The sequence below is a fragment of the Nycticebus coucang genome, chromosome 13 (genome assembly GCF_027406575.1).
Source record: "Nycticebus coucang isolate mNycCou1 chromosome 13, mNycCou1.pri, whole genome shotgun sequence".
NCBI classification, from domain to species: domain Eukaryota; kingdom Metazoa; phylum Chordata; class Mammalia; order Primates; family Lorisidae; genus Nycticebus; species Nycticebus coucang.
In genome coordinates this window covers 76008887-76080975 of record NC_069792.1, presented here as the reverse complement: position 1 = coordinate 76080975, position 72089 = coordinate 76008887, and positions in this window count along the sequence as shown.

Sequence of the window (72089 nt, the reverse complement as noted above, 5' to 3'; positions counted from 1 at the left end):
AGTTATCTTTATAACTATAGCTAATATCATTATTTCCAAGTCTGATTATGGGCTTTTCCTATTTTTGAAGGTTCTCTCTTCTTTTCCTTATATCTATATATCACCCCACAGTTAACTCCATTTTTACTTACTCTCTCTACTCTTCCTAATTTTTTCAGGACTACTATGAATCACATGTGCTTAACAATTCCTATTCTTTTATTTATTTTTTTGAAATGTTTTTTATTAAATCATAACTGTGTACATTAATGCATGTAGGGGGTACAATGTGCTGATTTTATATACAATTTGGAATGCTTACATCAAACTGGTTAACATAGCCTTTACCTCACTTTATTATTTGTTGTGTTAAGACATTTATACTCTATGCTTAATGGATTTGACATGTATTTCACATTTTGCATAATAGGTGAGGTCTCACCGATTACCCTCCCTCCACCCAGCCTCCCCCATCCCCTCCCCTTACTCTCCTCTTCCCTCCTTCATTCTGGGCTATAGTTGTGTTTTATCATCCATATGAAAATGTGGGTGATTATATATGAAACCAATATATAATCACCTATTCTTTTATTTACACATTTTTTTATGTATATGTTTAATAGTCATTCCCTCTCTTCATATGGAAAGGCTTTCAAAATTCCAAGGTGCAGGAGCAGAGAGGTTACTTCATCTAAGTATTCCATATAGAATGAAAACGTCATAAATGCAGAGACCTAGCTCTCTATCTCACTAGTACATTGTCCGCATACTTTGGCACGGTGGTTGGCATTTATTAGAAGGGCAAAATGTACTTTCTGAGTATTAATGGACTATTTAACATAGCACATATTAGAAAGCAACATTTCCCAAATGCTAGCTGTATCAGTTTTCTGGAGCTGCCACGAACAAAAAAAATCATTTTCTCACAATTCTGGAGGTGAAAATTCTGAGCTCAAGATGTTGGCAGGGTTGTTTTCTTCTAAGGCCTCTCTCCTTGGGTTGTAGATGGCAATCTTCCATAAGTGTCTTCACATGATGCCCCTCTGTGGATTTGTGTAGGAGGGCACCAATCAAATTGGATGATAGCCCACCCCAAAGACTTCATTTTAACTTCATTTCCCTTTAAATGCTCTATCTCCAAGTACGGTTACATTCTGAGGTACAGGGGATTAGGACTTTAATAGTGGAGGATACAATTCAACTCCTAACTGGCTGAACAAGAAAGGATCCTCTAAGTGTTGATCAGCAAAGTTGATAAAGATATATCAACAAAAATACTAAAATAATTCAAACTATCTTGTCTATTAGTTCTAGAACTATTAAAATAGCTATTTTTAATTTATTTAACTTTTCTATACAGGAAGCTTATTCATATGCCCCAAGAGTGATGAATACCTCACAGGTAACTATATAGCAGGGATTTTCTATTGTTTGAGATAAGAGTAACTTTATTTAAACCAAGGGCCAACTTCCCAGATATGAAATATATATATATATATATATATATGTATATGTATATACTCTAGAGTATATATGTATATATACATATATATATATATACTCTAAATATTCCATACACTTTTAAAGGCATTATATACCTTTAAAATTAGTCAGTAAACCCTGGATTAAACACCACAACACAATATTTTAAAAAGCCAATTAATAAACTGGACAGAAGTTTTTTAAAAGTTTTCTGGTAATGTGCCATTAACAGAATTTAATAAAATATAAGTAATGTCTTCTGTATAACCAATTTAAAAAGTGTGTCACATTTCTGAAACAAAAGAACTTGCACTAAAATAGTCTTTTTATAGCTGTAAAAAATAGATTAGATCTTGATGTTAAAAATAACTGTCTTTATTAGTTATAAAGATAGTTATTTTTTGCTATTTTTAAAGAAAATGTGCAGTAATATATGAAACTCAAGACACAGCAAAGTATGTCAGGAATGGGGAAAAAAGTATCCAATGTACTCAGTACTACTGTGAAACCAATTTATAATAACTCACGCTTGCATATGAAAAATGAAACACAACTTTAGGCTATGATGAAGGAGGGAAGGGGAGGGGGTGGGAGGGATAGTAAGGGGACCACAACTACGGAGCACATTGCAAGTACAAGTTGGTTCTATCATGTGTAGAACACAAATGTCCTAATGCTATAATTGGGTAAATGAGGTGAAAGCTATGCTGATTAGTATGATGTAAGCACTCCAATTTGTACAAATAATCAACACACTGAAATGGGCATAAATGTATTTATGATCTATGTACAAAAGATTTAATTAAAAAAAAGAAGACAGCGTAAGAAATAGATGGTTTACTGTAAATCTAGTACTTTGCACCCTACATCTAAATAACACATGCTCTCGTCTTTGAATTCTTGTGGTTTTTCAGTTGGACAGAATGAGTGCATTGAGAACTCTGTTTCTAAACAGTAAAATTGTTTCCTTAATAAAACTGGTACATTATCCACAGGTTGGGAATAAGTTATATTCTATTAGTTTATTGGAGAGTTGATCCTTCTGGTTTTCTCAGTTATCTTCCCCATCACTCTAAGGATTTAGACAGTTTTAAAGGATTTGCTTTAAAAATAATCTTACAAAGAACGAGAGCTGGTGGAGTGACCACCTCCACACTTTACTGGTCACAAATCATTTTTAAAGCAACTAAATCCATTGAAAGCCAATCTGATGGGCATGCTTGTCTGTGTAATCCCCAGGGGAGAGAGTGGTAGTCTGTCACATAGTCTAGTTGAAGAACTACCTGCCAGACAAATGCCACAGATAAATAGTTCCCAAAGGACATTGAGGGAAAGTTCATGTATGTTTCATAGGGGAAGTACCTTTTTAACATAACTGAATTATTTCTATATTTTAGAGTTTTCTATTTAATGACTAGTATGTAATTTCCTTAAAGTTTTCATGTTTACTTCATGACATACATTCCTCTAATATCTTTTAAAAACAAAATAACAAAAAACTTCTACAGGCTTTTTGAAACAAAAAAAGCAGTACCTTTTCTCCATTGCTTGTGGAATCTATTTCAGCAAAAGTCAAAGAAACTGGAAAAATCAGTAATGAAGTCATGACTGACAGACGAATAGAGCAGAAAATGGAAAAATCCATGATTTACCTGGCATTTGCTGGTCAATCATTTGTCCCACAAAGAATGTAGGTCTCCCACAGGAAGTATAATATGTGATTTTGGCAGGCGATGCCCACATTCCAAAGTTAGTTCAAGACACGAAGGCCCTGTCAGTCACATTATCACTTTCTCTTTTACCTTGGTGACTCATCCACAACAGTAGGCATCAAAAAAAGAAAATCATGTGCCTTTCAGATTTTTCCTTGCAATATAGTTTGATGGGACATGACATTTCTTAAGTTCTTGAACTTTTCAAGACAAATAAGGAAGTAGAAAGGAAGAGAGGGCTGAAGCTGATAACATTTTTTGATAAAAATATTTTTCAAAAGAACATTTTTGAACAATATTCTCCCCTTCCCCTAATCAGCATATCAGAGGAACAAACTACTTGATAAAAACATTTTCCTGAAGTCTCCCTTTTATAGTTATTGAAAATTTTGAAAAATTTACCATTCCATGTGACCTATCCCCAAGATGTATTTTATTAATTGTCTTAATTAGAATGTGCAGAGCATAATTTAACATTTCTCCCCTAACTCATGGCCTCGATCTGACTGCCAGCACTCTGCAATAAGAGACTGATGCCTTAAAGGGCTACAAAGAGGTGAAGGTCGTCTTGCCTTGATCTGCATGGTGCCAGTAATTAGTTACACCACCACATCTGTGCTCCACTCACCCTTGCTGTCTTGTTTTCTGAAATTCAGTTAACAGACCCTCCTCATTATTGTTTCACATCTATCTGACCTGGTGTCTTCTATTGCTTAACAGGAAATAAAATTACACAATAAAATTACACAATAAATTACATTTTAAAATTTCATCCTTCTGATTAAGGCAAAATTTAAGTATCACACATGAGTAAAATGTTATATAATTCCAACAGATGTTTACGTATGTGTTTCTGTGTGTCAGCTCCCATGGTCTTACTGCACTTCAAAAATTGCAGGTTGATGTTTTTAGAGTTTAGTTTTGGATCTTGGAACATTGTGAATATTTGTTTCCACATGTATCTATTTGGAATTTATAATGTATTGAAATTTATAATGTGGGACTACTCTTAGTCCCACAAATAAAGCTATGTTCTCTATCTGTATATGTATGTATAGTGAAAAATGAATGAATTATATTCATGTCGTTATGTTACTTGCACAAGTTTAAACAAAATGAAACATATATGATGAATATATAGATCCCAATAGTGTACATTCCCAGCAATAATAACTATGTAAAAACAACTACTTTTTATAATTTACTTCTTATAAAATTTCTTAAAATGAATTAGTAGTATTAATTATAAATTTATGTCCAAAATATGTGCTCAGAAGAACTCCAGTGCCAAAAGCAAACATAACCACAAAAGACTCACTGTCTCCCAAACCAATGCCGACTGACTTCAAAAGACTAGTTATTAGGAACAGAATAAAGATACATTAAAATGTATCGAAAATGCATTTGGTAAAACAAACAGTTCAGTTGGTCTTTCAGAAATCTGTATTTGGGTTAATACATAAAACATTCACTTGCTTTCTTCAAATTTGGAAATAAATATACAGACTTAGCTCACCTGACTATTGAAATTATTACTTTTTATACTGAATTAAAGATACATTAAGATCTTAAAAATTTATCATATTTTTCAGTGGACTCGAGCATTTTTATTACTGTTATCCTTTTTTACAAGCATAGTGACCTTTCTTCTTAGAAAAAACAATATATTAATAAATATAAGCATTATATTGACATTATGTTTTTGGACAGTACCAAACTCATCAATATATTATACATATATAAATATGCAATCAAAAATATCATATAGCAAATATAAATTTTCGATGAATGCATACACACACATCGACCTATGGGGATCAATATGCAGCATTTTCTGCTACTTGCTGTGATCTCCAAGTGCCTTATTTCATGTTGTGAAGGGCAGTTGGACATATCCAACTTTTACAGTCTTAAAATATTTAATGTCGCCAATATTTAATCAAACATTAATCTATGGGTTGCTGTGAAGGTATTTTGAGTAAGTGACTAACATCTACAGAGTCAGTTGACTTTAAGTACTTGAATGTATAGTTGGCCCTGACCCAAGATGTTGAAAACCCTTAATAACAGAACTGCGTTTTTTCTGATTAAGCAGATAATCTCCTATCTGTACGCTGAAAATTCAGCTCCTGCCCGAGGATGCTCAGCCTGGGTTTTCAGCAATCTTCCCTGCAGATATTGCATTTACTGAGACATCCATCACAATTGCTTAAGCCAACACTTGTAATAAATCATATATGCTGTCATATGTAAACCATATATAAATGTGCAGATATATGAAATATATAAAACCTATATAATGATTTCATATATGCCCCTATATTTTTGCATATGTGTGTATAATATATGTAATACATTTATGTATATATGATGGGATCATGATTGGTACCTGAGTACTGTTAAGTTTCATTTGTTTTCTGCCTAAAGATCAAAAGGTAGAGAATCAAGCACATTTTATTCTGATACTGAATGTTTATCTGAAAGTTGATTATGTGACTCTAAACATATTCCAAAGAATGGCTCCTTTATACCCCTTACCTCCAACTAATACCCCAAATCACATTTTTCCTCCCTCTCATGGTGAGTAAAATAAGCTTTCATTACGTTATATTTTATGTATCAATAATAATAATTTATTCTCAAACTTTTACCTATTACTTATTTAAACTTAGTTTTATTTTTTTTAACTTTTTTTATTGTTACATCATAGCTGTGTACATTAGTGCAATCAAGGGGTAAAATGTGCTGGTTTCATATACAATCTGAAATATTCTCATCAAACTGTTCAACGTAACCTTCATGGCATTTTCATAGTTGTTGTATGTAGACATTTGTATTCTGCATTTAGTAAGTTTCACCTGTACCCATTCTAAGATGCACCGTAGGTGTGGGCCCACCTATTACCCTCCCTCCACCATAACCTCCCCCCTCCCTTCCCCTCCCTTGGCCCTTTCCCCATATTCTTGTGCTATAGTTGGGTTATAGCCTTCATGTGAAAGCTATAAATTAGCTTCGTAGTAGGGCTGAATACATTGGATACTTTTTCTTCCATTCCTGAGATACTTTGCTAAGAAGACTATGTTCCAGCTCCATCCATGTAAACATGAAAGAGGTAAAGTCTCCATCTTTCTTTAAGGCTGCATAATATTCCATGGTATACATGTACCACAATTTTGCTAGTCCATTCCTGGGTCGATGGGCACTTGGGCTTCTTCCATGAATTGGCAAATATGAATTGGGCTGCAATAAACAATCTGGTACAGATGTCTTTGCTATACTGTGATTTTTGGTCTTCTGGGTATATACCTAGTAAAGGAATTATAGGATCGAATGGCAGGTCTATTTTTAATCTCTAAGTATTCTCCAAACATCCTTCCAAAAGGAACGTATTAGTGTACATTCCCACCAGCAGTGTAGAAGTGTGCCCTTTTCTCCACATCCACACCAACGTCTCTGGTTTTGGGATTGTGTTATGTGGGCTACTCTTACTGGAGTTAGGTGATATCTCAAAGTACTTTTGCATTTCTCTGATGATTAAAAATGATGAGCTTTTTTTCATGTGTCTGTAGATCGTGTGTCTGTTTTCTTTAGAGAAGTTTTTCTTCAAGTCCCTTGCCCAAACAGAGATGGGATCACTTGTTCTTTTCTTGCTAATACGTTTGAGTTCTCTGTGGATTCTGGTTATTAAACCTTTATCAGTGGTATAACCTGCAAATATTTTCTCCCATTCTGAAGGCCATCTGCTTGCTTTACTTACTATGTTCTTGGCTGTGCAGAAGCTTTTTAGATTGATCAGGTCCCAGTAATGTATTTTTGATATTGCTTCAATTGCCTGGGGAGTCCTCCTCAAAAAATATTCACCCAGGCCGATTCCTTCAAGAGTTTTCCCTGCACTTTCTTCAAGTATTTTTATAGTTTCATGTCTTAAGTTTAAATCTTTTAGCCCGTGAGAGTCTATCTTAGTTAATGATGAAAGGTGTGGGTCCAGTTTTAGTCTTTTACAGATAGCCAGCCAGTTCACCCAGCACCATTTGTTAAATAGGGAATCTTTTCCCCACTGAATGTTTTTAATTGGCTTGTCAAAGATCAAATAGTGGTAAGTAGCTGGATTCATCTCTTGGTTCTCTATTCTGTTCCAGACATCTACTTCTCTGCTTTTGTGCCAGTACGATGCTGTTTTGATCATTACCGATTTATAGTACAGTCTCAGGTCTGGTAGCGTGATTCCTCCTGCTTTGTTTTTATTGCTAAGTAATGTTTTGGCTATTCAAGGTTTTTTCTGATTCCATATAAAACAAAGTATTAGTTTTTCAAGATCTTTAAAATATGACAATGGAACTTTAATAGGAATTGCATTAAAATTATATATTGCTTTGGGTAGTATAGACATTTTAACAATGTTGATTCTTCCCAGCCATGAGCATGGTATGTTTTTCCATTTGTTAACATCTTTAGCTACTTCTTTTCTTAAAGTTTCATAGTTCTCTTTGTAGAGATCTTTCATGTCCTTTGTTAGGTATACTCCCAAATATTTCATCTTCTTTGGCACTACTGTGAAAGGAATAGAGTCCTTGACTGTTTTTTTGGCTTGGTTATTGTTGGTATATATAAAGGCTACAGACTTATGGGTGTCGATTTTGTAGCCTGAGACATTGCTGTATTCCTTGATCACTTCTAAAAGTTTTATAGCAGAATCCCTAGTGTTTTCCAGATAATGACCATATCATCTGCAAAGAGTGAAAGTTTGATCTCTTCTGACCCTATGTGGATTTCCTTGATTGCCTTTTATTCCCTAATTGCAATGGCTAAAACTTCCATTATAATGTTAAAGAGCAATGGAGACAATGGGCAACCTTGCCTGGTTCCTGATCTGAGTGGAAATGATTTCAATTTAACTCCATTCAATATGATATTGGCTGTGGGTTTGCTGTAGATGGCCTCTACTAGTTTAAGAAATGTCCCTTCTATACTAATTTTTTTAAGTGTTCTGATCATGAAGGGATGCTGGATGTTATCAAAAGCTTTTTTTGCATCAATTGAGAGAATCATATGGTCTTTCTTTTTTAGTTTGTTTACGTGCTGAATTACATTTATAGATTTACGTATATTGAACCAGCCTTGAGAGCCTGGGATAAATCCCACTTGGTCATAGTGTATAATTTTTTTGATGTGTAGTTGGATTCTGTTTGTTAGGATCTTATTGAGTATTTTTGCATCAATGTTAATTAGTGATATTGGTCTATAATTTTCTTTTCTATCCCTGGTTTAGGGATCAAGGTGGTGTTTGCTCCGTAGAATGTGTTGGGTAGTATTCCTTCTTTTTCTATATTTTGGAAGTATTTTTTTATAATATAGGTACTAGTTCTTCTTTAAAGGTTTGGTAGAATTCTGACGTAAAGCCATCTGGTCCTGGGCTTTTCTTTTTAGGAAGATTTTGTATAGATGATGCTATTTCAGAACTTTATATAGGCCTGTTCAACATTTCTACTTTGTTCTGGCTAAGTCTTGATAGGTGGCCTACTTCCAAGTATTGGTCAATTTCTTTCACATTTTCATATTTCAGAGAGTAAAGTTTCTTATAATACTCGTTAAGAATTTTTTTTAATTTCTGAGGGGTCTGTTGTTATTTTATCTTTACCATATCTGATTGATGAAATTAGAGATTTTACTCATTTTTTCCTGGTTAGGTTGGCCAAAGTTTTATCTATTTTATTGATCTTTTCTAATAACCAACTTTTCGATTTATTGGGTTTGAGGTTGGAATGTTCTTCCTTCTCCTGTTGCTTGAGATGTCCCATTGAGTTATTAACTTCCTCTCTTTCCATTTTCATGAGGAAGGCTTGCAGTGCTATAAATTTCCGTCTTAGGACTGCCTTTGCAGTATCCCAGAGGTTCTGATAATTACTGTCTTTGTTGTTGTTTTTTTTCCAAAAATTTGGTGATTTCCTTCTTAATCTTGTCTATAATCCATTTATCCTTCAGCATAAGGTTGTTTAGCTTCCATGTTTTTGTATGGTATACAGATTGCTGTTGTTATTGAGTTCAACTTTAATTCCATGATGGTCTGAGAAGATGCAAGGAATAATTTCTATTTTTTTTTTAAATTTGCTGTGGTTAGATTTGTGGCCTAGGATGTGGTCGATTTTGGAGTATGTTCCATGGGCTGATGAGAAGATGTGTTTTCAGTTTTGTTGGGATGAAATGTTCTATTGATGTCTGTTAAGTCCAGATGTTGAATGGTTAAGTTTAAATCTAAAATTTCTTTGCTTAGCTTCTTTTTGGAGGTTCTATCCAGCACTGTAAAAGGGGTGTTAAAATCTCCAACTACCATGGACCTAGAGGAAATCAAGTTGCTCATGTCTGTTAGAGTTTCTCTTATAAATTGAGGTGCGCTCTGGTTGGGTGCATAAATATTAATAATAGAAATCTCATCATATTGACTATTACCTTTAACAAATATGAAGTGTCCATCCTTATCCTTTTGTATTTGGGTTGGTTTAAAGCCTATTGCATTTGCAAATAGGATTGCAATGCCTGCTTTTTTTCTGCTTTCCATTTTCTTGGAGTATAAATGACCATCCCTTCACCTTGAGTCTGTATTTGTCTTTTAATGTAAGATGAAATTCTTGTATGAAGCAGATATCTGGCTTGAGTTTTTGTATCCCGTCAGCCAACCCATGCCTCTTTAGAGGACAATTTAAACCATGCACATTAATTGAGAATATTAGTAAGCATTTCGAGAGTCCAGTGGACATTTTTAATCCTTTTGCAACTCTGGAAGTTGGAATTTGATCAAAATTTTCTGGGTGGGTTTACTTTTGTGGTGGAGGATTATGCTGGTTTTTATGAAGGATAGGTCTGAGAATATCCTAGAGAGCTGGTTTAGTTGTGGCAAATTTCTTCCACATGTGAATGTCATTAAAGTATTTAATTTCTCCATCAGAAATGAAACTCAGTTTTGCTGGGTACAGGATCCTGGGTTGAAAGTTATTTTGTTTTAGGAGATTAAAAGTTTATGACCATCCTCTTCTAGCTTGAAAGTTTTCAGTAGAGAGATCTGCAGTTATTCTTATATTCTTCCCCTTGTGGGTAATGGTTTTCTTTCCTCTGGCTGCTTTCAGAATTTTCTCCTTCATATTAACTTTAGTGAAATTGATTATGATGTGTTGGATGGATGTTTATTTGGGTTAAGTCGTGCTGGAGTTCTGAAACTGTCTGCTATCTGAATTTCAGAATCTCTTGTCATGTCTGGAAAGTTCTCCTTCATAATCGCATGGAGAAGAGACTCTGTGCTTTGTGAAGCCACTTCATCGCTTTCGGGGATCCCTATAAGATGAATATTGGTTTTCTTTGAATTATCCCAGAGCTCCCTGAGAGAGTTATCTGTTTTTGCCCTCCATTTCTCTTCCTCTTTGAGAGTTTGGGAGTGTTCGAAAGCTTTGTCTTCAATATCAGAAATCCTTTCTTCTGCTTGCTCCATTCTGTTACTGAGGGATTCTACTGTGTTTCTCAGATCTTTGAGGGATGCAATTTCTTGCTCAATGTGTCAAGATATTTGGTCATTTGGTCTTGAATTCTTTGAATTCTTGAGATATCTTTTGGGTTAATGCTTGGAATTCTAATTCTAATTCTAATTCGATCTTATTTGCTATCCGGATTCTGAATTCGATTTCATGTGCATGGGATCTTGAGCTGTGTCTGCCCCATTGATCCTTGATCTACTCTCATTGTTGATCTACTCTGATCGTTCATATTGCTAGAGATTTTCTTTTGATTTCGCCTCATGATTGTTTTTCACCATTGCCTCTGGCCGTCCTGAGAGTTGGGGAGGTGTCTCTCCAAGTTTAGATGCCAGCAGGATCACTCTATCCCAGCTGGATCTTTGTAGGGAGTGACCCTGTGTAGCTCTTCTGGGGCTACCCCAGCCAGGGAGTTCTGATTGTAGGAGCAGCTCTGGAGTGTGACACCTCTGGATCCAGCAACAGGGAGGGGGGTGGTGCACATGGTCCTGGGAGTGCCTGGCACCCAGTGACTTTGGCATAGAGAGCCCAGGGCTCTAGCAGTCTCTGGCGAGGAGAAGGGCTCCATGCAGAGACACGGAGGGCTCCGGAGGGTATGCAGTTACCAGAGTCCCTGGTCAGACTAGCAAGCCGGTGTGGAGGCAGGGAGGTTACAGGAGGGAGGACGCAGGGTTGCATGGCTCCCGCAGTTCCTGGTCAGGGTGTGCGGAGATCCAGTGGGTGCGGGTTGTGGGTCACGGCACAGCTCTTACCGAGGTCCGGGGGGCACAGCTCTTACGGAGGTCTGGGCAGGCGCTGATCATGGTCGTGGCACAGCTGTTACCGAGGTCCAGGTGGGCATCGATCACGGTCACGGTGCAGCTCTTACAGAGGTCCGGGCAGGAGCCAATCTCAGTCACAGAGAGCTCCATGTTCTATTTCTGTGATCTGTTTTGGTGTTTTTGGACTTGGCCCTCAGTTGAAAATGCCTTGGGGAGAGCTTGAGCAGGAGTGTGGAGAACTTTGGGTGTTGTCTAGGGCTCCAGACTGAGCTGCTGAGCCGGACAGAGCTAATAGTCAAAACTCAGTTTTATTATTGAAATTATTATTTATGAACTCTGAAAATCACCCAAGTAATTTGAGTTTACATATATACAATAAATAGCCTCTAAATTATAAAAATTTTGGGTCTCTTTCTTTATTATGTATAGGCCTTTAGACCAAAAAAAAAGAATTCAAGCAAAATTAATCATTTTTGTTTGCCTAACTTTGAAACTATCACTGCTTTCAGTGTATGAGCTTCTTGTAATGTTTTTCTTTCTTTCTTTTTTTTTTTTTATTTTTTTGAGACAGAGTCTCCCACTGTTAATCCAGGCTAGAGTGCCATGGTGTCAGTCTAACACAACAACCTCCAACTCCTGGTTTTGAGCAATCAACCCTTCTGCCTCAGCCTTCCTGCTGAATAACAGGCACCCACCATCACGGCTGGCTGATTTTTGTATTATTAGTTGAGATGAGGTTTTTCTCTTGCTCAAGCTGGTCTCAGACTCCTGAGCTCAGGGGATCTGCCCATGTCCCAGAGTGCTAGGATCATAGGCGTGAGACACCATGCCTAGCCATATTTTTAATTCTTACTCATCATTTATCCTCACAGTGTGCACTGTCTAATCTTCAACATCTATTATCCTATAATCTTCAATGTGTTCTGCAGCAAGTAAGTCTTTCTCTTAACATGGCAGACCACTTAGTGTTACCTTTGTATGTAGTAAGTGCATAAACCATTCAATGCAAACTTTGTGTAGATGTGTAAGGGAAAAAGCAACTATATATACACTCAGTCACAGACACAAATAGACACACATGAGCCCATACAAAAATGTATGTAACCTTTTCTATTTTAATGCATACTAAAGCATAATTGTGTATCTTAGTTTTCCTCTTAGCTGTGAACCATATCTCATGACCTTATGCTTTATTTCTATACGATTTCTAACAGTTGGGTACATTGTCAAATCAGCATATTATTTTTTAACTCCATCCCATTATTATTAAACCAATGCTTGCTTGTGAATTCTTCTTTGCATGTTTAATATCTTCTTTGGTTAAATTCTTAGATAAAATTGTTGTTCAACTAGAATAGTTATTCTTCTAAGTTAATATTTCTATAATGACATTAAGTTTCATATTTCCTCCAACAAAGTACTACTTTTGTTGGCTAATTCTCACAGGAATAGAGCATGAGCAGCATTTTTGTTAATTTTATAAAACAGATATGGTATTTATTTATACATAACTGTATCTAATACTGATGATAGCTCATAATTGTTTGTATTTGCATTCTTTTGCTAACAATAACCTATTAACCTCCTTTCACATTATTTTTGGTGTTTTTGTTTCTTTATTTTTACCAAATGAATGAGCTTTACTGTTATCGAGATTAACCAACTGTTGGATTTACACCGTAACAATTCATTGGGTAATCTTTCAATCCCCATCAATTTCCAACATCACATACATCATATATTAACTTCTTAGATATAAGAAGTTTTATTTCTTAGTTTATATTTTCCATTTATCTATCAATTCTTACACCATTAACATATTGTCTCATAATTTTCACATTGTTAACATACTATCAATTCTTACACCATTAGGTAATTTAATGATTATAACTATTAGATTAATTGTCCTTTTAGTGTGTACTACTTATTATATGTATACCAATATTCAAAAATAATGAATATTTCAGAGAATATTGATATTTCTTTTTTAAATTAAAATAATCCCACTGGCATTTATTTTAATATAATTTTTCTTTCATCCTCACATTGCATAACATTTTTTGTTATGGTGTTGTAGTTAATATGGAAAGAAGTCTATAAATACTTTGAAATTTTCAACAAAATAAAACAATGGACACTTTTCATATATATGCAGAACATATATAAATACAGAGAATATTATGATTTTTTGAGAAATCCTCTAGATAATATTGTTACAATCTTAACATTCGCACTTGCATATGAGGAGCTTGTTGTTCATTTCAAGTTTACTAATTGAACAAAGAGGTTACCACACCATTATATATCCCCCATTATACAGGACTTGCTAAAGATGAAATCAATTTTTCAGGAATTTAATTCAAAGACCACTTTATTCAGAGAGAAGAGAAAATGATCAATAACTTTGAAGAATACAGTGAAAATTGTGAATATGTTAACAGACTAAAACTAAGGACAAATCATCTCTGGTTCATGAGAAAAAAAAATGTTCAGCTGGGCACCAGTAGCTCAATGGTTAGGGCAACTGGCCACATGCCTCATGCTCCGGGGATGGGTTCAAACCTCTTGCTGTAAGCGGTTCGGGCTGGAGTAGCAGAGATAAGACCAGCAGATAGAATTATGGAAAAGCAAAAGACTGCGGCTCACTCAGGCATACAGCACTTAACTCTATTTCTTGCAAGCGTATATACTCTTAACAACACTAAGTTCTGCACGTGCACACACATACACATTCTAATAATAAAACCAAATGGTTTATATGATAAGAATACAAAGAAACCATACAGAGCAACCACAAAAACTTATTCAGCCATTCATCTGTGAAAACAGGTGCGACCTGTAACTGAGATGCACATTAACTTATCCTGTTATACACTTCCAAGGTTCCTTCCAGGACATTCCAGAGACAGCCAGACTTTGACTTCAGGGCCTGCCTCCTACATGATTGGCTTTGTAATCACTTTGGAGAGTCGTAAAGGAACATCCCTTCATATGGACTCTGAGAAAGCTTCTTCAAGCATAAGTCAATGGCACTCGAAGTTGCATTGAGGTTACAGAACCTGGACTGGGCCTGCTGAACAAACAAACAAAAATAGCTGAGCATTGTGGTGGACGCCTGTAGGCCCAGCTACTAGGGAGGCTGAGATGAAAGAATCACTTGATCCCAAGAGTTTGAGGCTCCTGTGAGCTGTGACACAATAGCACTCTACAGAGAGTGACAAGGTAAGACTCTGTCTCAAAAAAAAAAAAAAAAAATTCGTGTGTGTAGAGTTCAAGACTGTCTACTAATATTCATTCTTTTCTTATGTTGAGTAGAAATGTACTCACAAAATTTTTAAAAAGGGATGAGATTTTGGGTGGCGCCTGTGGCTCAGTGAGTAGGGCGCCAGCCCCATATGCCGAGGGTGGTGGGTTCAAACCCAGCCCCGGCCAAACTGCAACAAAAAAATAGCCGGGCGTTGTGGCGGGTGCCTGTAGTCCCAGCTGCTCGGGAGGCTGAGGCAAGAGAATCGCGTAAGCCCAAGAGTTAGAGGTTGCTGTGAGCCGTGTGATGCCACGGCACTCTACCGGAGGGCGGTACAGTGAGACTCTGTCTCTACAAAAAAAAAAGGATGAGATTTTTTATAAAAGATTTCTGATTCACATTAGAATATTATATATTAAATATCTATATCCTTTTACATCATGGATTAAAATCCATTTATTTTTAAGCATATAATAAGAATATTTTAAGTTTCTTCATTCACTTCATATTATTGGGCACATTTTCTAAAGAAAATGCTAATTCAATTAATGTTTGAATTAGTAATTTTTTTTTTCACTAAATTGAAGCATACATGGTTCCAGGTCTGTAGGTTTACTTTTTTTGGCTTATATTTGTCTTCTATTTATTGTTGTATAACATTTATTTGTATATATGTATGATATACATGTGAAATTTGGTTGAATGCACAGAATATGTAATGATGTACTTATGCTATTTGGGGCATCCACCACCCAGGTATTTATCATTTCTCTATGTTGAGTATATTTCAAGTTTTCTATTCTAGCTATTTTGAAATACACAATGCATTGTTGTTAGCTAACTCTGCTGTTAATATTAGGACTTAATTCTGTCTAACTTCAGCATTGTCTTTCATCTCACTCAACTATTTTAGAATCAATAACATGAGTTATTTTGCTGAGATTTTATAAATTTTATTTTTCATTTGAATCAACTGCTGAATTATTGTATTCATTCATCAATGTAACTTTTTCCTGCTTTTTCATGTTTCTAGTGTCCTAATGTGGCAATTCTTTTTCTGATTTCTTCAATGTGCTTTCCTAGGGGAGGATATTTCCTGAGGATGTATTTGTGGTGTTGGTTGGTCAGAGTACTTCGGTTTCTTTCTTGATGTGTGCGGTAGTATAGGGTCTGCATGGTTTCTTTTGCTGGAAACAGTGCCTGTGGTATCTGTGCCTTCTTTGGTGCCTTAGGGACATTGTGTGACATTTTTCTGGAGACTGAGATGCCAAGTTGACCCGGTTTTGGTCTCCAGAGGTTGCAGTGATCCACTGATCTAGCTTGTCCTTGTCCTCGGGGCAGCACACACTGATGCTGATGTCAGTGTTTCTGGGTGAGCTGATTGTTCAGCTTCCCAGTTGCTGGCTGAGATGCCAGTAGGGGCCATGGTGAGCCAGGTAAGGGGGCAGCTGGAATAGCGGTTGTCACATATGGTGCATACTGTTGTCAACAGTAGCTAAACTGGGCCAGTTTCCAGTCCTGTGGGTTACACGCAAGGCAGGCACTAGCTGTGGTGCTAATAGCAAAGTTCGTATAGCCAACATCAGGTGCCTGGAAGGAATGTGTAGGTGGCAAGGGTGATTGGACTGTGCAAACCCCAGAGCTCTGTCTGTGTGCTCTGGTATTAGCAACAAGAAGCCAAGCTGGGCAGACTTGTACTCATGCTTCCTGATGGTAAGTGCAGACACTTCCCCTGGTAGGTAGGGGTGGGGCAATTTCCAGGCTCTTGGTTGAATGCCCAAGTCAGGGACTACAGCAGCTCTGTTGCAGACCTGCCACTGGGGCAGGTGAGGCTGTCACCAGTGATGGCAGCCTATGCCGGCAATGGGGAAATGTGTACCTTGCCCCATTCTCAGCCTTGACAATGACCACCCACATTTCATTTGCACCTCAGTCCTGGTGTCAGCTCATGCTTCACATGTGTCCCAGCCCAGGATAGTACACTGACTGTTTGGGGCCAAGATAGTGTCCTCGTTCCCTAGGACATGGGGCAGTGGGGTGGGGGGACACAGTGCAAGCTCCATCTCTGGAGAAGTACCATCCACTGTCTCTGGGCAATAATCCAAGTCAGTTTTGCAGCTCACGAAGATCAACAGGCAGTCCTTTAGGTAGGCTTGCAGGAGTGTACAGGATAATGCAGACTGCAGGGGTCTCTCACTTATCCTCTTCCCACACTGAGGAGTCTTTCCCTGATCCTGGCAGAGCAGCCTCCTCACCGTGCTGTCCTCCTATGTTGTGGGTGTTTCCTGTCGCTTTTTTTGTTGAATTACAGTGTTTTCTCTTGGATGATCTATTAAAGTGTGATTATGTATTCACTATTTTAATTCCTCTTAGTGGAGGAAATGAATATGAGATGCCCCTTGCCAGCCATCTTGAAGCCTAGTTGTTTACTAAAATAGTAACTACATATTTGTCTATATTGTATTATGAATATCAATATGCATATATGCTTGTTTGCTACCATTAATAATGCCATACAAATGCTAAGCTTTTCTAATTTAGTGAAATAGCGAATAAGACAAGGTACCCATTACTTGAAAAATGTTTTAAATAACACATTCATTTGATTAGAATGCTGCCTTAAAGTTATTTGTACCGAATGCATGTTTTTATGTTTTTATATGTAAAGTTTATGAAATTGCATGTTTTAATTTTATAAGTGCTTTGGTTAAACAATATTGCTGTTGCAATTTTTAGTGGAGTAATGTGTGCCTGTAGTCATGTGCACTGGAAAAGACTAAGAGAAAGAGAACCATGTGCATGAATTTTATCAGGAAAACATTCGGTAATAAAATGTGTAAAAGAATATGGGAACGGGGATGGGCCATATAGGGATACAATTACAAAAAAGGCCCCAGCCAATTCCCCAGAAATGTTTAGAGCTGGCATGGCCTCTCGAACTCTCGCCAATTCAGGTGTGTGGGCAGGCATTTTTAGCTATCTGGGGCTTGCCCTGCTCTTTCTCAGTAATATGAGGTGAGTTGTCCTTGATGACTGAGTTCTTCTGGTTGCCACTCAGATATAATTGGCTAAAAACAAATAAAAGAAATGAAAATTTTTCCATATTTAAAACAATGAATTACAACAAATTATCAAGCAAATTTAAAATTACAATTTTTGCTAAAATTCTAGGTCCACCTTTGAACTGTTGGTGGCATTTTACTTTACTTATACCACTTTTTCTAAATATCTACTATACATAAAGAATGCTACAATAAAATATAAAAAAATATACGAAGTATATAGAGGATGAAAGCCTGCAAAGCAATGTTCATGCTCTTGTGCGGGTCTCAGGAGAGACACCTGGTCAAATAACTGTGATATGTTGTATTATTAGTCATTCGATTTGTTATGAATTGTGGGCTCAGGTTTTCTAAAGAGGAAGATGCCTTGTCTACTTAAAAGATTCAGAAAAGTTTGTTGAATGTTAATGTTTGTTTTTATGCTTAAAGAGTGAACAGAGCTTTGAAAGGCGGAGATGAACATCAACATCATTACAGGCAGAGTGGAAGTATATTAGAAAGAAATAGAAATGCCAGAGGGCAGAGCTCTTTTTGGAAAAAAAAAAAAATGATTATCCAACTTGATGAGACATCAAACCTGTGAACAGACACAGTATTTGATCTATTTGATCATTAGAAAGTTAAATGATGGTTCAGTGTTTCAGATGTCAGCCTAACTCTGCACTCACACCCTGAGGACATGAAGGAGAGAGAAGCTGTGCAGACACCCCTGCCAAACCCTGTTTGTCCCCTCGCTTGCTCTCAAGATTGACAGCCAGCTAACCAATAGTCCTCTCTATTCTGGCTCCCAAATGCATTTCTAGCCTTGCTCTCAGATCTATAGCCAGCTAACCAATAGTCCTCTCTATTCTGGCTCCCAAATGCATTTCTAGCCTGACCACTTCTTTAACTACCACAAGCATAATTTTAGCCCTCGTGCTCTGTATTGCAGCAGTAACCTCTTGCCTACATATATAATTCATCCTCTAAACAATAGGCAAAGCCATCTTTTAAAAATATAAATAAAATAATTTCACTCTTTGTTCTGATGGCTTCTAGTGACTTTCCATGAACCAAGGTGAGGAACCAAAATCTTGACGGATGTGTGTCTTGCCTACCTGATAGTTCTCCTCTCTTAAAATCTTTTCTTCTGCTGTCTAATCTTGCTGAGGGCTTATAATTTCCAGATTTGTAACATTTAGGGCTTCTGTTGTTCTCATTTCTGAGCTCTGGTGATCACACGGCCGCTACCTTCTCATCACATTTATTTTGCCTGCAGTATCGCTTTCTCAGGGAAGCATTTGCTAAGTGAGCATCTAAAATAATTCTGTTAGGATCATTCTCAATCACATTGCTTCTTCATAGCAATCTTTTGTACGTTTATTAACTGCCTTCTTGCAGTAGAATGCAAGCTTCATGGAGGAAAAAAAATGAGCTTATCTTGTTCTGTTCTATGTCAACAATATCGAGAATGGAACATTAATCTTTTATGGAAATCACATACTGTTAGCAAACAGAGTAAAAATAATTAGAAAATACCCATCCAATTCATATCTTCATACAATTTAAAAATCGATCTGTTTTTTGAATTATCTTTTACTTTTATTTATATTAGTTGTCTACTTTTGAGACTTAAAAAAAATAATAAGAAATTAACTGATGACTCCATACTGAATCTCACAGTCAAAGCATTCTACAACAGACATACTCTTATTTGACAATGTGAATGTTACTTTCTTTGCATTATTATTATTGTTATTATTGCTTAATATTTCAATGTAGCAATTTTCTGATTCCTTTTCTGATTGTATTTATACTTGTTTGTTCTTTATGAGGTTTTTGTTTCTAGTCCTTATCTTAAACATTGTTATTGTTATTTTTTAAAAAAGAAAGTACATATCCAATTCATATACTTCATACAATTTAAGAAATTGAAATCATGATCCGGACAATTCTCTTTAATAATAACCCTTTCAAAATAAAAGTTCTCTCCCTACAGTACTCTAGAAGTTATTTTTAATTTACCCATAAGTATTAAGTAATCATAAGGATGATATGACAAATTCTTTAACAAAAGTGTGCGTTTTTTTTCAGAGTCTTCTTTGAAGGATGTAGCAATTATGTTAAGGAGGTAAAGTTTAGAGAGAGAGAGAGAAAAAACAAACACAGCAAAAGCGTCTAATTAATTAAAGTAAATTTAGGGAAATCTTAAAAGGACAAAATGTCCAATCAGCTCAAAAGGAATTATATATTAGTGAAAAAATACGTCACCTTATATAACAAATGGATATAGCAGAGAAATAACACTCAAATAAATACAGGAAAGAAAAATCATAGAACTAATATGAGCAGTACCCACCCAAGCTTCAACAAAAGTATATTCTAATTTAGTATACAATCACGTAGAGTCCAAATATTTTTCTAAAGAAGCTTTGAAACAATTTATATATCTGTTTTTATTCATAACAATTTCATTGACACTAAAAAAAAGTCTTCATCTTAAATCTATGCTAACCATGCAAATTTTGAATAATCCCCCTTCCACTTTGCCACTATTTTTTAGGTAATGATCCAACGGGCTGTTTCTGCAGACCTAAGTATTTCAGTACCTGTGAAGCCTATATATCTCCTCATAAATTAATATATTGGCATTAGGCTTATATGCTTAATTAATGTAAATCCACTTCTAAAAGATGAATTATTTTTTTTTCTCTAGTGCTGCAAAAATCAGTTTTCTATGCCAGAAGGCAAGATCCAGGGCTCTGGCAAATCCACCCTGGTAATGAATGCTACCTTTGTGAGGCTCTGGGGAGACATTCTGAAGGTCTTTGCCTGGTAGAACATTGATGTTTGCTGAGTGTGTCACAGCATTTTCTTATTTTAATATCTACAATGTCTGTTCTTTAAACAAATTGCTTTTTAGCGATAGAAAAAAGGAATGTATTTTAAATAATATCTTAAGAGTTCATTCCTGTTATTCGAATAGTTCATAATACAAAGTAAGGAAAAGTTTTATTTTTATTTATTAATTTATTGCTTTACTCATTCAATGAACAAACACAGTTCTATTTACGTTCTAGTACAAAATTGACATATTCCTGGTACTCATAAGAGTTTTGTAATTCAGTGGTATAGTGGTTATTAAAGTAATAACACAAGTAAATTTTAATCAAAATTTTTATAAGTGTCATACAAAAGAACTACTGTGGAGACTAAGATTATTTTAGGATCTAGGAACTGATATTTTAAATCTCTTGAGGCAGAAAAGAGCATAGCATATTTGAAGAACTGAAACAAACACGGCTAAAATATAGAAACTGGGGTGGGATGGGGTGGGGAGGATACATGTAAACTGGCTTTTATGCATGGGAGAATGGGACATAAATTTGAAAAATTTAGGAACATGTAGAGTTATAGGACAGCAAATGCTTTGACTTTCCTGATTTTCCTCTTCTCACTTACGTACTACTTAAAAGTGTGGAAGACAAAAGCTACCCATGTCCTAATATTCAAAACCTATGAATATTTTACCTTACATGACAAAATGGGCTTGCAGATGTGATGACAATAATGATCTTGGGAAATTTTCTTGGATTATCCAGATGGACTCAGTGATATCACAAGAGTCTGTTTACAACAGAGGCAAAGAGAGTCAAAGAGATAGGACATGGGACAAAAGACAGAGGGGTTTCCTTGATGGTCCCTGAAGGTGGAAAGTGTCCTAAGCAAAGTAAAGCAGGCATCTTTTAGAGGCTTGAGAAGGCAAATGAACCCTTATTTCTCTAAAACCTCCATAAAGATTAAGCCCTCCCAATGTCTTGGTGAGTAATTTTGGACTTCTAACACACAATACAGTAAGATAATCAATCTGTGTTAAAGTCATTACATCTTTAATAGTATATTGCCATAGGAGTAGAAAACTAGTACAATATCACATGGTTTAATATCTGCCTGTATTGTTAAAAATGAAATGCTTTATATTATTTAAAATAAGCTTCCTGGGGAATGCAACATATCTGTAATAACCATGCCTAGCATCATGTAATTTACTAAGTAGTTTATTCAATGTAATCAATTGAAACAATTTAAACTTTAAGCATTTAAACATTTTAAAACTTAAAATGTGTTCAAGCTACTAATCTGCCTCAAAACTCATTATTAGTTCTTATTCCTCTTACTTCTTTTTAAACTTTTATCCATGGTACAGGTTCTGTCTAAGGAACTTCACACTAAGACAAGAAGACAGGCCCTCTTTCAATTTTTTTTTTTTTTTTTTTTTTTTTGTCATTATTGTTGAGGGCAAAAGGTGTTTTGGAGACAAGGCAACCAAAATGGATGCGTCTTCTTTTCCTAGTCCTGCTTTTAGAATCTGTCAAAATGTATTTGACTTTGATTTACTTCTGTAAGATGTATGAGTTGAAATCAGTTCATTGAACTGTTTTACCTTCCTTGTTTAGCAAACATGATGTATTTTTATTGCAGATTTGAAATGATTATGAAATAATATGATACATTTAAAATAAATTTACAAAGCGCCTGGCACACAGATGGTGTTGAATCATCTGTTATTGTATTATTCTTCCTCCTCTTTTCTTCTCATCAAATCTCTTCAACTTATGATTCATGTATCGGGGGGCTTCTCCAGATAGGCTCTCCCAGGCAATTGATCCTGAGACTGTTTTAGGTACTTGAAAGCAGAGACAAAGCCAGAAAGTGAGTATACATGAATGCCAAAATTTGAATATCCAAATCAGGCCTGGAGAAGAGACCTTTTACAAAGAATATCTCATGTGCCCCTGAGTTTTACACTGTTGATGGACTGATAATCCTTCCAGCACCATTAACATTGTTATTTTACATTTCATAGTCAGAGCTGTCCATGCATTGCAATATCATGAGACAGTCACTTTAAATGTCAGCCTCACCTCCCTTTTCTCTGACAAGTATCTAAAATGAAACAACTTTCAGAGTGATAGGGACTCACCCAGATTAATGTGCCTGACACTGAATCAGTGCCAAATAAATATTGTATGAGTCATAGCATAAAGGGTCCAGGATGTAAAGAACAGTGGATTTGTAACACCCATCCATGTCAAACGTTTCCTAGTTAGCATCACTTTTGTGAAAATTCATAAAAGAATGATCATTTCTTCCTTGCTGTATGTGTGCATGTGTGTACTTGTCGCCTTCATTAATTGATAGTAGAACAAAGAAAGATGTGTATTGATTTTTCAAGTGCTCATTTATTTCTGTGAAGAGAGAAAAAAATTGCTATTAGAATTTTTATGGGGCTTTGGTAACTAAGCATCCTGACAATGCCAAGCAATCTTAGGCCTGAGGGTAGAGGAAAGAGTTGCAATAGGAGTTGATACTTTCTTAGAGGACACGTAACAGACCCATGCCTAATAAGCTATTCTAACTCAAATCTGACTTAAGGATTCAGACCATCTGTATTGCAACTTGCTCTATTATATCTCACTCCTGGTGTAGAAAAAATACGATGTGCCTTGGTAGCTTCTGGAACCATGCCACTCTCAGTAAAATGCTTGTTTTGAAAACATTTTTATAATGACAATAACTGAATAATAGTCTACCCGTTTAGTGCAAACTATCTCTCTCAAACAACTACAATTATAAATAGTTTATCACAAATATAAGTTTTATATTTTGGAGACCATTCGATTTTGCTTGCCACAAACTCTTAATGCCAAAATTTCACTGATTTAAAGACAATAAAATTACAATTCTAAATAAACTGGCATACTTTCCAGGCTTCATCATCACGTAATCTTAATGTTTTTGCAACTGGCAGTCAACAAGGAGTAAAACTGCACCATGCAGATATGACTGCAACTACAATGCAACCCAGGGTCGGAGATTTATAATAGGCAATAAACCTGATTTATTAAACAAACTCTATTAATGTTACACTGGGGACAGAGCAATTATATGACCCTTTACATTGTAAGAATTTATAATTATCATTTCTTCTTAAGAATAGAACCACATTTTTATAAAACAGTCATTAGACTGGCATGCTGGGCTGTTGTAAAACTGATAATGAGTTGAAAATTAACATTGTCAGCAGTGTGCTCTCCAAAATGGCATTCACGCCATTTGCATCTGAAACAATAATAAAACAACCTTTTCTTTTTTCAGAAGCAGGTTGCTATTTAAATCTGTAGAAAATATTCCTAGAACTAGTATGAACCATTCAAAGAGTAAGTCTTTTGTATTTGAGGGATAAAATAAGTGCCTAAAATAAAATAAAAGGAATTTAAAGACAAATATATTATGCATTAAATACAGAGGAAAATAAGAACATATATTTTAAAACTTTTGAAACCCAAATCTTTCATTACAACTGATCATATTCTTTTCTAATAAATAAACTACATGAAGGAGGTTGGGAAACCGACATATGCATGATTAAAACATACGGGCACATTTATAAGCTTCTTTTTCCTATAAAATTGTCTAGAAAATACAACAAAGGATGCTATTGATACCTTCATCAGTATATTTTTGAACTTGAACTAGGCTCATCTTGCTTTTACATTCTCAAAAGGCAGTTAATAATGGAAAGCAAGCTTATTTTTGTTTTAAATCTCTTTTCTCTATGCAACACATGTCATTTGGGGGATTTGAATATGACCTTACCCTTTCCTAGCCACTGGGATGAGTTTGTGGCCAAAACCTTACCAAACGGATGTAGGCAATCATGCTAGTCATATTAATTAGTCAGAGTTGGATAAGGTACACTAAACTAGCCACAAAGAAACCTCTTCTAGATATTTAGGTCAATAATATTAAGGAAATGACTCTACTGCTGTGATAGATTGAATATTTGTCCAAACTTCTTCTTTCCTCCTTAAAGTATGTGTTAACATGTCTTGAAGTAGGGGTCAGCCAGTAGGGATCCTAAAGCTTTGGATACCTTGAGTGGTTCCTTTTGTTCTTTTGTGTTCCACAGTCTCTGTTAAAATAACCTAACTCAGTTGTTATATGGGTCTGAGGAGGTTGAGGGATATCTAGTGTAGAACCACTTAGTAAACAGTACCAGGTCACCAATGACCAGCCACCACAGCCTGGAGTAGACCTAATCTAGCCAACTAACCCATTAAACAGCATATTTATAAAAATAAATGTTTAGTGTGGTATGTTGCTGAGGTTTTATGGCTGTTGGTTTACTAACAGATGCTAATATAGTGGCAGAGATGAGTATCATTACAGTAGAAGTGAAAAATTTGTAGTCAAATTTTTTTTTTTTTTGGTGTAAAAGTTGTTTTTTTTATTATGGCAGTAGGAGAAATTAATAAATTTTTATTCGAGGAATTTCACATGTGATTCTCCTTCTGCTGTCCATCTCAATGGCTGGAGTCACCGAAGATTTACCTTCAAGACAGCCCTTTTTAATGAACAGATCCTCAATCCACATTTGTCCTGTTAGCCCTACATAATAACAAAAGTTTATATCTCCAAAGATGATCATATAAAACAAGCCTCCCTTAGCTCCACAAACCACCTATTTATTAGCTGTCCTGAACAGTTAGCAAGAGATCCAGGCGTGCACTGTTTGTCAGGAACAATCACAGTTGCTGGCTTTGTATTTCCACTTGGACAGTGTCACATGCAGGCAACGGAGGGAAAACCAGTCTAATAAAGGGTTAATTTTTGATACAGTAACAAAACTGCACAAGGTAAAAATGTGAGACGAAGTGAGAGAGAGAAACATAAATGAAGAAGATAACACTTCATCTATAGAAGAAATGAAGGATAGTTGCTGGGAGAAATTAAGGGGAAGGATTTATAACTTACTGAGATGGAAATGAAAAGTTTGGGAAAATAAAACAGTAGTGTGTTTGTGTGTGTGTGTTGATTATCATATCATAGAGGGGAATATACTATGATTGGTGTTGAAATCATAAAACTGCATAAAATCAACAAAAAAGTGATTATTAGATGGACCATAAGACAAAAATGGTTTCTAACATTAACAATTTTGAAAAAAGAAAAAACAATAATCAAAGGAACAAACAGTGAGATAGAAAGAGAATCAGAAAAGTTTGGTTTCCTAGAGGTCAAAGGAAGAAAGTACATCAAGCAGGAGTTTCAAATATGGTCCATGGATTAAGTAAGTTGATAACTGAAAATTGACCATAGATTTAATAATTTGGAGAAATGTATAGGTTTTACTTACTATAATCAGAAAGAAAGAGAAAATTTTAAGAATGTATCTAAAAATTATTTCAGAAATGTTAATCATTTATGTCACCAAATGCATAAATAGATTACTCAGAATTAAAATTTGTTGTGAGTAGCTATGAACTATGCATAGTTTTTAATTAATCTCAAATTTATTTTGACCCTATATTTTACAACATTTATATACAAATATATTCACATAATTAGCCACTTTAATTGATCTGTTTAAATAACTTTTTCCAACAACAACAACTAAAAGAATTTTTATTGGTTATGTTTAGTGTGGTAATGGTAGCAAAACTTTCATTAGAAACTATTAGAAACATCTGATAAAATAACTTTCCCATTATATGTCATTTAAATACTATATTTAATAACTAATAACTAATTTAATAACTTTCCCATTATATCTCATTTAGATATCTATATTTAATAACTAATGACTAATTTAATAACTTTCCCATTATATCTCATTTAAATATCTATATTTAATTTTGAGACCAATAAAAATTTTATTGTTCTTAATTTCTCAAGACTAACTTTACTGTCAGTACCTACAACTAGTACATTTCTTAAGGTCTGCAAGGGGTGTGTTTTTTTGCATTTTTATCCAATATTTATTTGCTTTATTTTGTAATATAGTAGTTAAGAACACAGGATGTATTGCCATATTCCCTGACTTTGAATTTTTGTTCTACTCTTTAAAATTATACCTTTTAAAGTCTGTAATAATGGGGACAATAATCATAAATACTTTTTACAATCATTGTATTATTGATCTAATTCATCTAACTGATGAGCAAAATGAGGCTGTGTTAGTCATTCCAAATGCATCCATTATAATTTTTATTAATCTTTATATTATTGTCGGAAGGTGCGGCTAATAATTAAAATATGGTCACTCATTAAGAAACTCATTTAGTTTAGTAAGATGACTAAATATGGAAAGAAATGAAACCAATGTCTCAAGATAAATTCAACAGTGAAACTATGTTTAAGAGAGAGTGTAATCACACTCCTACTTAAGTATCAAGAAAAATCACTTAAATCAGAAGTTGAAATTTTGCCTCTAGTGATACTGTTCCTGATGGGGGATCTTTTTCTTACTGTCAGACATTGCTCTTAGCTCCTGTGTATACATAATCAATAAGGATAATGGAAAGAAAATTAATAATCATTAAGGACCTGCCATGTGGTACCTGCCAAAATGATGAGTACTTTATGTATCTTAATAAATTATGTAACAATTTTAAAGATAATATATCCATAATACTCTTCTATCCCATTCAAAAGTACTCCCAATAACAGGCAACACTGTAATATGTCTTAATATATATAAAATATATAATTATCATTTAACAATATACATAGTGATTTTGTTAATAATAATATGCTAATTTTGAGCATATATATTTGACTAATATAAGATATAGTGTGTTATAATATTTTTATTTTTATAATTGTATTTATTTTTTTATTTATTTCAAAGTGCTACACAGGTGCAAGTCTTTTTGGTTACATGGATCACTTTCGTAATGCTTGAGTTAGGATTCTATGTGTGCCCGTCCCTCAGCTAGTGAGCTAGTGTTCATTATAATCCGTTAGGTCGGTTTGGGTCTGTGTGGGGAGAGAGCCCTGCTTCTCTTGCATTATTTTGCATTGTCCCTGCCCTTGGGTCCTAAAAGCTTCACTAGAATAGTACAGTGCCAGAGGGCTGGAATCCTTGCCAGAGCAGGTGTTACCCTTGGTTGCTACGCACCTGTGGACTGGGATCTTTCCCCACTGGGCAAAAGTGGCGCTCAGTTGCTGTGGCACTTGCAGGCTGGGCGCCTCCCCACCAAGGCATGCTGCATCTGGTTGCCATGGCGGCAGCAGACTGGGAAGCTCTCAGTGGGATCACCCTGCTCTTGGTTGACATCATGCCAGCTGAGATTCTCCCCTTTGGAAGACCTGCCCTATTCTGGCAGCATCTTTCCTGTAGGGGGATGGGAGCTTTCTCAATTTCCTACATCTTGGAGCCCCACAGTTCCCGCCTCCCCCCCCCCATCAGTTCTACCCAGGTGGGCTCCCTTGCCTCGCCATTCAGTTCCTAAACCCCACACCACTCCGTTCCCCAGGTACCTGCTTAAGTCCTGGGTCTGTGGGATCTGGCCTGACTCCACCCGTGCACGTATCCCTGAAATGCCAGCAGTGGGCAGAAAACTCCTGGAACGCGGTCACTGCAGGTCTGTATCCAAGGAAAGGGACTACAGGACCGGCCAGTTGAGGAAAGAGAAGGCTGTGTCACATTCTTGGCTCATGCCACTGCAGTGGAAGGTTCTCAGCCACTTGGCAGCCTGCTGTTCATCCAAGGATTGTGACAGAAAGAAGGGAATCCCCCTACCCCTTTGGTGGGCTCCCCAAGTGTGGTCCTCACCAATACCTTTGTTTTTTCTTTTATCTTCTTCCTTCTTTTCTTCATAACTTTACTCTGCCAAGTCACCGGAAGGTCAGGCACTTCTCTCACTGAGGGTCACCTGCGCTGTGTCCAGACTCCAGTCTCTGCATCAAAATCCCCTTTCTCTCTGGGACAGCACGTGACGTCTCTAGTCGGCCATCTTGCTCGTCTTGTTATTATTTTTATGTTTTATATTGTTATTTATTATATATCTTCCAGCTCCCAGAACTATAAAAAATTCACTTCTGTTCTTAAGCCTTCCCAGTCTATATTATTTTTGTTATGACAACCCTAAAAAATCTAATATGAAGGTTTCTTCAACAATGGCCCTTTTATTTGAAGGAAGATAATTCTTTCCTTAGGAGGCTACCCTGTTCCTTGTAGCAGGTTTAGCAGATAGCCCATCACTACCAGTAACAACCTAACAGTTTTGACAATCAAAAATATATACAGGTATTACCACACGCCACTGGCTTGTAAAATTTGCTCTTGTTGGTACTACCACACTGAATAGAGACTTTCAGGGAGTTTTAATAATTTTCTTCAACCATGTTCTTATTACACTACATGACTAACCTAGGACTAAAACTCATTTCATCTGATTCCAGTACTGATATTCTTCTCAACTATTTTCAGAAGCATTACAAATAGAGGAAGAATTATATGCTAGAGTGGGCGCTGGTGCTGAATGAAAAGGACTGAAATACTCCTTGAGAACATCCGTCCTGTAGCAGAAGGACTACTAGTGACTGCTGAGAATCCAGGTAAGTGATACTGGCAAATCTGATTTTAGAATTTATGGATTTATCGAGATCTCACTTGGAGCTCATGATTTCATGAAAATCCCTATATCGGTCTGCCTGTGTACTTGTTATTTCTATTTTTTTTATATCCAGAGATGTTCATAATCTTAGAAATGAAGAAAGAAAGTTTTAAGAAGTCAAAATTATATTAAACAGTAGAAAGGGGGAGGATGAAGAGAGGAACTACAAGTACATTGTTTGTTTCTTAATTAGTTATTTGAGTATCACATTGTACTCTAATTATCTCTTTACTTCTCTGTCACACTAGACTGTGAGCTCCTTGTAAATAGCATTGTGTTTGTGCACTTTTATATTCTTAGTATTTTGTACTATATCTGAAATAGTCTGACCCTAATAAGAAATATGCAGAATGGTTAAATACATCATAGCATTCTTCTAGTAAAATGCCACAGGAAGGAATAAAGGATCTTTTAAAGTCAAAGTGTGAGATTGCAAAATAAAAAATTATCTTTGCTATGAACATGACACAAGATATTGAGCCTTTTCTAATCCAGTGGTACAAGTACATAAATTATTCAGCAAAATAGAGCAGAAAACTACCTAAATTTGTGGTTCAATTTAATCTGTCAATGCTACTCCAAAGACTATAATGAAGCATTGGGAATTCAGAACTGAAAGGGTCTTGCTAAGGCAGAGATAAAGCTGACCAATAGTTTTTATCTAGTTATGTCAGTTTAACACATTTTGGGGGGGAACAATTTCAATATTAACTTTCTAGAAAAGCATCTAGTTAGTATTCAGATGACTACAATAATTTTAATTGTTTGGCCTGCAGTACACAGCCACGCAGTAAGTGTAAGCACTTTTCAAATTCTCCAAGGAATAATTTTTGGAAAACTACACTACAAAAAATACACGTGACTTCAGAAATTTCAGAAGAGTACTTTATACAGACACAAGAACAAAATATTCACGAGAACATGTTTTAGAGTAATTTAGAACAAAGCAGAAGCATTTGTTGTCAAATGTGGGAGGGAAAAGTGACATAGTCAAGATGTAAGTGTACAAGATGACAAATACATGCAGATTTCTGGGACGACTGTCATAGAATAATTTTGAAGGTTGAAACACTTGAAATGGGAAAATATAAAAGCATCTTTGTCTTATTGATCTTGGATTACTTGAGAGGCAGGAATTTTGGGAATATCAATTTATACCTTAAAATAAATTATTCCATCTTAATGTGTCAATTGTTTGAAATACTTCACATTCCATGAAATTCTGTCAGAATCCAAAATAAACACTGCCCTGTCTCTAACAACATCTCTGTGAAGAAAGTGACTCATTGAGGAAGTTTGTCTCAATGTAAGTACGTTAACTCAAAGAAAAGCAAATAAAATCATGGTAATAAAGCTCCATTTTAGTTTTGTTGTGATTTAGAAGAATCTGAAAATTAGAATAGTAGGGTACTCATGAATTCAGTTATTATTTAGATTTGCTCCTCAATAAAAACATAAGACCAGAATATTATGGACCTATAGGTAAATGGTTCCAGTTAACAAAGGAAAGAAATAACAATGATAATTAGTAGATAAACATAAGTATTTGGTAATTTTTTAATTTTATTAGTCCCTTAAGACCTCCAGTTTGTGAACACTTGATATTGTTTTTAAAAAGGCAAAAATTGGAAGGAAGACAGAAAACATGCTTTAAGATGTTTCATATCAGATAATTAGTCATAGAGGTTTGATTTATTGCACACAGAAAAGTATATGTATGTATGTGTTTGATACAAAATTTCTTTTCTTATAGAATCGATTTGCACTAATTAATTATAATTAATTACAAAGTAAAATAATTTGTAAGCTTTGTTTTTATATACAAGAATTATCTTTACTCACCTTTTTGCAATATTGTTTGCTCAAAATACATTTTAAGGTAAACCATTATGATTTCTAAAATGTATGGTGAAGGCCAGGAATGAAAATTAGGACGCTATTTTTATTATTTTCAATTTCCAATGTGATTGATGGAGAAGGCTTGATTTAGATGTTCTTTTTAATAATTTTTATTTCCTTGGAGGAGCAAGATCTCTTAGATGAGAATGAAGCATATTAAGTTTGACTGAATTGTTTCATAATTTAAAAATCTAATTATAAAGGGGAGAGAAATTTTGATTTACCAAGGATAAATATATATTACTGAAAACATCACTTTTTATTTAGTAATTTTTATAGTTTTTTCAAAGTTCCATCATTTTACTTTGTTTCATCTTCATTAAAGCAATAAAAATTATTATTATTATTATTATTAATTATTTGGCTTAGCCTATCATAATGGTAGCCTCATATCCGTACCAATATAAGCTGTCATATAATTAATAACTCTATGCTCACTCTAACTCTTTTATTTAAGCAATAATTAGGAAAGAAAACTGACAGCAAAAATTGGAAAGTAAGTGGTATTGCCATATTATTTGAATATATAGAATGGAAGGTTAGCAATTCTATGAAATATAGAATTCAATTCTATGAATATACAGAATGGAAGGTTAGCAATTCTATGAAACCTGAAGCTCATTTTGAGCAACATATTCTGCTTAAAGAGGTGCCACATTATAAATGTACTGCAATTCTCTTTTTTCCCACTTTTTGAACAGGAGTCACTCGAGTTATAACAACATAAACAATTGTATATTGTAATTACTTCCAAATGATAACTGTTGGTACCTTGAAATAGTTTCATATGTGCTTTTAACAGTCTTGCTAGTGTACCCTTGTAAGTCTTCCAATTTCCTGACACGCCATCCCCCAAAATGAGATGCTGTATAATTCAAGTGTTGAAAATGAAACAAGTAACAACACTTCCACACAGTGGGAATACATATAATTAACTTTATCGTAACTCAGTCACATTTGCACATAACTGTAATACATTGTATAAACTGTGCTAACTACTTGCCACATAAAGAAAAATTATACTTGGAAATAGTTTTCTAAAATCGTACTTTTTTATCAAATTGCCTTATGATTCAATCAAACTGTACTAAATGGTTATGTTAACATTTCAGATAGAATTAATACAAGAAGGCTGTGAAAACCATATCTGTGGGGCTATAGTTAACCTTTGATTTAGAGCCATGTTCTTCAGAGCAAAGCTTTTAAATTCCAGTATCTGTCATCTAAAATATCAGACATATTTTAGACAGTAATGGCCTATTTATTTAACTCTAAAGCCCACCATATTCTTTGATTTGACTGTATTTTTTCACTTATCTTTTTATGTCTTGTGTTTTGTGTCAAAAAGTCCATAACTAGTCATGATAGCATATTTAAGACCTGGGACCATTTTTTTACTTGCAATGTAATTGGTATCAATTATAATATTGCTTATGAGAGGAAAAAAATGTTTATTTTTCACAAAGTTAAAGACAAATGTAAACATACTAATAGCTGTAAATCTGTAAATTTGATTTTTCATTCATTAAGCCCCATATCATTACATTTAATCAGAAGAATACTTACAAAATCCAGCCCCACTGGAATTTTAAACCTTATATTTAAACCTTTATCTTGATAAAGGATACGTAGACCTTTATCAGTGGTATCATTTTAATTAATTTTCCAAACTTACGGCTTAAATAGAGATTTACAAAAGAACATAAAGTTTAAAAAATATGGAAATATATAATCTAGTAATTCTGGCCCCATTCACAAGATTCAGATTAATCCATATGGAGAATTACAGTGTATGCTCAAAAATCCTTTAATTGAGGAGAAAGCTTAAAGCTTCCACTAGGACTTCAGAGTATCAGTTTTATCACTGTAATACATCGCAGAATAGGTGTGTTTTCCTTTTTTTATCCCTGGGTTATAGGAATCTTGCCCCTCTATTGACATGCAGTGACATTTAATTTTCAGGGCTCTTCCTTCTCCTTTCTTTTATAAGCTGATTCAAACATTCCTTCCACGACTACTCATTATAAAATGTAATCTTCAAAAAGTTGTCGTGGAGACACTAATGCATGCATATGCAATATATTTAACATATGTAGTCTAATCAATGTATTTGTTATATGTGTAGATTCATCATATATGTATGTGTATATATTCATAAATTGCTATATTAATTCCAAAAGGAGCCACCTAAAGTCATAATTGTAAAAATTATCCTTTTCAAATACAGGTAGGAGCTATCCTTGATATATTTATAAGTCTCTAAAATTCAAGTTGCTAAAACTGATAAAATTTGGAATATTATCTCTGATTTTCAACCAGGAACTGTACTTCATGGAATATGTTCATGCTCATTTTCTTTCTTTTTAGATCTTCCACTAGAAATGTCAATAGCTATTAGATTCACTACATGTTCAATAAATTTATAGATGTGTCTGGGTGCCCTTTAGTGCAACATGTCCTTGACCTAAAAAAGAATCTTATATCCCTTAATGAAATATTACACTTATTGGTAGTATAGTCTATAACAGTACACTATAAAATGACTTTGTGTAACAATTTCATTTCTACATGTCTTACATATGGTAGTATGTCCTTAAAATAGCCAATTCCCTGATTAATGACATTGGTGAATTTTTGCCTGTCAACTACAGACTTCCTTGACTAATAGTGAGTACGGCAAATGTCCTAGACTACACTTATGCCATAATCATCACATTATTGGTAAGCATATTAACATTATTTAATAAGCCATTGTATAGATATTACATTCCTGATCAAATAAAGATTGAGGAAACTTACATTAATTAGAATATATATACAAGAAAATGTTTTGGAGGTACTGTTTGTAATGGAGCCCAGTGATTATATACTTTTTAAATTGATTACACATATTCAGAGGGGAGAGCTGAAAGAAGAGAACCTAATTCTTTGCTTATTTGTTCATTTCAGCCTCCTCAAAATTTGCAACCATAGGTTTAATAGATTTCAAATTGCATGCTTATTCCTTAAGTGGTGGTTTTGTGGCACAATTGCAGGAGATTTAGAAAAATAAATGTATGTTAGGTTTAATTCAACCACAGCATTCATTACGCATTTCTTTTGTATAAGACATTGTGCTCAATGCTGTGAATAACAATGATGGGTATAAAATTGAAGTATGATATTCTCTATGATTGAAAACTTCAAGCATAGAGGATGTTGTCAACATTAGAATGAAATTTACAGGCAGTGGACTTCAGATAAGACATCACAGTAAATAATAAGACAGGTATGATCTAGTGAACATGGTGCTTACCTGACAATCAGAGGTAGGGGATTACTACCATTCTTTGAATGCCACAATCTCAAATAAATATCGAAACTTTCTCAGCCTGTTTTCCTGTCTATACAATTCAAATAATATCAAACTTATAGATGGATTTTTGCATTAATAAAATAATTTTATTAAAGTGTAAAACATGTTGTCAATATTTTACTGTGATTAAGTGAATTCACAGTGGTTATTATTTTTATTTTTTGATTTTTTTTTAGAAACAGAGTCTCACTTTGTCACCCTCAGTAGAGTGCTGTAGTGTCACAGCTCACAGCAACCTCCAGCTCTTGGGTTTAGGTGATTCTCTTGCCTCAGCCTCTCAAGTAGCTGGGACTACAGGGGCCCGCCACAATGCCTGGCTGTTTTTTCGTTGCAGTTTCAGCCAGGGCCAGGTTTGAACCTGCCGCCCTCAGTATATGGGGCTGGCGCCCTACTCACTGAACCACAGATGCTGCCCCACAATGGTTCTTTAAATGTATATGACTAGTCAGTTATTTGGTGTATAACAAAAATGGAACAGCACAATGTCGTTTCATTTTAGGAACTTTATTGAGGTTTAATGGGTATACATAAATGATCTATTATAAATGTGTACCATTTCATAAGCTTACACATATGTACTTACCATTGAAACCATAATAATTTAAAACTAACGAATATATCAAACATGTCCTTAAATTCCTACGTAAGTCTTCCCTTTTGCCAACCTTCACTTGGGCCCTGAGTCTGCAAGAAACCATTGATTTGCTTTCTTTCACTAAAAATTAGTAGACCTGTAAGTAGGATTTTAAAATATGCATCAGTTTCTCTTGCCTCTACCACTCAACATTATTATTTTGGCTTTCATCCCTCTTGTTGAAAGTGTCAATAGTTCATTTTTATTAATGTAGAATGCTACTTCATTTATGCATATATATAATTTTGATTCATTCAACTGCTGATGAATATTTGGGTCTTTTTCAGTTTTGAGCTACTCTAAATAAAGCTACTAAAGACGTGTCTTCATAACCTAGTATGGACATGTAAATTTTATTGGGTAAATACCTAGGAATAAAATGATTAGATTAGACTACTTAGCTAGATTAAATTTTTGTGTTATGTGAAACTTTTAAAGAAACTATTAAACTGATTTCTAAAGTTGTTATACCATTTTTGTATACCCACCTATGTTTGATATGAAAAGGCTTTTTTTCATTGTAGTTATATCACAGATGTGTAGGATGTATTATTATTTGAGATAGAGTCTTACTATGTCACCCTTGGTAGAGTCCTGAGGCATCACAGCTCACATCAACTCTTGGGCTTAAGCAATTCTCTTGCCTCAGCCTCCCAAGTAGCTGGGACTGCAGGTGCTCACCACTATGCCCGGCTATTTTTTTGTTGTAGTTGTCATTGTTGCTTTGCTGGCCCAGTCTGGGTTCAAACCCACCAGCCTTGGTATATGTGACTGGCGCTGTAATCACTGTGCAACGGGCTCCAAGCCACATTATTATTATTTTTTTAATTGTTGGATATTCATTAGGGGCACAAAGAACCAGGTTACATTAATTGCATTTATTAGGTAAAGTCCCTCTTATAATTGTGTCCTGCACCCAAAAGATGTCTCACACACTGTGACCTCCTATCCCCTCCCTTCTTCCCTCTTTTTGCTCTCTCCTTCCCCCAACCCCCACTGTGTACTAGGTCATTAATTGTCCTCATATCAAAATTGCTTCTCTGTTCTTGTGATGCTTTACCAAGAATAATGTATTCCACTTCCACCCAGGTTAATACAAAAGATGTAAAGTCTCCATCTATTTAATGGCTGAATAGTATTCCATGGTGTGTGTGTATATATATCTTATATGTTAATATCTTCTGCTATTTTATTTCCTAAGGTTTCCTAATTCTCCTTATAGAGGTCCTTCACTTCTTTTGTTAGGTATGTTCCCAGGTATTTCATTTTCTTTGAAGCTACTTAAGGTGAGTGTGTCCTTAATTAGCTTCTCATCTTGGCTGTTATTGGCATATACAAAGATTACTGACTTGTGGACATTGATTTTATATCCTGAGACCTTACTTATTTTGTGATGACTTCCAAGAGTCTTATGGTTGAGTCTTTGAGGTTCTCTAAGTATAAGATCATATCATCATCAAAGAGGGAGAATTTGACCTCCTGTGCACCTATTTGGATGCCCTTTATTGAAAAATATTGCTACAAGACCAGCTCTACAGGTCTTGTAGAAAAAAACAAACAAACAAACAAAAAACATTTTTTCTGTAGAGAAAATGAGTTATTTTTTCCAATTTTTGAAAGTATGATGTTGGTATTTTACTAGGGATGGAATTGTATCTGTAGATTGCATTCTTCCCAGCCATGAGCATGCTATGTTCTTCCATTTGTTAATATCTTCTGCTATTTTATTTCCTAAGGTTTCCTAATTCTCCTTATAGAGGTCCTTCACCTCTTTTGTTAGGTATATTACAAGGTATTTCATTTTCTTTGAAGCTACAGTAAGGGGAATGTGTCCTTAATTAGCTTGTAATCTTGGCTGTTATTGGCATATACAAAAGCTACTGACTTGTGGACATTAATATTATATCCTGAGACCTTACTGTATTTTTTGATGACTTCCAAGAGTCTTGTGGTTGAGTCTTTGAGGTTCTCTAAGTATAAGATCATATCATCATCAAAGAGGGAGAGTTTGCCTCCTGTGCACCTATTTGGATGCCCTTTATTGAAAAATATTGCTACAAGACCAGCTCTACAGGAGCTACTACAGGAAATACTTAGACCTACTCTACACACTGACCATCACAATGGACCACCACCAAACTAGTCACCTAGAAACTAAAGGACAAAACCTAGCTTCCACAATAATGCAAAAGATAAAACTAAGCAGTGGACTTTCACAAAATAATATGGATAGAACTTCACCACACTTATTATCTCACTAAATGTTAATGACTTGAGTTCTCTAATGAAGAGACATGGGCTGCCTGATTGGATAAAAAAACAGAAGCCATCTATTTGCAGTCTGCTGGAGACACACCTAGCCTTGAAGAACAAATTAAAACTCAGGGTTAAGGGATAGAAGACAATTTTTCAAGCAAATGGAATTCGGAAGAAAAGAGGGTTTGCAATCTTAGTCTCAGATACAAGTGGATTTAAAGCAACGAAAATCAAAAAAGACAAACAAGGACACTTCATATTGGTAAAGGGAAAAATACAACAGGAAGACACTTGAATTCTTTATGTACCCAACATAAATGCTCCCAGACTCTTGAAAAAGTCCTTAATTAGTCTGAGCAATATGAAATCTCATAACACCATAATGGGAACTTTAGCACTCCTCTTACAGAGCTGGACAGAGCCTCTACACAGAAACTAAACAAATATTCAAGGGCCTTAAATGTGACCCTACAACAACTGTGTTTGATACACATATATAGAACACTCCATCCCAAAGATAAAAGATTATACATTCTTCTCATTGGCCTATGGAACATTCTCCAAAATAGATCATATCTTAGAACACAAATCAAACCTCAACAGAGTCAAAAGAATTGAAATTTTACCTTGTGTCTTCTCAGACCACAAGGCAATAAAGGTGGAACTCAACTCCAGCAAGAACATTCAACCCCACACAAAGGCATGGAAATTAAACAACCTTAGACTGCATGATACTTTGATTCTGGAAGAGATAAAAGAGGAAATCATTAACTTCCTTCAGCAAAACAACAATGAAGACACAAGGTACAAAAACCTGTGGGATCCAGCAAAAGCAGTCCTGAGAGGAAAATTTATCATTTTAGATGCTTACATCTGAAAAACAGAAAAAGAGGACATCAACAAACTCACAAACCATCTATGGAATTGGAAAAAGAAGAACAATCTAAGCCTAAACCCAGCAGAATAAAATAAATATCCAAAATTAAATCAGAGATTAATGATATTGAAAACAAAGGATCATTCAGAAAATTAATGAAACAGGAAGTTGGTTTTTTGAAAAAATAAATAAAATAGATAATCCTTTGGCCAGACTAACTAGAAATAGAAAAGTAACCTCAAGTAACCTCAAGTAACCTCTACTAACCTCAATCAGAAATGATAAAGGGGAAGTAACAACAGATGCCACAGAGATACAAGAGATTATCTCTGAATACTACAGGAAACTGTATGCCTAGAAATTTGACAATGTGAAGGAAATGGATCAATATTTGGAATCACACCCTCTCTTTAGACTTAACCAGGAAGAAATAGATCTTCTGAAAAGACCAATTCCAAGCACTGGGATCAAAGAAAAAATAAAAATCTCCCCCGCCTTCAAAAAAAAAAATGCCCTGGTCCAGGTGGCTTCACACCAGAATTCTATCAAATCTTCATAGAAGAGCTTATTCCTGTACTGCATAAATTATTCCAAAAATTGAGGAGGAAGGACTCTTCCCCAACACATTTATTTGAATGGATCCATAAGGTATAGGTGCTTTTTGTTACATAAATAAATTGTATGAACCTGAAGTCAGGTCTTTTAATGTACCTGCACCAGAATAGTGTACAATGGAACCAATAGGTAGATTTTTGTTCTGCTCTCCCAGCCTCCCCCTGTAAGTTTTCAATGTCCTTTTCAACCAGTTTCCATGCCCTTTATTTCTTTCTCTTGCCTGATTTCTTTAGCTATAACTTCTGATACTATGCTGAGTAGAAGTGTTGACTTTTTTTTTTTTTTTTTTGGTAAGTTATTTGTTGCTTCTGTCTTATGGTGATATCCTGTTTGCCACAAATCTCCCATTAATACTATGATGTTCTTGTATTTGTACATCTAATTCATCAGAAATACTAGGGAAGTTTTCCTCAGATAGTCCTTCAATTTGTTTTTCTGTGCTTTTTCTTCTTCTCCCTTGGTGATATCATGATTCTTACATTCATTCACTTTACATAACTCTGTATTTCTCTGAGAGGTTATTCATTCCTTTTAATTCTTTTTTCTTCTTTTATATTTTTGGTGGATTGGCATAACCAAAGGCATTGTATTTAAGCTCTGAAATTCTCTCTTCTACTTGATCTGGTCTAGTCTAATCCAAACTTTTGCATGTATTTTGTATTTCCTTCATAGGGTTCTTTTTCCAGTTTGAGTACATTTTTTTTCCATTATATCCATCAATTTGATACATTTCTAATGTATCCTCAATTGATATCTAAATTATTTTTATTGGTTTTCATATTTCACCATCACATGGAGCTATTTAAAAATAAATATTGTGATTTATTTATCTGATCTTTTGAGGATTTATTTTTGGTTAAAACTTTTGATAGGGAGTTATTATGTTACTTTGAGGCTGTCATACTATGTTGCATTTTCTTGTTTTCTGCTTCTTTACATGGATTTCTACCCATGTAGTGTAACCAATACTTTTTCTAATTATTTTAATATGCTATGATTGCTGGGGAATTTTTACCTGAAATGTGACTATGTGTTGGCTATGAGGGCCTTTGGCTTTGTGAGGACTTTGCATGATTTTTTAAACTATGAATAATGTTAGTGTTAGGCAGTCATTCACTGCCTGTGGAGGGGCTGGCAAAGGGGCAGCAAGGGAAGAAAACTCTCATACTCAGTTATCTGCCTTTCACTAACCAGTGAGCCTTGAAGAGACAGGCTTGGGGCCCATAGCTCAGTTGTTAGGGCGCCTGTCACATACACGGGGCTGGCGGATTCGAACCCAGCCTGGGCTGCTAAACGACGACAACTACATCAAAAAAAGTAGCCAGTGAGCACCTGTAGTCCCAGCTACTTGGAAGGTTGAGGCAAGAGAATTGCTTAAGCCCAAGAGTTTGAGATTGCTGTGAGCTGTGACACCGCAGCACTCGGCTGAGGGCAACTTTGTCTCAAAAACAAACAAAGTAACAAGGACATGCTGCCCTGAACAAAGATCTCAAGAGTCTTTTATTGAGCATGAAAAGTGTATACCCGTAACACAATATGAAACAAAAAGTTAATCATAAACAGAAAGAAACTAATCTCATTACTCAACAGAAAGATAGGAGTCATTTTTTTACCATGACAGTAGAGCAAAGAAGTAACAGGAACAGGCAAAAGAGAACATCTTAAGAACCATGTCATAAGGTCAGAAGTTTACAAAAGAAATGAGTACAATGCTTAGGGGGTAAAGTTCAGCTTCCTTGACTCTTTCTGTTGGCCCCATTATATACTTGGAGATGCCCGGCAGATCTTAATATATAATTGCTAAACATTCTGTCTAAACCCCCAGGTTGCTTCCAAACCTGTGCTGTGTACAGTGCAGGGTTGTGGGGGGTGGTGGTCACTGGAGGGCAGTCTTGTTGCTGAACCTTCCATTTTTTTACATTGAAACTCCTTGTTTGTTTCCAATCCTGCACAGTGTGCAGTGCAGAGGGTCTGAGCCTTCCTAAGAGGGCTCCTGTCAACTGACCCTCAAAAATGTCAGCCTAAACTGTATTTTGTCCCTGATCTTTTACCCATATCTCTAATCCACAGTGTTAGCTGTGTTTTTTCTCGATGTGTTAAGGTGCAGTTTTTGGTGAAGGAATGGGTGAAGTTGTATGGCACATTAGAGGGCTAGATGACCCCCTCTTCTACTGTCAGTGGTAGCAATAGTGGGCTAAGTATGTCTAACTACATGTGTTAGGTCAGTGTGAACTGGCATCTTTGTTGGTGGTTCTAGAGTGGTTGAGAGTTGGGCCTCTGGGTATTGTAGTAGCAGGAGGATGAGGGGGATCTTGACTTTCTAGGAAACTGACCTGGCATGGGTGTTGGTGGTAGCAGTAGTGGGAAATGCTCTTCTGTGTTCCCTCTGCTGTCTTTGTTTTGACATTGGTTGCAATGGGATATGCAGGCCAACCTCCAGGCTAGTAGGTGACACTCGTAAGATGAAGCCATATGAGTTGGTTGTGGTGCAGTGTTTATGCCTGCCTTCTGTCCTCTGGAGAAGTGTTCAGATGTCCCAGATGACAGGTCATATTATGGAACCTCCAGGCCCATGGATCCTGTACTCTGTCTTGGAGATTGGGAAGCAAAGCTGGGTGGAGTTGGTGCAGTCAAGCTTGTCCTCAGACTCTCCTAATGGCTACTATGTATGTTGCTTTAGGATGGTGGGTGGGGCAATCTTTAATCCTCAGGTTCCAGACAAATGTTCAATTTGCATCTAATAATATGTTCTCACTCATCAAGGCAAAACACTTTTACTACTACACCAAAAACTCTGTAAATAAGGAGGTTTTCTACTTTGGTTCTCAGAAACAGGTAGTATAATCCAGCCTATACAATCTTTGGGGATTATCCCTCTCTAAATGCTTTTGTGATTTTTTTTTTTAAACTTAACCTCAAGTATTCTTTTTTTCACAAGTTTGCAATAGTCCAGACTAAAGGAGAACCTTCTGCAGATGTTCATCTCAGTTGAACACTTTGACTACAAACACCAGCCATTTTTGTCCCCCTTAGACAGTGAGCTTTTTCCTCTTAATCCAAAAAGACTTTTAAACTTTACCTGTTTTATCTTTGCTCCATATCCTGGATGCTCTATGTAGAGAATTTGAGCAATGTAAGACTCATATTATTTCTTACAGTTTCACAGGGACCATATTCATTCATTTTTTGAAGTTTGCAGAATTGCAAACTCTGTTTACAGTGTATATATAAATATATACACGAATGTACATTTTAATATATAATAGAGATAATAGTATATATACAATAATATTTCTTCCAAAAAAATTAGTTGTTTCAGGAAGAAGTATAAATAACATCCCTATTATTCTCTCTTTGCTAAAGGAAGAAAAGAATTGTATATAATTTTGATATTATTATAATGGTGTAGAAATTATCACAGCTCTAAAGTAGGGCCTAAAGTAATAAATTAATTGATATTCTTTGTTCCCAATTTCCCATAGTCATTATACTCACTTTTTCTTCTTTCACAAGTTTTAACCCATATATTTTAACTTTTTTTGGATAGAAGTGGCTCCTATTTTCTAATTATTTCACCATTTTGTATTATTGTCTTAAAATTTAAAAAGCACAAGAATTATTTGATAGATCAAAAGCGTGTTTGTATTTTTTTTTAAATTAGTCTTTCATTCTTTGCTTCCATTTCTTTTGATAGTGCAGGTGAATTAACATAGTCTTTAAATTAAATTGGAGGAACTGCTTCATCCCATTTTTGTCTTCATGGGAGGTAGAGGTAGCTATTGGTCTCTATCCCATCTTTTGAGAGAGCTATTATCTTCTTGGTTGACCATGTACACTCACCTCATTTTCTCAACTAAGTGTGAATTGACTCTTCAAGGAACTTAGGGGAGGGAATTTGCTATTTGTTTTCTACTCCTTCTTCACCATAACCAATAAAATTCAGTGACCTGAGCAAGTGGATTTACTCTGCATTCTTGCTTCACTTCAGTAGGGCATTCCGAAATTGATGGAAGATGGGCAGCAACAAAACATGATTTGGTTCTCACATTACGTTGTATCTTTTTAACATAGACCTTATAAATACTAAAGATGATAGTTTTATTATTCACCTGCTGACCCATTCTGGTTCAAAACTCTATGTTAATGTGTTTAACAGTTATTACATCACTTCCAAAACTTTGATAAGTCATAAAACTCCTACATGAATACATTATTCTTTATGTCTGTGGAATTTTGATAATTCTAATGCATATAAAAAATGATGTCTATTTACAGATTGAATTAGTATTTTTTCCTAAAGAATATTAGGTGTATTGCAATTATTTTAATACTAAAGAACATTAGGCGTATTGCATTTATTTTATTTATTTATTTTTGAGACAGAATCTCACTTTGTTGCCCTTGGTAGGGTGCTGTGGTGTCACAGCTCACAGCAACTCAAACTGTTGGGCTCCAGTGATTCTCTTGCCTCAGTCTTCCATGTAGCTGAGACTATTGGTGCCCACCACAACACCTGGCTATTTTTAGAGATGGAGCCTCACTTTTGCTCAGGCTGGTCTCAAGCTGGTGAGCTGAGGCAATCCATTTGCCTCGCCCTCCCAAAGTGCTAGGATTACAGGCGTGAGGCACTGTGCCTGGCCTTTATTGCATTTGTTTTAGAAACAATGTATTTCCACTGAACAAATAAATGAATATGTCCAATGCTAATTTTCTAAGTAGTTGAATAGTCACTATCATATTTTAAACCTCCTCACTCTGAAACAAATACTTTTTCAGCTATGCCCTATTATTTTGGTGAAATTGCATGTCAATTTAATCTGTCGATATGTTTCATTATTTACTTATTTGGTGTATTTCATTGTGTTCCAATGTAAATAGTAGTTTTGAGGTCCAAGTGGAAAGGGTTATGTAATCAATATTCTATGGTGTTCTGTTAGCACCATACCTGTTCCACTGTACCCAGTAGATATTTATGACATTTATTTATTCAAAGAATAATTTGATATAAATTAGGTGGAAGATTTTTATCTTTTTCATTTTCATCCGCTCCACTTTCAGCTGTAATGATAATTTTTTATGTCATTGAAACTTGGTAAAAGAAAAAAAAAGCTTCTGTTACAAAAATCAGATGAGATTGCCCATATTTACTAATTACCTATTTTTACCTCCATTTTCAGGAGCAAATAACCCTGCGTGGAACAGCTTACATGTCGTCTTTCTTGGTGGTGAAGGAGACAGAAGCAGGTGACCTCTCCGTGACATTTCTCCTTTTTGATTCCTTAGGGAAAAGAAGAGTGGAGTGTTAAGCCATTTTTTTTCACTCTGTCATTGTAAAGGTTCTATGAATCATCATAAAATAGTGGCCTTTCCATTATCCAGCATCATAAAAATAGAGCGCTCAAAATTTATGCATGCTGAACATTGAATTTTAGCTACCTTATGTAACGGTACCTAATCTACAATTCATTCATCCATTATCTGAATTTCAGATATATTTTTTCCACACTTGTAAACTGTATCTTCACCTTTCTTTACATTGCTGCTGCTTCTTCATTTTTTTTATTTCTTTTTGTTTTTCTTTTTTTGGTTCTTTTAAAAATTTTCACATGTATTTATTTATAGGAATTCCTCTTAATAAAGTAATTTTCTTTTGCACTTATATGTACTTTTCAAAAAGATGGCATGTTTCGACATGCTTGTTGTTCACTTTCAATCTTGAAAAAATGCCTCTATATTACTGAGCATAGTTTTATCTAGAGGAAAAATAAGTGTACTTTACAATTTTTATTACCATTATGTACAAAAGTAGACACTTTATTACTATTATGCACTATTAATTAATGTATACTTTTTGCTATCAGGCCTCTTCGGAAACATTTTAAATTACTTCCTTATTAAATACAATTAACTCCAGAAATAGTTATGTAATTGTTTCACAAAAATCATAGACCCTATTTTTTGTGAGATTTATGTTTTGCAAAATTTGTTAATCTAGACCCATCACCTCAGCACCTTCATGATCAGTAAACAATTTATTGTGATAATTTGCCCTGGAAAATCTAGATAAGAGTTTTCAGTTGTTCTTTATTTTGTGTATTTCCTAATATGGAACTAATCCTTTTGCAAAGTTGGTGCCAATTATTGGTCAGGAAAAAAAATTATATATGTATATATGTGTGTTTTTTCAAATGTAGACTGCAAAAATTTGAATATATATTTTATTGTGCTCAGAAACATTTCCTTATTTTTAATTCATTATCAAATAAAACAAATAATTCTAAAACAAAACAAAATATAATAAGTTAAATGCCCCAAAGTTTACTTATAGTCCAGTCAAAAGTATAATCAGAGTTTTAGTAAGAATTAAAGAAAAGATCCTTCTCAACTTTTGAAACCGGTAAGTCTGATATCTTTGTAAATTTAGGGAGATAGGCATTTGACCTTACAAATCAATACTCAGAGGACTTATGCAGAAGATTTTGAATAAATGAGGCTAGCTCTCTCGAGTCCTATGAAAATTTAAAAGGGTATGTGGTAAAGATGTTTCTTGAATGATCTTAAACAATGAATTCCTGAGAAAAGTTCTAGACCCTTATTTAAATAACTGATAGCCTAGAGGAAAAATAATCGAATTACTTTCATTTTATGATACACACTTGTACCAAACTATGTTAATCCATATCTACAAATAATTGATAATATTAAATGTTATATTGTCTTGATTTCTTAGATCAGACTGAGATATTATCATAAATTATATTGCTAAAGCTAATAGTTATACTTATCCTAAAATAATTTTAAATTCAAAGTCTTAGCAACAAATAGTGCTATCCATTAGTATTCACTAAGATACTCCTAGATAGAAAAAGAGATAAACAAATAAATACACTAAAAATGCAAAGCTTTTCTATAGCCCAAACATGCTCTAGCTTGTCACATACAAAAATTGTGTATTCCCTTGTCAAATAGGCTAATGACTGTACTTTCCACAATATTTTCCTTATAAAATCTGTTTTTCTCTAACAACAGTATCTTATATGACACTAAGTTTTGTAAAGTTTTTTTTCTTTTATTATTTCATTGTAAATGCCTCAGAATAGGTTAAAGAAATATCATCTTGTCATTGTATATTTCAGAGCATAGTCAAGCCACATTGGGTATTTCCCTGGGGATTTACAGCTAATTGATGATGAAGGCTAAATAACAATCAAGACTGTCAGAGTTTGGGTGGAATATTTGTTTTCTCTATCTTACTTCCTCTCACATTATTGTGTCAAATTCTTCTCTATCATTAACTCTGCTTCTATGCTTCTCCACTTGAAATTTTTATTGCCAATTTGTGCTCAAAGATAGGCTTACCTCTGCACTGTGGCAGAAATCCACAGCTTTGCAGTGTCCTATTATATATTGCATTTGGTCTTTATAGTGAATATTTTTTTCTGCGTATCCTCGTTATGGTTGTTTCCCTTCATCTTTTTTATGAAAAGGATCTGGAAAAAATAATATCTAATGTTTGACTTACTTCATTTAAGATGAAATTAGTTACGCAAAGTAGCTTAGTTTAGTTTGAAACAACACTGCCATTAGATGGCGCTCTGGGTAAAGTTGACTGATACTTCATGTATTGGAGCACTACATCATTCATGAACTTGAAAAAGAAATGGAAAAACAAGATCAGAGAACCTTGCTAAGTCAAAGAATCATACAATGGCAAGTTAATTGTTCTCTCTAAATAATTTAAACATTCTCTTAAATTATTACAAATCTTTATTCATCAAATAACAATTCAAAAATTACACAATGAAATATTCATTGCAATTGGTAGTAGGTATAATTTCTTAAAATCACTTGTACTTCCTTGTATGCCCAAAATTAACATGATCAATCACGTTGTTCATGTTATTCCTAATAAAATATAACATTTAGGACTAAAATAAATCAATCAGTTTTTGTAAAACTTGTATAAATTTGAAGGTATTCTTCATATATAAATAAGGACTTTTGAAACATTAACAATATTATTTATATTTGTAAGTTTTTTTAAAATAAGCACTCTATAAAGACACGATAACACATAATTTTTTTCTTTCAAAATGTATTCAATGTATGTTATTAGAAGTTATTTCACTTTTTCAATCCTTCTCATCTAATAACTAAAATGCTCAAGCTTAGAAGCATAGCCAGGGATATAAACTATGGTAAATGCCCTCAAGAAATATAAGCAAATGCATGCTTTCCTGATTTTTGTATTAACTTCTAAATAACTGAATAACATAGTGCACTATTTCATCTTTCATTCATTCCTTCGTATTCTGTTAGAGAGTTCATCATACACACACAAAGTTTAGCATTTACTCTGCTAAAGGCAGACCTCTACATAAGACCTGTAATAATGAATAAAATAAGAAAATCTCCACCTTTGTGGAATAAATAAATGTTAAGTACTGTGAAACAGTATCTGCTGCATTAATCAGTAATAAAGTTGTTTTATTTACTGATTTATATCATTAAAATAAAATAAAATAAAGGAAGTTGTTTGAAAATGAATATTGTCCAGGATAATATAATGTATCATTTCATATTAAAGGTTTAAAGACACAGTAATTTCTCTGGCTTTGTAATGTATCCTATGTAAAACAAGGGTGGCAGTCAATATAAATATGAACATGTGAAATAATAATAAAGATACCATTCATCTTAAAATACGGAAGTTATTTTCTTTGCAATCACCCCAGGATATCATCTCAAATCCTGTCTTGCTCCCTTTCCTCCTACAGCCAAATCTATTCACAATTGTCATTTGATAATGCCTTGCTCTTCTCTCATAACATAACATAAAAATCCCTAAAATAAAACTATTAATTTCATGTATTTATGGCATTTATATAAATGGAACACAACTGTGTATATCCCATGATGTGCTTTGAAGACTGTATTCACATTGATTCTGAAATGTGTCCTGTAAAATATGCCAATAAATCAAACTCTCCAAACATTTAATGCATTCTATTATTGAGGATGTTAGTAATGTTGTTTAACCTCACACATCTCATCTGACACACATAGGCAAAGAGTTTCCTAGAATATACAGAGGTTTTTAGTTGACGTCAGTAGATAAATGCTTCTGTTTTTCAGAGGGGTTGATCTGATTATTTACAGTTCCATCGGCAGTGTATGAGGAATGTCTAATTCACAGCCTCATAATTTTTATTGTTAATGTTTGAATCCTGTCAATCTAGTAGATATGAAATGATAGCACAGTGTGGTTTTAATTCTTCTAAGATCAATAAAATTGAAATAATGCATTTCCAAATATTCATTAGCTGTCCGTGTTTCCCCTTTGGGGAATCTACTTTTCTATTTTATTGAACATTCTTGGTCTTTGATTCAGAGGAATTCTTATATATTTTCTGGGGAGTAATCTTATCCTGTTTGTATGTATTAAAAATGTCTTACCCAAATTAATGGCTTAAGTGTCTATTATGTTAAAGCATCTTTTGAAGTTCATGCTTATTTTTATAGTACATATCATTTCATATACCTATTACTTTATCATTTATGCTTGTACAATGTTAAAAAAAACATTCTGCCACATTATTCTACTTGAATTACAGGCTAGAGTGGTCAAATTCATAGAGATAGAATGCAGAAGGGTGGTTTCTAACAGTTGAGAGATGGGGAAATGGGGAATTGTTGATTAAAGGGTATAGAGTCTCACTTTTGCAGTATGAAAATGTTTTGTTTTGCTCTGTCTTTTTGAGATGTGGTTTTAAAGCAATCCTAAGGTAGTTGACACTACTAAAACCCCCATTTAAAAATCATCAAAATAGGCATGGCGGCCGTAGCACAGTGGGGATTATGATGCCAACCACATACAGTGAGGCTGGCTGGTTTGAACCTGGCCCGGGCCTGCTAAACAACAATGATAACTGCAACAAAAAATAGCCAGGCATTGTGGCAGGCGCCTGTAGTCCCAGCTACTTGGGAGGCTGAGGCTAGAGAATCACTTAAGCCCAAGAGTTTCAGGTGGCTGTGCGTCATGAGGCCACAGCACTGTACCAAGGGTGACCTAGTGATATTCTGTCTTAATTAAAAAAAAAAAAAAAATCAAAATAGTTAATTTAATTTTATTTTGGATATTTTACCACATTAAAAATTTCCTTGCTCTCTAAGCTCTTTAAGGTCATTAAATTGTTCATTTACACTTTCACTTATTATTAGTATATTTTATGTTTCATTCATACTATTGCAATTATAAAGTCATCTAAAAGTGTTTGTGTTTGCGCACGTGTGTGTGTGTGTGTGTGTGTGTCTGATGAATGATGGGCTTCTCATAATTTTCTTTTTTGTATGAAAAATCAGTAGTTCTGGCTCGGTGCCCGTAGCACAGTGATTATGGCATCAGCTACATACACCAAGGCTGGAAGGTTCAAACCCAGCTCAGGCCAGCTAAGCAATAAGGACAACTGTAACAGAAAAATAGCCTGGCATTGTGGTGGACGCCTTTAGTTTCAGCTGCTTGGGAGGCTGAGGCAAGAGAATCGCTTAAGCCCAAAAGTTTGAGGTTGCTGTGAGCTGTGACAACACAGCACCCTACTGAGGGTGACACAGTGAGATTCAGTCTCAAAAAATAATAATAATAATAATAAAATAAATAAATAAATAAAAAGACGACAAATCAGTTGTTCTAGCACCCAGTATCTGGATTTTATTATTTTAAGCATTAGGAACAAGGCAAGGGTGGCAGCTCTAAGTACTCTTTCTCATCATAGTCAGTGCAATAGCAAAGAAAAAGAAGTAAAAGGCACAGTGAATAGAGAGCAATAAATGAAAATATTTCTGTTCACAAATGTCATATAATAAACATAGAAAATCCTACATTATCTTTAAAAATAATCTAGAATAAACAAGTGAGTTCAAGATTGCACAATACAAAATTACCCTACAAAAATCAATGACATTTCTATGTGTAAAAAGAAACTTTTGGAAACCAAAATTAAAAATATAGTACAATTTGTAAGCACTGTAAACTAAACTACGTAGCTGGATGAAAACTTCACAAAAAAATGTAAAGCATCTGTATACTAAAAATTATGAAATCTAGGAAAATAAATCAGAGGGGGACTAAACAACCAGGGACAGTATGCTTATACACAAGAAGTCTCAACAGAGCATCTCCAGTAGATCCATAGGTTTAAGGCAATTCCTATAAAAATCTCACTAAGGTGTTTTTTCTTAGATATAGACAAGTTTGTCATAAAATTTGTATGGAAAGGCATAAGGCCTACATTTTATTTAAAAAATCTAAAAAGAGGAAAAAAATAAGAAACTTTACTTGATATGAAGACATAGTATATAACTACAGTAGTCACAAAACGTTAGTCTTGGTAGAAAAATAGAAAAAATTCCAAAAAACAGAATAAAGAACCCATTAAAGAACCATACAAACATGTTCACCTAATTTTTGACAAAAGCACACAGGAAATTAATTAAAGGGAGAAAACATAACTTTTACAACAGATGGTTACAATGGAATTATTTTATAGTTATAAGAAGATAAAAACTAGACTTAACCAATCACACTAAAAAAGAAAAAAAATATTAAGTCTATATCAGTAACAGACTTAAATGTAAAACATAAAATTAAAATTTAAACATGTATGAAAAATGTCAGTGATTGGCTTAGTAAAGAGTTTCTAGATTTGACATCAGAAGCACCATCCACAAAAGCAACTTATTAGGTCTGTAACAGTTCATTAGAGAAAGACAAACCCCATAATTTTTCTCTAATGAACTGTAATAGACCCAATAACAGTGAAACTCACTTATGTTTATTATTTTACTGACACTTAAAGAAATATCACTATTGATTCTTTATATTGATGATAATAACAGTAAAAAAAACTACTATTGATCGAGCACTCATTTGGTTAGAGTTTCATTGAGGTTTACATATGAACTAATATTTAATTACCACATAAACCAAATGAAATATATACTACTCTAAACACGGAATTGTTTCTCCTGAAGTTGCAAACATACTTACTCTCCTTTGTTTATGGCTGTCACTCTGAGAATTTAAATTTGATAGTAAACAATAACAGATGTGGTAAAGTGAGTAGAACTTAGATATTCATAGCAAGCTGTGATTGAAAAATGAAAGAAACAAAACAGGAATTAAACTTATGAAGCTAAACTTTATCTGGTGTCTTGGTATCGATGGTACCTTAGAAGGAATGACTGAAAATGTTTTTCAGTGTTTTGAAAAGCATATAAATAAAACAGGGCACAAAGTCATTTCCTTTCTCAAGGAGTGGGGGATGATTGCATTTCTTTATGGAACTTAGCTGAAACAGATACTATGCAAATAATATATACACACACACATATAAAAGGTCTGACGAGTTCACGAATTCATTCTAGGAAAAGTGCTGCATACCTAGTTGCTGATATCACTGACATCACCTTCGAAGTCCTCCTCTTGGAAAGTTATGCCCTGATGCCAATGCCTAGTCCACCCTTCAAAGCAATTTTGGAACTCTTTCTGGAACGGCCATCAGAGCTGTCATTGTACTATGAGGCTCGTGAAATTGCCACCATGTGCTTATACTGGCAGCCTTGTACAGACAACTCAGTAAGGTTTCATAATCTCGGTTTGGTGTATCAGTAGCTCATAGATGTGCTTGTGTTGACATGTGGCAGTGTCATGCTACGTGGAGTTCATGTTGTGTGTTCTTGTGTGTCATATGATGACAGTGCTAATGGTTAGATATATATATGAAATTATATGTATCTACATATAATCTCAAAATAAGTTTTACGAAATAAAATCATTCTTAGACCTTAGAATCTTCTATAAATGTAAGAGATGATCCATGTTCTTATTTCTCACATAATTTCATTTTTATTGCTTTTCTATTGATCAACATGATATAAAAACATGAAAGTACGCCACATATTACAGCTTAGAATAGTTGCAAAATCACATCTATGTATCCACTACCTAAGAAATATGATATTATATTTATGTTAAAGACCCTCATAGGAATCTTGCCTTACTCACATTTCACTCCGTCATTCATATATTAATTTTGAATTATTATTCTCAAGTGTTGTTTGATTTTACCTATTTTTTAAAAATGCTTGATTCATTTATGTGTATTCTTCTGTTCCTCTGCACTATATTTTGTAATCCACTCATATCAGTGGCCTCATGTAGATGAATCACTTCATTCATTATACCTGGGGTACAATCTCTTTTATTCCACCATATGAGAATGGCTCAATTAGTCATCCATACTATTGTTTGTGGACATGTTTGATGTTCCAGACACTTGCTGTTATGGAAATACTGGTCTGAGTGTTCTTATATTTGACTCTTGGCGCACAAAAATTTACTCATTGGCATATAACTTAGATTGTGTTTGCTTGTAATAGAAAATGAATGTTCATTGTTTTAATATGGCCATTCCAATATATGCTATCAACAAAGATACTCAGTTTCCATTGCGTTACATGCTCACCAATATTTTGTATTGCTAGGCTTTGTGCTAAGTCAGTGTAGCCTTTGTGAAAAGACATACAATTATGCTTTTAATTTTATTTCCTTGGTCACTAATGAGGTTGGTCATGTGTCATGTTTATTGATTTTTTTGCACATTTCTTTATATCAAATTCTTTGTATGTATTTCGTCAATTTTCTACAGAATTTGAATTGAATTGTGGGCATATTTTACATATTTCAATACTAATCCAGTCAATCTTCATTTGGAATTTGCATATGTATTTTCAGGTCCCATATTTGTGAATTTGTCTTTGTGCCAAAATTAATTTGTAAACCTAAAATCAATATTTTTGTATATTCATTAGCAGATGTGCAGGGAGCAGCAAAATATTTGAGTTGTCCTTTTCAGGTTCACAGTCTGTGCTGAGGTAGAGTCAGGTGGCATTCTGCCTTCATTTCGAGCTCTCATTCTGTAAATAAGCATCCTTTTGATGGTCTATGCATCACATTTTTCATAGGTTTGTGTGTTTTCAGGGTAATTCCAGGGTTTAAAATGTCACCTAAGCATAGAGCTAAGATATCGTCTAGTGTTCCTAAGTGCAAGAAGGCTGCCATGTGCTTATTAGAGAAAACACGTGTTAGATAAGCTTCAATCAGGCATGAGTTACAGTGCTATTGACCATGAATTATGAATTAATGTTAACGAACCAGCAATATACATTAAGTAAGATGTCATTAAACAAAAATACACATACAAAAATTCAGGTATCGGTTAGTTGATGGAAATATTGTGCCAGAGGCTTGCAGAAACCTAACCCTGTCATCTCCTATGGGAACAATCTGTTAGTATTTGTAAAATCAGTGCTTAGAGTGACGCCACAGAATACACCAGCAGATAACGAGTTCAGCTGAACTGTGTTGCTTGCATTTATTGCACATGTATTTCTCTGTGGCTTTTCTTTTCATTGCCTTTGTAGAATTATTTGAAAAGTAAAAGTTCTTAGTTTTAATGTTACTGAATGTATTTTTCTCTGTGTAGCTTGAGGTTCGTTTCCACAAGTTTAAGTAATTTTTTGCCTTCGTCTGAGTCATTAAAAGAAAATTTCTGTATTGTGATTTTGAAGGATTTCTTCTTCTTCTATTGTCTATAAGATTTGGCATGATCTATTGTTTGAAATTATCTTGTACTTTTATTTATAAATATTAGTCGTCTATTTTTTGAGACTTAAAAAAAATAATAAGAAGTTAACTGATGACTCCATACTGAATCTCAGAGTCAAAGCATTCTATAATAGACATACTCTTATTTGACAATGTGAAGGTTACTTTCCTTGCATTATGATTATTATTATTATTATTACTGCTTAATATTTCCATGTAGCAATTGTCTGATTCCTTTTCTGAATGTATTTATGTTCATTTGTTCTTTACAAGGTTTTTGCTTCTAGTCCTTATCTTAAACATTGTTATTGTTATTAAATTTTAAGCCTTTTTAATTTTGTGAAGGCAAAAAAATGGGAAACTAATAAACACATGTATATGTAAAAATAAAAAAAATCTGTATTATAATCTCTTTTTAACATTTGCTTATTTGTTAGCCTTATCTTTTATTTGAAGTCTTTAATCTTGTGGAGATGTTTTTCGTTTATGGTACAACATAAGGTTCTCCTTGAATTACCAATATACCCTGCAAAATGTGTTGCTAACCCCCATGTTTGATGAGTATGATCATAAGGCCCCTTTCTGTCATAAACCAACTCCTACGTAGACATACATTGTTTCTATGCTCCATATTCTTTGGTGCATCTCTGTGTCCCTGTGCTTATATGTGTATCATTCTGCCAGTTATTAAAGCTTTATGTTGTGTTTTGATTATTGGCAGGACATTTTTAATTTCTTTAAAGGATCTTGGTTCTTTCTGGTTGTTCTTCCATACACATTTTAAAATGCGTCTGAGAATCCTTGGAAACACACAGGCACACATGTACACACACTTGCACACACAAACACACAGGCATACATGTACACACACTTGCACACACACAAACGCACAGGCACACAGAGACACACACAAGCAAATGAAGTAGCTGTTGGTACTTCAACAATCAGTAATCATCAAAGGAAGAGTATCTGAAATTGTACTTAATTTTTAGATATATTTGGAGAACTGCCATTTAAACCATAGACTTCTAACCTATTCTATAATATATTTCTGTGTTTTCATTACACTTTCAGCATACTTTTGCATTTTCATCTATAAAATATAATTTTTGCTTTTATTATAAAAACTTTATGTTTTATTTATCATAAAGTTTTGTTTTGCTCTTTGGTGATTTTATTGTCCAATAATTAGTGATATTTTCGAATTGAATTGACATATAATAATTTTATTATCACAAAATGTTCTTATACATTTTCATTATGCATTTGTGGATTATTCTATGATTTTCTACTTAGGCAATCAGTACCTGTGGGTACAAGCTCCTTGTTTCTTCTTTATTTATTCCTATAATTTATTTCTTTTTCCTCAAAATAACAGATGCCAGCAGCATCCTTTTCTAATTTCTCATCTTTCACTAACAACTTTCAAAACATACCTTCTAAAACATATTTTCTACTTTTGTGTTCTGTAAATTTTCTTTATTAGTTCTAAATTTCCCTGTGTTTCTACAATTATTTTTAAAATTAAAAATGTATGTTGAATTTTATTTAGCACATTTATGCACATATGGAAATTATACATATTATTCGTTAATTTTTAATATTAACCTACATAATTTAATTTACAAATATTAATCTAATCTTGCATTTTTGGGATAAACCTAACTTGTCCACAATATATTAGCACATGTATAAACTGCTGAAATCAGTTTATTAAGACATTACTTACAATGCTTACATCCATGTACCAAGTGACGTGATAATGGTTTTACCTGTACAAAATTTGCCTTCGATTTTATTCTTTGGAAACTTTTATTTAATACTGGAATTGCCTATTTCTTGAAAGCTTACTCTAAAGCCACAAGTTATCTATACATAAAAGACTTCGTTTGGTAAAATACTTAACCATTTATTTCATTTTTCCCATTATTTATTTTATATTTTTAAATATGTGATAAATGAAAGTAATTATTATGTACTTTGACAACATACAGCAAATTAAATTAGACTTTGATTAATATTGCTGCATTACCAAAATCTACTAATAGCTACGTATTTCAAACTACTTTATAGTTATGGAAACATTTTCCATAACTGAATTTTAATACAAATTAGAGTAGCTGCTAACATTCAGGTAGAAATGCCTAATTTTAAAAAAGAGCATATGAGTGTAATCTTCTTGGCTTAAGGAGTAAATGATGATGAAGAAATAAGAAAATTTCAGTGATTAGAAAGAAGAAATATTTGTCCATTTTTTCTGAAAAATAAAATTGAAATGCTTTAACTTTAAACATAGCTGATTTGTTTTTATTAGTGTCATTTTTGTGGGTAATATTTGGTAGAGTGGACTCTCCTATCTCCTTTTTTTTATTATTGTAGGTTAATAAAAACAATAGAATTTCTCTCCATCTCCCATAGTTCTTGCGGCTTGGTTTACATCTGAAGTAGATTTTGCATACGGTACTTTCAATATATAATATTGCATAAAACAATGGAGTTATATTAAGAGAAGTGTGGAGAATCTCATTCTTTTCTTTTTTTTTTGCCTGTCGGGGAACACGAATGAACAAGTGTGAGTTAAATATGCCAATCATTATGCATCTTTTAATCTATGGGTTTCACCTTGAACAGTAAAACTCTGCAGGATCAGGGAGCCATAAAGCTTTCAGACACTACTTCAGATGCTGTGGATGTAGAATTGCAATATTTAAATGTAATGTATAATATTAAAATCATATAGTAAGTGCAATATTTGAATTTATATTAAATGCAATCTTTGAAGTTTCCCTCATAAAATCATTGATTTTGAGATGTAGACTTTAGTGCCAACATAATGTCATGAAATCCAAATATATTTGTCTATATGATTTACTTTGTCTGGAAGTCATTCACTAATTTTAGGCATTTATTAATTTTATTCGTTCACAAACTCAAGTATGTTTTGTGTTGGAAAATTCTCTTTCCTATATTTTTCCCTTGGCCAACTATTACTACCTCTCCAAAAGGGGATTCGTGTCATCAGTTCCTGAAAGGTGTGCCACCACTGCCACCAAAATATGCAAGGTCATGTGAACAGTACACCACCAACTGGGTGGACTAAACTACAGAAATGTATTCTCTCACTTTTAGGGGAGGAAGTCCAAGAGCAAAGAGCCCATAGCATTAGTTCCCTCGGGAGCTTCTCTCCTTGGCTTACAGATGGTTTCCTTCCCACTATGTCTTCATGTGGCCTTTTCTCTGAGAGTGAACATCCTTGAAGTCTCATTCTCTGTGTTTTCTTCCCTTCTTTTGATGAGGACTTTATTCAGATTGAATATCTCTTTAAAGGCTCTGTCTCCAAATACAGTAAATTCTCAGGTTCTGGAATTTAGGGCTTCTACTTAGGAATATTGAGGATAGAACATTTGACCTATAATGGACATTCTTAAATATTTAAGAAATAATTAAAAAAGTTGCAGTTGTGTTGAATTTTCTGTATCTCAGCAAATTTTTAAATATTTCATAGACAGGAAACTAGGTCTTTTCATTCACAGATGCTACAGTAACTAAAACATTTTCATTAGTATATATGTCTAGAATCAGTGTCACGCCAAGCCATCTTAGAATATGAGTTAAAAAGGTAAAATCAGCAATACCGGTCACATGTTTTTCTAGTATTTTGATACTCTATTCATCATGAAATTTTTGCATGAATATGGCATGTAATCTTATGGCTCTGAATTGCTGAGTTTCGGGGTGTTTGGTTTGGTTTGGCGTCCCTTTACGTTTTGCAACTGAGGTTGCTTCGTTCCCTTCTTGCTATTCCTGACCCTGGTTAAAATGATGAAATTCACAATGCAACATTTCCAGGATCTATCAATGATATCCCTAAAAAGTTACCTTGTGATTATCTGTAGACAACTAATGAAATGTACGCTTATGTTAATACAAAAAAAAAAAAAAAAAAAAAACATAAGAACCTGTCTCTTAACAAGCACTAAATTGGGCGTCAGACACCTGATTTCTAGTTCTGTACTTTCCAATTGCTTTCTGGTTTCTACAGTTTACCTTTAAACTGTATGTTTAGGCAAGGTGATGGTAAGACACAAAGGCAGGCATACAAAATGCAATATTTACCAGTATAATGACATCCACCTGATAAACATTTTATAGACTCACAATTTGGAGTTCTACTTTGAGAGCCTTTTTTTTTTTTTTTTTTTAGTAGTAGAGTGTGATACAGAAATTGTTACTATATCCCTTGACCTCTAACTAATCCTAACATAGTGTTACTTGAAGGAAGTGGCTTGTGAATTACATCGATCGCAAATATCATCGTTCTGGTAATGTACATATAATCTGGGAATTGATTGGCATCCCTGCTTTGCCCTACATTCAGAACTATAGTCCTGAGTGAGTTTTAAAGACAAGGACACAGAAACCTAGGTACAGATTGGTTTAGAGGTACTTCAATAAGACATGATGACATTTACTAGAAGTACAAACGCTGATAATGTTACTTGGTGCTAATAATACTAGTCTCTGCTATCATATCCTCTACCTCAAGAGTTACTCACTTTATATTTACAATTTTATGTAATTCATCATAACCTTTGCTGTTATGATGAAGAACTTGCAGTTTATCAAAGTTAAATTATTCTTCCAGATACAGATGGTAATTAGATGTCTTCGTTTTTAGCACTAAGCTCAGAACTTGTCACAGTTGGTACTGATACATTTTTGTTGAAAGAATAACATCAGTCTAGAGCGGAGTGGAATTGGTTCAGAATCAGAATCCAGTAAATGCCTTCTGACAGAAGTTAAGGATGGTCCTACAAAAACAGCTGAAGCCATGCCTCCAGACAAGGGGAAAGAGCTCTCATTTAGAAGACAGAAAGAAGGCCTCCGAGGAAAAAAATGAAAGCACAGACCCGAACAAGAGTCATGAGGCCAGGCTAAGCGGTGGGAATAAATAGACATGCTGAGTTTAAAAAGGCTTAACTGGTCTGCTTGTTGAAGTCTGAATTTTAAAGAGATATCATGAGTTTGTAGAAAAAGACCTTGCTAGAGATGGTGAACTGAAGATGAAGACTGTATTAATTATAGGGATAAATGGAAATTTCTTTGACTAGTTACACATTAACTGGCAGCTTCCTTAGGTTCATATTTACACCAGTTTTATTCAGCACTGTTTGTTTTCTTTAGATTCTAAAATGAATTTCATTCACCTCAATTTCCAGCTGAAGAGCGTATACTAACATTTCCAGAGAATAACATTCCCATGAATTTTTAAATGATTTCCTCAGTTTCCCAGAGCAGTCTTGTCCTCACCCACTGAACTTATATAGCTTCACTTTTTTCACTAATAAAAAGGTCATGACTTAATATGTACTTATACCTACTTAGAAGATATAACTGCCTTTGCCATTATATAAAGAAATAATTTTGTATGGACTTTGGGGGTTCTGAGGATGCCTACAGGTAATGAGTACAAAGTCTTCATTTCTCTCCATTTTTACTCTTTCCTTTCTCATTTCAGCTTTATGTCTTATTTCTTACTATTGCTATACTTGGGGAGCCTGGGAGGTCTGACAATTTGGTGCTTCCCTGACTCTCCGCCCATTTCTCAGCACTAGCTCACAGACTCTTTAGGTCTGTCTGTAGGCTCTCTCTTTTTCTCTTCGGTAGTCCATGTTAGCTCATGGATTATAGAAGCAGGTAGAGAATGATGGCTCCAAACCATTCTCAGGATGGCCTTACACCATTATCACTACTTTCTTGCTTGTAGTTTTTAGGAGCTATTGTGGAATATGCTGGGAATGCAAAATCCTAAGCCAGAGAAGGAATGATCAGAGCATCCTGGCTCTACTCCAGTCCCCTCTAGAAATAGGACATTTTGCATTGCTATTACCCAACAAGTCACAGAACCCTGAGGTATGAAACTCAGGGTGGGCTTCTTTCCAGGGCCCTTCATCTAATTTGTAAGTGGTACATGCACAGAGGTGGCTCCATCCATTCCTGATGCCTATCCCGAGGCTTGGAAACCAGTCCAAACTGGATTCGGGGCTCCTGTTGTTCCTGACTTCCTAAGTGTAATTAATAAACTTACTCTGTGTAATTTTTTGTGCTCATAGGTGCCCTGTCTCTGTAGCAAACAAGTTGATAACCAGTGACCTTGTTTCACAATGACTTTTGAAAGTAAAACCTTCTATATCCCATTATGAATGTTGTGCTGCACAAATCCTTCACGCTCTCAAATATTGCAGCTTTGTATGTGAGACAGTATCCTCTCTAGCCTTATTAACTTAAGTCTACACAAACAGTTAAGTAGGATAATGCTAAAACCAAGTCTTTCTGAAATGTTTATATATGCATTAAATTCCCTAAGGGTATATTCGATTATACCCGTCACCATAATGCCAACAAATAAGAGTATGTCTGCCCCATCGTAGGCTCTCAGTACCCACAGTACATCCTGAGTTATTGAACAATTATAAATTTTAACAATTACTAATTTGCCCTGGTTGCATTGTGCCTGTGATACTCATTTTTGTCTTGTTCATAGGGTTCTATGGTTTGAATGTTTATGCTCTCCCAAAATTTATACATTGAAACTTAATCACCAATGTGCTATATTAGCAGGTAGGCCAGTGTTGAAGGTGATTAGTTCCTGGAGATGGAACCCTGATGGATGAGATAAATGTCCTTAGGAAAGAGGCCCTGCAGCCTGTCTTCCCCTTCCAGAAGAGCAGAATGAAGGAAGAAAGCTCTGTGATGAGCAGGCCCTCACTAAACACCAACCTGACTGGGATCTTTGTCTAAATGTCTATCCCAAAAGGATGAGGTATGCATGTCTTGTTTATAAGCTACCCAGTTTACTTTGTTTTAGCACCTCAAATAAACTAAGACACAGGGTCAAATATGAATAAGATAGATGACTGTAGCTTATTCTCGCCTCTACCACCTACCTCAATTGTACAGTATCAATCACTTTTGCTTTTAAGTAGTTATCGGCCTTTCTTTTTTTGTTTTTTATTTTTTATTTTTTTTATTAAGTCAAATACACATAGATCATGAATACATTTATGCATATGTGGGGTACAACGTGTTTTTTTTTTTACAATCTGACGTAGTTAGATCAAACCAATCAGCATAGCCTTCACCTCATTTACTTAATTATTGTGCTAAGACATTTATGTTCTATACTTGACAGATTTGACTTGTACCCTTGTCACATGCTCCATACTTTCTTTCAAAATACCAGGATTAACACCTGCCTTTGCAAAACAACAGAGAATAGAAAGAACTCAGTAGAAACACTTGCCAATAGGCTGTATTAATTTTATTCAGTTCCCAAAGGCTACAGTCCATAAAGCCTGGAAAAATGCATTTTGCTCTAAAGGGAGATAATCTTTATAAGGCAAATCTACATATGTTTCGTACTTTCGTCTTCAACCGTTTGTTACAATATTCTATTTAAACAGAAACATCAGCCTGGTAATGACTAAGAATATAAAAACCAACCATTCAGGTGACTTTTGGCTAGAAATTTGCCTTAGATAATGAAACTTCTACAAATTGCAATGATCATTAGATAAATAAGAACTGGAAATAACAAAAGCATCAAGGATAGTGGCTTATTTGTCCTGCCTCCTTCATCTCACATTTTTTGACTTATTAATTTTCATCTACAGATATTGGTTAAGCAGGATTTCTTAAAAGGAGTATGTTGTTTCCACTGCCCATGCTATTTCAGACTTCTACATTTTCACAATTCCCTGTACTTTTCCCACCTGAGCACTTTTCCCTGTGTAAGCACTCTTTCCATATACAGAACTTGTTTTACTTATTTTCTTTTCAATTGTACAACATGAAAAGAGGTCACTTCGTGGTAAAATAAGTTGACAGACAATGCGTGAACCAAGTGTTGGTAGTGATAAGTAGTAAGGAAGGATGAAGGTAGTAATGGCCTTCAGATGGTGTGATTAAAATGGCACTTTTGAGTTAATGGTCTCATTTCCAGGAATTTGTAACTCTGGGATAGAAAAAGGTCATGACTAATTCCAATAAAGACAATCTTATAAAATACCTGACCAGTAGTCTTCAAATACCTGTCAACGTCATCACAAACAAAACAAGTATGAGAAACTCTCAGCCAATAGGATCCCAAGGAGATACGACCAATAAATATAAGGTGATGTCCTGAATGAGATCCTGTGATAGAAATAAGACATTAAGTAAAAGCTAAAAAAAACTGTAAATCAAGTTTGGGCTTTATTTCATAATAGTTTATCAATCTTGGTTCATTACCAGTGACAATGCATCATACAAATGTATTAATAATAGCAGAAAGGAAGTATGAAGTATATGGAAACTTCTTGCACTGTGTTTCATTCCTTTCCTATAAATATAACACTATCTGATAAACAAGAGGGACTGGAAATGTTCATTTTAAAAACGCTGTGTAAGTCTCTGTCTTTCCTTCCAACCTCTTTGGTGTATGGAAGTCAGGCTGTGTCTGTTCCTCAGTGTACAGTGCACAGGAAGAACGTGACTAATTATTCTTGAGTTAGTTATTAAATGAATGAGTAAAGAACCATTCAATAACTGGCTGTGGAAGAACATTAATTCCCTGAAGAAAGTCCTACTTTATATGTAAATAGTATTTCCTCAAAGCATCAGTCAGGATGAAAATTAACGCCATCTGCTGCCTGTTCTTTCATGATCTTCTGCTCTTGGGTCCTGCAGTCATTTTCTCTGATTGACTGTCCTAAATTTATCTGTTTGCTCCCCAAAGAATCCCTAGGTCTCCAAATAATAAACTTCCTTTGTGTCCTTTGCCAAGTACGGTACACAAATCCATGAAAACTGGGAAGAGCTTAGGGACTCCCCTCCCCCATCCCAGGAACAGATAGATATTCAACCATTGACTGCCTCCTGATGTTCTCAGGACTGATGTATGCCTTACGACCCCTTTGGCCACCATCACATCAGTTATTATTGTGTATGTGATGTTAAATTAATTTCAAAAAGGTAGTGCTCTAACTCCAGATATGCCTAGTGGAAATGGAATTTCTTTGTCTTAAATGAGATGAGGAACATAATTTTAGAGGCTGGAGAATTTGGAATATATTGTAGATTTGGTTTTGTGCTAGAGAGAGCCCTGTCAGGGTACTGTTTCATAGACAATTTGTCAAAGGATACCACAAGAAGTAGAAGGGGTTTAAGTAGAGAGGGGAAAAGGAATCAAAGACTCAAAGACTAAAGTCATACTGAAAATAGTAATAATAATGAGAAGAAGAACAGGAGGAGGAGGAAGAGGGAGAAATAGAAATCATGTTGCTTCTGCTCAGTAAGATGAAGTGGGGAAGAAGCGAAGTCCCTCGCATTTATCATACCTGCCAAGGATCTGGAACTGAGCTCACTATTGTCATTACCAAGTTAGAGATATTATCGAATACTTTGTTTTTGAGGGTCAGTTTCTAGAATACAATATATTGCAATGTTACATCTCAGGGAAACTATTCCAAATTCTACAAAACAAATTTAGAAAAGAAAGCACATTTAACAAGGTCAGGACTGGAAAACCTTTTTAGGATAAACTACAAATAATCCCTTATAATATCACTTAGTCGGCCAAAACAATAATTTACATAATTATTTTGTGCAACTTATTTGTTCATGGTTTAAATGCTGCATAAAGTTTAAATGACCAAATGTTTAAAATATTTGTTCATGAATCTGGAAGTCTAAAATGATACTTTCACTTTTATATGTTGTCTTGTTTGTTTTTTGATCATGCAGATTAACCTGTTTGTTATCCCCACTCCACTAATGTGTATGTAATATATATTTATTGTATATACGAATTCAATCAATGCCAGCTAGTGGTTAAAGATTCAGTAGAATTATACATGTAAACCTATCTTTTCTTTCAAATTTTCTATTATTTAAGAGGAAATATAGTATCTACTAATAGCTTGTATTTATTAGATATCATTCACTGTACTAAGTGCTGGATCTGCCTCCTCCCATTTAAGTCTCACAAAACCATAATATCCCAATAATAATAATGTTGTTTCTTCAGAAGACGATGTTTGGCTTATAGAAGTGGCAGAGCTAAGATTTATCCTTAATTCAGTTTGATTCCAAAGCTTGAACTTTTATCCCAGTTTTATCATTAATGATTATGACTTTTATAAAGTATTGCATCCAATGTGAATGAAATTAAGCAACCAGAGCTTTCCCAGTAAAATGGATACCATAATATATATACATTTTGACCCTGGATTTAATCTTGGTAATAAAGATGTGCATTTAAATCAGAATTTTCTTCTTTAAAAAAGTGACCCAAAAAGCAAATCATTCATTTATTCTTCATGTTTTACCAACTTCAAAAACTAAATTGTTTATCATGAATGAGTTGACTAAAGATGATTTTTCCTTTATTATGTGAGGTCATTGTAATTTATATGGGGGAAAATAAAGTGTGCCTTTCCACAGAACATCTGATTATCTGAATGGTGTTTCTTATCAACTGGGATGGTTCTGTTCCCATTGCTTCCCACCCTGCTACGAGTCCATGGAAAACATGTCTCATGAGCCAAACGCTCAGCTCAGGGACCTCCTTCCTGCTGGCACCAAAGTAACCTCATATTGGAGGAGGTCCATTTAGCTTCAAGTTCATAAAGTGCAGATAGGGTAGGATGATCCTTCCAACATTCCTGGAATATTTTAAATTATTGTTAAGTAAGTATAATGTGGCAACACTCAACATGAAAATAAACTTTCTTAACAAGGGGCTTTTACTATTAAAATAATATTTTGCTTATACATGCAGAAATATTTCAATACAATTTATCCAATTTGTATATTTTTGTTTTTGAAAATCATTTATATTAAAATGCATTGTTTGCTAGCTCATCCTAATGTAAAATTATACGTTCTTGAATGTCTTAATTGCAAATCAGTAGATCACACTTAATAATTTTGACTATTTTCCCACTTAATCAGCAGTCTGCATGAATATTCACAATTAAATATGTTTTGCTTTTGCAATATTTTCTGAAACAAATGTTAAATAATCAACACAGATATTTAGCAATTTAACATTAAATCTAACTAATTTTAATTAAAATATGTGCCTCTGTAAAATGCCTCAGACAAATGTATTTATGCCTTGCATCTAGGTGACCTCAGAGTTGGTGCTGTCACAGAATCATTGAGTATGGCCTTAATGTTTTTTTTTTTAAGCTATTGCATAATATAATTAGAAGCCACAAATAGAATGATAAAGCTCAGAGCTGAAAAGCAAAACCCTTAGCAAATTCATTTGATTAATTTCCTGTATAACTTGTTAAGCTCTTACATACGGTAAGTCTTTTTGTGCACCTTTGATTTGTAACCTTTAGGACTTAGGAGACTGAGATAGGGTTATAGAACTGTGCTTAATGTAAATTAATGATAGAGGAAATGTTTTGTGACAAATAGACTATCTTAATTTCCTGATAGAAAGTAGGCCCGTGTGAGTTTTTCATGTTCGTTATTTATAGTTAATTTTGAGATTAAGACCTTCCACTCAAACAAGGATGTGATCAGGGCAGAATGATTAGCTGCTTCTGGGAAACTGAGGATGAAGGGTCACATCTTTTTTTCATCGGTTAGAGAATGTCAGTATCTTTACCTATGAAAGAGATAAAAGGCAGAGAGAAGAGACATCACTCTCTGCTTCTATAAATTCTGTTTGTTTAGAATCCACATATAGGTAATGTTATGCAGTGTTTTTTCTGTGCCCAGTTTATTTCACTTAACATAGTATCTTCATGATTAATTTAAGTTGCTGCAAAAGGTAGGTTTTCATTCTTTTGTAAGGCTGAATAATTCCATTCCATTGTGCGTATATGTAAGTGGGGTGAGTGTGTGTGTATAAAATAATATATGTATCTAATAATACCTACCTACCTATCTATATCACATTTTCCGTTCATTCATCCATTCATGGACATATAGATTGTTTCCATACTTGGCTATTGTGACTGATGCTACAATGAACAGGACAGTGCAGGTGTTACTTCAAAATAATTTCATTTTTATTGAATCTACATCCAAAAGAGAAATTTCCATTTCCTTATTAATTTTTAGAATTTTATATATTCTTGAGAATAATTACTTTGATGATGGATACATTGAAAAACTTTCTTTGAATGTGTTTTAGAATGCAAAAAGAAATTGAAAAGGCTTAACTAATGTCATAATAATCTCTGTTGGGAAAGATTTATTAACTAAAACACACATGAAAACCATGAATAACATGTTGGTGCATTTTGCACAATTAAAACTTACTTTTCAACATTACAAAATTAAAAATAAACCTTATATGTGGAATCTAAAGCAGTAGAATTCCTAGAAGCAGAGAGAAGAATGGTGGCTTCTGGGGTTAGGGCTGGACAAAATGATGTTGGTCAAAATTGTACAAAGGATGAATTTTCAGTGATTTAATGTATAGCATGGTGACCACAGTCAATAATATTACAGAATATATTTGAAATTTCCTAAAAGAGTGTATCTCCATTTTTCTACCACTTATACCTATAAAGTTAAAAAGGAAATTTTTAAAAATCTAATATATTAAGAAACAAAAACATATAAATGGAAATCTAATGAGCTGATGAAATATAAAAACATAGTCAAGCTGTAATACAGAATCATCTAGTTTACTTAGCTTTCAAAGCCTGAAAAGGGAAATATGGGTGAAAATTCAGAGCAAGGAAATTTTCATAAACTGCTGGTAGCAATTTCACCTTGAATGACTACTATGAAGAACATTTAGAAATACTTAGTGAAGTAAAAATCATATCTATTCATTTCTCTGCAATACATTCTGGGTTAATTACCAAGACTTACATTTCAATTTAATAACACTGCTTCACAGGTAACATAAGTGATAATTATTCTTTCCTCTGAAAATCAATTTCATTGTTAATATTTTCATTGCTATCTATTCTTTTATAACTACCTGTATCCATTTCATCATTTAATTTCTATGGTTTTCTTTATTGCATTTGGTTTCTTAAATATGTATATTCTAAAATATTTGCTATGTTGCTTCCTTCAAAACAAATTTATGCCTCATTATTGATTTTTATGGGAGACATTGGTAGCATTTTCTGTGTTTGTACATTTCGTCATTTTGCTGCACACACTCCTTTTGAGGAGGACATGTTTTCCTTTTGTTTTGCTCTTGTTGTTATGATTTCTATTTATTTTTTGCATTCCTTTCATAGAGCCATTTGGAATTTCCATCCATCTGGCAAACCTCCAGTCTGAAATGAAGTCTTATACATTTACAGTTATTGTAGATTGTTATGAAATCAGTAAGAATTGGCTGAATTCATATTCAGACTGTGATTTGTCCTTCCCTATTCTATATTAACCTTTATCCATAGTTTCTATTGAAATTCAAGCCATAGGAAGCCACCCTCCAACCTTTATGCTTAAAGCAGTGTGTCCGGTTTCAAAAAATCCCCAAATGTGGGTGTGTTTTAGCCCACATAATTTCCTGGTCTTCATTGCAGGTCTCTGGAACAATATCCCACAAACCAGCGGCTTCAAACTCATTTACTTCTAATAATTTCTGCCTGAATTCTGGCTCATGAAGGTACTCCTCTTTCTATGGATCAGAGCAATGTCTCTTATTTCCTATTCATTTCCTATTTTTTTATATTTCATTTGACATTGCTTTGGTTTTAGAGAATACCACGCATTAAAGTGGGAAAAGACAGCACTGCCTTGAGCCTGAAATGTTATGGATTAGTTTGTAGTACTTTAAATTTTTGAGATGAAGCCTTGTTGAATGTTTCTCAGAATAATAACATTTTCTGAACATTTGTTATAATCATTGCAAAAGGTAACAATAGTGAGAACAATCTCATGAGGTAGATATTATTTTTAATAAAAAAATGAAAGGCAGAGTCTTTTAAATTTTTTTTTATTAAATTATAGCTGTGTACATTAATGCAATCATGGGGTATAATGTGCTGATTTTATATTCAATTTGAAATACTTACATCAAATTTGTTAACATAGCCTTCCCTTCACTTTCTTAATTACTGTGTTAAGACATTTATACTCTACACTTAGTAGATTTGACGTGTACCCTTGTAAAATGCACCAGTCATTTTAATGAATTTTTTAAGTCCCAATTTCACACAACTTTCAGTTTCAGAAACAAAATCCAGAACCAAGTGCTTTGATTCTATGTACTTAACCATGTTGCTAAAACTAACAGCAAATGCTTTAGTAAACTCTAAAATCTTTGTTGTCATTAGGCATGAAGTAAACATCAATTGCCTTATTTTGGAAACTTTCATTTTGGTCATCTTATTGGGTCAAAGTGTCATATTTACATCCTTTATGAACTACTTAAAACACAGTTTAAGCCAGCATCTTATGCCTCTTTAATAATGGTTGAAATAAGGAAAAAGCAATTCTGTTATATGCCTTAAGGAGAATAAGCTCTTTCTACTTAACTTCATCTTGTGACGCACATTACTTGTGGGATGGCTGCCTATTAGAATGAACAAATTCCTCTTCTAGCTTTGTGAATCCATCTAAAGGATGCCTGAAGGTGAAGGTGAGTTAAGCAAGATATTCTGAAAGCATAAAACTTTGTCTGACTGCATTCTGACATACATGGATTCGACAGCCTGGGAGTTCATGTATTATAATACATGGAGACACAGCCTTGAGTCCTAGTAACTACTTGCTGGAAGAATGACAGCTGTACACACATTGTCTATCACAGTTTTCCATAAAGTTTACTATGAATGCATTTCAAGGTAGGTGTCTACAACCATATATCACCTAGGAGTTTTCTAAATATTGAGGTTAATTAATTTAAGAAGTAGAACAATTATTATACTACCAGTGTAATATTCAATTATAATTTGATGCAATTAATGTTGTATCAAAAAGGAGAACAAATGTTAAGTCCAAAAACATATATTCCATATTTACATTTGCCTATTATTTAACTAGTTGAGTTCAGGCATATTGCTACACATCTTTGAGGCTCATTTTTGTGTGCAAATTACAGTGTTTGTTTTTATTTGGAAATTATTATATTTTAGGCATAAGTAAGATTGCGATAAAAGTGCTATGCTCAAAGATAGTCCTGTCAAAAAGTACACTGAGGTTTTATATAGTTTTGAAATTCAAAAGTATTACATTTCTGATATAAAATTTTATAGTGTTGTCAAATAAATATCCAACTATACAACATGAAATGATATTTCCTTTCTTGTTTTGAATGCTGCTTTTTTACTCCATATAGTTTCTAATCAATTCAAAGCTCTCAGTGGAGAGTTCTATTTATGGGCAAGCAATCTATTTAGGAGTACCCATGCTAAGAGAATGTTTTTCATAGATTTTTATACTGATTGGCAGTCCAGGAAGATCACTAAAACTTTACATTAATTAAATAAAAGTTCATTGCATTCTCTTTCTACCAGAGCAATGTATACAATAAAATTCATAAATTCTCATTAAATAAAAATATGTATTTTATTGTAATCTGTGGGTGGAAACGTGGATAGTGAAAGGAAAAGTCATATCTTGGTGTGTTTACATTGTTAGAAATAATGATTTGATGAGCTTCAAGCTAACTTTTAATTATTTATTAAAAGTAGTTTAGGAATTAAATTAAAAAAAAAATAAATGTAGACGATGGGCAGAAGAGACCAGAGCCTGGAGAGATTTGGATCAAAAGGAACATGGGCCCATTTAGATTATGACCATAATATTGAGGTTTTTTCAGCTGGGTGTAAGAGCCACAGCCATGGTCTGTCCCTTTAAAGGAATAAAAAAGCATTGTTAAAGTTCTCTCTCTCCCAACACCACCTGGGAGGCTGCACAGCTATTCCGTCTGGGCGATTTGATGTTGGGAGTGGAAACAGTCATAGATCAGGGGCCAGACAGGCTGGGGATTAGCAAGGATAGCTTGTCTCACTGAGAGCGCCCCTCACGTCAAGGTGAGAGAGAGGGTCCCCTTTCCCCCATTTCTCAGTATAACATGGCCAGCCTCCCCCCCATTTTTGGGTATCGAACTACTCATCACAAAATTTGTGTATGTGGTCTAAATAGAGTCTATTTCTGGTGTCCTATCTTCAGACTGGGTCACTCTGTTTTATACATTGTTTATATTAAAATTATAAATAACTTAAAATGAGATAAGTAAGAAATAAATCAGTTTGATTAAAGTAGTTAGACATAGTTTAATTGGGAAATACAAGCCCAACAACAACTGTGACATAAGGATCTGGCCCTCCCCTTCCGATGTATGAAATAAACATACAGCTACCCCGGAGTCAGGGTCTTTGCTGGATCCTCACAATAAGGAGCAAGGATCCCTCGGGCCACACTGTTCTTAAAATTTTAAATCTGTACCCATTCTTCATTTTCATTCATTCTCCCATCTCCACCAAACACTGGGAAATCACCACTGTGAAATTTGGGGCCGCTTCCCTAACAGGAATCCAGAATGGAAGTTTTAGCTACTTTTGTAATTGCATCCATGGATACTTTTGAAATTCATTTTTCTATTATAACAATAATTCAAACTCTGGTAATTTTTGTAGGGAAATATTAATAGTATTTCAAACTAAATATATTTCTATGGCAAAGTGAAGTTTCTAATTATGTAAAAGATTTTGGAGTTCCTAACTCGAAAATATTATGAAGACCCTGAGTTAATGAAAAGACAGAAAGGTTTCCCAGCATTTAGGCAGAATAAAAATGATAAATGATGATCTAGAAAAACAAACACCAAAATGTATCACCCAATACATAACTTATTGCTGAAGGAAAGAGTTGTCAGAGTTTTTGGTGGGCTGCAATGTAAAAGAAACATTAAATGACAGGAATTATTGAAGAAACTCAGAATTCCTGAATAAAGAAAGAGCCATAAAAGCAATTCTGATAGGAATTTTGTTCAACTTGTGGTTGAACAAAACTCAATCAGTATATACAACTTAATATGCATATACTTATATATATGTATATATGACCCTGAATGGGTAATTTTTGTAATATGTCTTAATTGTTTTCATACATAATACATTTTTTATATCATTTGATGCACACCAAATATATATACATAAAAATTCTAATATATATATAAATATATATTTCACTTATTACAGTGGCTTTAAAAGTGACCTTCATTGTTTTCCACAAGTTAACCAAGAGTACAGCCAAGTATGCATGATCAATTACAGATCTGTTGAGGCAAATCTAGGAGGTCTACATCCAAAAGATAGGGCTTTGATCTGAGGTAGGAAGGAGGAATATGCGATTTCAGGGCTTCAGAGTGGAATGAACATAGAATTAGAATTGAGGCAAATTATGAAGCTTAGAAGAGGTTGCTTCTGGGTAAATGTTTTAAACTGTGGATGCCACTTTTAGTTATTTCTTTGGGTTGATAAGTGAATGTAATTTTTTTTTCTCAAAGGAAAAAACATAAACTAAATTTTACTTCTTTCAAAAGGCTCTACTAATTATTTTTACCCTTATTATTTCCCATAATACTGTTTATTATATAGCAGTAGTCAGTTGAGGTGTACCAAAATGAATTCCACTGAAAGATCCCACAGAGCAGATATTAATAACATTGTTGTAGCTGGTTAGACGTGTCTATATAAGGGCAGGCTTTACTACAAATCAATCTGAAAACAGTCGCTTCAAGTTTATATTTTTATTTTGTTTTATAAATGAGAAGAATAGAGCAAGAATCGGTTTTTACCTCTTATTAAATGTTGTATACTTGGCGTTGAGAAAGACCTAATATTCGGTATATTCATTTATTTGAAAATTTTTCCAATTGTTTTTACTGTCAGCTTTACACATAGGGAAATTGAGGCTTAGAGAAATATAACATCATTCTTAAATCCATAGAGAAGAAACACACCATTCAATAATGGATTGGCTTTATGAGACATACAAGATAGTCTTCTATGTAGTTTACTAGTTGAAAAGAAAAAAATAAAAATTCACAATTTTTTTTCCTCATGACAAACTAATTACATAATTTGAACATGTGTTGTAATTCACTTTCTCTTTATTCATTAAAACAAACATGTTAATTTGCTTTTAGTGGGTAGATGGATATCAGGAAAACAATCATTATCATTAATTTGAGAAATTCATGATTGAGTTCTAGTTTTATGGAAGAAAACAGAGAGAAGGGTTTTCTCTTGGGCTGCTCAGCAATTTGAAATATTAAGATGCAATGGAAAGAAGCCAGAATTTTAAGCAGATCTCAGAAAGCATTTTACCATACTAGAAACACACTTTCTTCAGATATTAGAAAATTTATAAGATTTTATTTATTGCTAAGTTAAACTTCCAAACATGTTAAAAATAAACATAGAAATATGACACTTATGGAATAGTAGGCTCAGTATTTTAATGGTATTAATTTTCACAAAGCAATTAAAAGGTAAATGTAATTCCGATGAAATTCTCAGATTTATTTAAAGTGGCGAACTGAATTTAAATGACAGATTTTCATAAAAGGAACAAGAATAATCTAAACAACTCTAAAAGCAAAG